Source organism: Chenopodium album, chromosome 8 (genome assembly GCF_948465745.1).
Source record: "Chenopodium album chromosome 8, dcCheAlbu1.1, whole genome shotgun sequence".
In the NCBI taxonomy this organism is placed as follows: domain Eukaryota; kingdom Viridiplantae; phylum Streptophyta; class Magnoliopsida; order Caryophyllales; family Amaranthaceae; genus Chenopodium; species Chenopodium album.
In genome coordinates, this window is record NC_137841.1 from 18,348,070 (window position 1) to 18,420,158 (window position 72,089).

Here is a 72,089-nt window from a genome sequence, read left to right on the forward strand (position 1 = left end):
GTACATTTATATTTTCAAAAGGAATGAACTAAGGTTCTACTTCTTGGCTCGAACTTGTTCTCATTGGCTCAGGGATGGTAAACAAACCACCTGCAAGACCAAATTCAATGATTAATAAGAACAAAGAAAATATTTGATGTTCTAAATCAACTTTGATAATAAAATCACCACAATGATCTTTACAAACGTTTAGACATTAGGTATGGTATAATAAACCTTAAACACAATTGTTTTGCTTTATAAACAAGAAAAGAACTAACTTGCTTTCTCAAACATGACTTTAACTAAAATGTAAAAGCCATGTCATTGTCCTAAATATCTTAAAACAAAAATAGGACATATACATAGGTCCATCTCAATATCATGATTATATGAATAGCCTAAACAATATCAAGTCATTAGAAATATCCCAAATTGGGGGCTCCAAGACTTGAGTAATAGCAAGAATGCGCATAACCCAACACATGGGGGCTCCAATATCCGCAAAGAAATAAAATGAGATATTCATGCCAATTGAGCTACTTTTGAGAATCGCCTAAATAGTTGTAGATCTCGAGCCTTATAATTTTCAAATGCATCACAATGATTTAATAATCATTTTGTTCCTTTAAAAACTAAGTTTGCAACTGAACTTGGCCATGAAACAAGTTACATATTCGAGCCATTTTCAAGTTCAACTTCAAGAACTAATCTTAGTTCATAATTGTTGTTTCTATACTTCAATTTACTCTAGAGATTAGAGAGTATGACTTGTATAGAGCAACAAAATCATGATACTTGCTCATATGAAAGTTTAGTACTCAATCGTTCATTATGAAAATTGTATCAAGACACATTATTAACGTAAGACAAACAATTTCATGAGTTAGAATGTAAACAAAAGACTCCTAAATTCGAAATTAAGGAGTCTTTATTCTAAATTATTCTCCATTGTTGCACACATTTGAATTTCGCAAGGAGGATAACATCTACTTTCTCGAGTTTCAAAACAGTGACAAAATTTGAACTCAAAAGAAAGAATTCAAAAGTAGCAAGAATAGACAAAAAATTTGAACAACATTTCATTTTTCCCCTTACTTGTTCTAATGAATGACCAATATTGCTAGACTTAGCAAATTTCTTTGTTAAAACTATGAATGGTCAAAAAACGATTTAAAAACACTAGTTTAATCGTTTCCAAGATCCTAGTTGTTATCATAATAAGACAAAACACGGGATTTCTAGACCCATTTCAAGTAACATGAAAGGGTCTAATTATTAAAAAACAAACAAGTCATTGAAGTCACCCAACATTAGGGGTTCCAATATTCGAAAACATAAAATGGGGGCTCAAAAGCCTGAAGTATAGCCAAACTATTTCCGTTCGATGATCTCTTCAAGAATTTCCTAAAACTAACTAGTTTTGTGGAAATCTTGAAATCACAGTTTTATAAGTGAATAATAATAACCATCGGTTATTTTTTTATCATTGATAAAACCAATTTTGCAACTTACACATGAATTGCAAGAACAAATTCATACTATTATAAAAGTTCAAAATTTCATTTATAATTTTAATGCATATTGTTGTTCTAAACACTTCAATTTACATTAAAAATAACAAGTATAGTCTATGTGAGCAAAAAAGAGAAATAAAGTTCAAGCACAAAGTCAAAATTAGAATGAACAAAAAAAACACATATATGCTTGACATGCTCATACAGGATCAATACTTTACAACTTCGCATGAAATTTGTTGCAATATATTTCTTAAAATAACGACAAACAAACAAATTCATGAAAACAAGTCGAATCAAAAACCCCAACTTCAAGTTAGGATTCTTCATTCGATTCTTCATTTTCTTATTTGTGCATTAAATTCAACCAACATAGATTAAACAGGTTTAGGGTTAATCTATTGATTGCATGTTAATTAAAAAGCGCACATGAATACGATCAGAATAAAGTAGAGGCCTTTTATTAGGGCAGGTTCAATCTCTTTTAGGTTGGATTTGTACCATCATCCCCGAACCCTTATTTGGTTCTAGACCTTATGGAGTTGACGATCTCTTGGATCGTTAAGGGGTGTAACCTTCATCCTATGAACGGTTTACAAGTTCCTAAAAAAACTTGTTGGCGACTCTTTTGCTCTATCTTCTTCCCTTTTGGACGCCACCAAACTTACTTTAGTGTATGATCACAGTGGGGTTCAAGCTAGTGGGATTAAAGCTTGAAATTATTCCCTACAGTTTTTGACGAATCCACTGGGGAGGATTTCTATTTTAATTCCTAAATTTGTTCCGGCAATGATTTAGAATGAGTGGATGAGACTCAAAAAGTTCTAAGTATTTCATGTGCGTAATTTTGATTAACATTATTGTCATATGCATAAAAAAGATCTCATTGGAAAGACCATCCGTAATGAGTTAAAAACATAGGATTTTACACGTAGGAAATTTGAGGAATATCTTTCACAACTAGGACTGAAATAACACCGCGCGAAACTAGAAAATTTTATCGAGCACAGAAAGCTGCTGAGGCATGTGGGAAGTAGCGTCAGGGGCCAGAGCTTGGCGCCAACATTTTAGTCGTAGCGCCAGACGCCAGTATTGGCGCCAGGCGCTACAGTTAAAAGCTGGCGCCAGTCTCTGATAGCTGGCGCCTATTTCCCCTAATACCGAGCCAGAAATATGCGTTCTAATTTTGACCGGTTTTTCGTATTGTTTGCTCGATCCTACTTCCTGATTGAATTTTTTCTCACTTTTCTGAAACCCATATGTGTTCTACATATGGACATAAACCTCTGGGAATTTATGCTCCATCTACCCGATTGAACGCTCCGTGCAACAAAGGGTGCATCCGAGATGTTGAATTCACCAAACCATGGAAGCGAGTTTTGCTAAACTCACGGTGTCCCATCCACTCGCGCCAACCCTTCACGGTTAGGCTTCCGCACGGTGCATCCGGACAATTAACCATGGACCCTCTATTGACTAACCCATATCCCGAACTTTAGAGAACTAGAGCCATGGTTAGGTGGCAAACGCATTGCATTATATTGTGCCTACTTGACTAATTGTGCATTATTTGTTGTGCATATATATTCTATGTTTCTCTTAACCGTTTGTTGACTTTTGTTGAGACTAAAAATTAATGACTTAAAGAACTTTGCCTAATTAGTTAATTAATTAATTAATTTGAGTCAATAAAGTTTAATATTTTAATCGGAATTGACCTAGTACGACTTTAGGCATACCCCAATTGACTAATAACACCGAAAACAGTCCCAGACCGAAGCTCCAATATTGGCGCCAAGGTCTGAGCTGTAGCACCACATCATGGAGTGTAGCGCCTGACGACAGCTCTATCGTCTGACGCCGAACTCCACAGTGCGACGCCGGTCCTGTCGCTTGGCCGACAATTCGGATTATTGGTCGAGTCATCACCTAGGGTCTAATTAATCAGTTTTCTAATTAATTCGACTAAATTTTGTTGGCAATAGTATTTATTTGAGTAAATGATCGAGTTTAGGCACCAAGTCCCATGGTCTTACACAAGAGTCCAAGCATGTCACTTATACTCAACGCACACACCAATACACATACTTTGACCATGTTTAAGAGAGTCTTGTGTGCGCGTTTTTCCGTCATTTTTTGTTAGGGGGGTAAGTTGGATATTAATCCTCCAATAAAAAAATAATACTTAGTTCCCTAAAAATATGTACATTATTTTTGCCAAAAAATATGCACCCTTTTCTTTTTTTCCTTAAAATAAACCGTAAAGTCAAGTTGATTCGAGTCGAGTAATTAAAACGCAAAATGGTTTATTTACAGCGCGTGGTCAAGAAAGGAAGGACTATTAATCAAAGAGAACCTCTTCGTACAAGTCCAACTTTTCGACAAATCTATAGCTCGCAAGAGGAAAGCTAGGGTTATAATGGCAACACAAGAAGAAGTCAATGATCTTAAGAACAAACTGGCTACCGTGACTGAGACACTGAAGCTTCTCGCACTTAAGATTGATGATCCCGTGAAGCAACAACAAATTGACCTCATGCAAGAGAGTTTAAGCAAGTTGTCTAGCGACTACAAGTTTCAAGAGCTTACATCACAAGGGGTCTCGGTGGACAAAGATCTTCTTCCGCAGAAGTTCAACGCCAACGACATCCAAAATTCAGAGCAACTGACAACCCATACTTTCATTTAAGAGCATTCGAAACCATAATGTGTATTAAGGGTATCGATAAGAAAGTCTTCCCCTCTCTGTTCTCACTATCTCTCGAGACCGTTTGCCAACAATGGTTCTTTTCTCTCGAGAAAGAAAATACCTCTACTTGGGAGTCAATAGCAAATGCTTTCGTTGATAGGTACAAGTGCAACATTCAAGTCGAGACTGACCATAGGGAACTTGAAATCCTCAAACAGAAAGAGAATGAAGGCTTCACCTCTTTCTTTAACAAGTGGAGAGAAACCTCAGCTAAGATGATTGAGGTGCCAAGTGAAAAAGAATCTGTGAGATTGTTCATCAAAAATCTCCAAGAAAAATATTACAAGCATCTCAAATATCAAAATAATCTCCATACTTTCAAGGCCGTTTATGACATTGGGATCAATATTGAAGATGACTTGGCTAAATTAAAAGCTGCCAACAATAACTCCAACAGTGGCTGGAAAGGAAAGAAGAACGACAATCCTTCTTCTTCCAAAACCGCCCACTCAAACAATGTGAGCACCTTTAATTTAGGAGAAGTCCTTGCTATACCAAGGACAGAAGAAACCATTTAGGAGGAATTTCACTCCTATTGGCATGAGTTATGACACCGCGTTTGATCGATTCAGTGCAAAAGGTCTTATAACTCCTATTGGACCATTTGGGGACCCACCAGTTGAGAAGAGGTCAGCTAATTGGAACCCCAATGCACACTGCAAGTATCACCAAGGTAGGGGTCATCTTACTGAAAACTGTTGGAAGCTTAAGGAAGCTATCCAAGACTTGATCGACAACAACAAACTGCCGTTGCCCCCTGCCAGTAAGAAGCCAAGCATTGACAATGCACCTCTAGCTCATACCCTGGCTATCTCCGATGAGGAAAACGAGGTTTACCCCTCCTCTCTCATTAGACTTGTCAAAGAAATCAGTGCCATAGAAAAAGAAGAGGAGATCTTTTTCGATGTCAAGGATAACCTTCTAGAACCGGCGAATAAAGATGATATACAATTGCTCACACTGTCTATGAGGGAGGTATCGCAATTACTACGTGAAGCTCTCAAAGTTATGAACGAACTCCATAAGAAATATGATGAGCTTCCACTTCCGAAAGATAAAAGAGAATTCACACCCATAGGAATGACCTACGATGCTATTTTCGATCGTCTCTATGATCAAGGACTAATCAAACCTTTTGGTCCAACAGAGGATCCAATATTAGAAAAGCAATCTCCCAGATGGGATCCCAAATCCTACTGCAAATACCATCGAGGAAACGGTCATACCACTGATGAATGCTACAGGTTTCTAAACCTCATTCAAGATCTTGTGGAAGCTAATAAGATCTCATTACCTCTAATTAGCAAGGGAACGACTTATGAGGCAAAGCATTTTCCCTTACAAGTCACTGAAAAACCCAAGAAGAGCAATAGAATCTACACTCCAATTGGGATCCCATATGCGCAAAATGTTCGAAATGCTCTCCGAGAGTGGCGAGATTAAACCTCTAGAACCGAGACCATTCGAATCATTGAAAAGGACAGATAGATATTACTGTTAGTATCATCAATCAGGGGGTCACACTATAGAAAACTGTTTCAAATTCAAGGATTTAGTACAGAAAATGATTGATGAAAAGAAACTAGTCCAAGTTCAACAAGAAGAAGATGCAACCATTAATGGAGTTTGGGACAGTGATGAAGAAGATGTCTATCTAAAGGACTTAGTAGAACTTCCGCCTTCTGTGTCATACACCACAGATGACATTTGGGCTGAAGAAGACTCATCGATAGACGTCCTCACAAGATCTGGGAGAATGCAACCTCCCGTTTCAACACAACCTATACCAACCACACAACAAGTTCCCATACCTATCATTGAAGACAATGACATTGTTAAGCAGTTTAAGAAGACAAAAGTTGAGATGAATGTATGGAAACTTCTGGCAACATCTCGAGAACATAGGTTGGTTGTAATGAATGCCTTGGACAAAATTGGGATAGACTCTGACACTACTCCTGAGGGACTAGCCAACTTCCTCACAAGTGACCTTCCAAGCCCGATTAATTTGATCACCTTCTCTGACAAAGATTTACCTCCAGAAGGTGACAAACACTACAAAGCATTTAACCTCACAGTAGTTTGCAAGAGGATGAATGTTCATATGACTCTTATAGACAATGGATCAGCCATCAACGTTTGTCCACTTAGAACAGCGAGGATGCTCGGCATAAGGGACAAAGATTTAACTCCGTCTACACAAGGAATAAGGGCCTACGACAACACTCGTCGTCAAGCTCTTGGCAAGATTACCCTAAATGTAACGGCAGGAGAAATAGAACATGCTACTACTTTCCAAGTAGTAGACATCAAAGCTTCATTCAACTTATTGTTGGGACGCCCTTGGCTTCATGATCTAAAGGTCGTCCCTTCATCTCTCCACCAACAAGTGAAAGCTATAGTTGGAGGAATTCCAATCACCATCGATGCTTCGCCTATGAGAATCAAATCTATAAAAAATCCAATTATTAATGTGGAACACGACGAGGATGATGAAGACCTATGGGGCTTTAACGAAGAAGTCTCCTTAATCCAGGAGGATGAAAGGACCCCTCTTTGCCATGACCCCCATTCAAACATGATTGTCAATGCCATGCTGAAGAAACAAGGACACTTTCCTGGGATTAAGCTCAAGGTATACCAATGATTTTAGGCACCCCTTGTAGCCACATCATATCTCCTTTCACCTTTCAAATTTACAATCTTTTCTTCATAAACCACTTTGAGCTTCGTCTAACGATAGACCTTTCTTTTTTCAACCTACATCTACCTAACCTTGGGATGGGATGGTGTGTAACTTATGCAATTCTAAAAAGGCTTGAGTAATTCAAAAAATAGCAAAAATAAGCAAAAGCAAAAATAAATAAATAAAAGTGTACAAAAGGGCAAGTGTTCCAATGTCTTTGATATGAAAATATCTTCGATAAGAACACGTCTCAGATTGCGTCTCTTATCGAGTGCTCGGTACCGTGACTGAGAAACATGAATGCCAAGTGAGTGATAGACCTCATGATTGGGATTTCCCACACTTATTAAAATAAAATAAATGCTAAACCAAAGAGAGCTAAAAAAAGAGTAGAAACTCAAGCATAAAAATATAAAGATTTAAAAACGAGGTTGCACACCTTGGGGGCTTATCTAGGGTCTTGAGCCTTTATCCCCTTCTTCTATAACCTTTAGACTAACCACGTTACAACCCTTAAAAGACCTTTTTGAGGTATACACACTTGTGCGAGGTTCGGCTAGAGCTACGTTCGGCCTGATTCCTAACGGATACGTTGGCAACCTCACATCGAGGTGCGGCCGTAATAAACATGCATTCATATTCACATTCACACACTTACACCATGATCATATCAAGGGATCCCCTGTGCTCATCCCTATTCACTTAGACCTAGACTTGGGGGCTTGATCCCTACATCATTAGCTTACCTAGCCTAAGAGTCACCACCATTTGACTCTTTTGACAAATAATATCTTTCCACACACTTAGCTCTTGCGGCCTAACTTTAGAATCACTATCACACACTGCACAGATACATGACCAAATTTACTCCCCTTAGGAACCCTTTGTCATGAAATCTTAATACACCGTTGAAGCATGCCTTGTCATGTCAAAATCACTCATCAATCATAATAGTCATTGCATCACGAAGTATGAAGTGCTTAGCCTCCGTGCCTAAGTTACCCAAATACTTTCATCATGAAGTCAAAAGTTGAGATAGCCTAGGATGGATTAATCCTTGCACCTTGAGAGATAGTATCAAATGACATTTGACTAAGCTCGTTCAACATGCATTCGAAAGCTTCTTTCTTTTTCGCGTCTTTCTTTTTCGGGAGAAAGTCGGTACCCTCCCCAAAAATGAGGGAAAATTTTTGCTTTTTTGCATTTTTGAGTCGCACAATCACATTACAATGCACACACGAGTCACGAGTCACATCGAGTCGAGTCAACCTCGAGTCAGTCAATCATAGTGAATCAAGTTTGTACCTTGAGTCGTGTCAAGTCAATGAGTCAAGCAATGTTAAGCCTTAGGTCAACCCTAAGACAATTAAAAAGATTGGCGAAGTTTTATAGTCAAAAATAAATACAGGTGCAGCAGAATAGGGAAGACCCTACTCCAATTATTGGCGCCAGAGATATTTCAGCAACGACAGAGCTCGAAGCCTCTTAGAAAGGTGATTTCGACTTCATACAGCAATTTCGGGTTCCTTAGTACGCCAGTTAGCCCCTATAAGCAATTTCACATGATTAGTAGTCGGCTCGATTACAATCGTAGTAAGTGATTGACCTGATAAAAAAATCGTCTCACTTAGCTTAAGAGCCTAAAACACTGGCTCATTACAATCGGTTCAAAAGCAAGCACTTAAACGAAAATGTTTCCAAATATGGATTGTCACGCATTCTGATTAAACGACAAAGTTTTCCAAAAATTGGATTGTCATCACCAACTGACAATATTTCCAAAAATGGATTGTCGTGCATCTTCTTCAACGACAATTTTTTCCAATATTGGATTGTCATCTCTGGAAAAGTTTCCAAGCGTGGATTGTCGTGCTCCTTCTTTGTTTGGCAAGTTTTTCCAAGTTCGGATTGTCATACATTCACAGATCATTGGCAAGTTTTCCGAGATTGGATTGTCAAACACCCAGTTCCCTATGGCAAAATTTCCCAAAGGATTGTCGTAGGACTCTATTCATCATAAATTTCGGCAAAGTTCCTCAATGTGGATTGTCATTCATTTCAGTAAGTGGCAAATTTTCCCGAAGTGGATTGTCAATCGACTCTTTTTTGCAAATGTTCCAAGACGCGGATTGCCAATTGTGGCAATAATTTCCTAAAAGGATTGTCGCATAGCGTTGGCAAATTTCCAAGGCGGATTGCTTTCAAGAGTTATATTCCAAGACATGGATTGTCGATCGTAGCAAAGTTCTTATGAAAGATTGTTACGAAGCATTGGCAACTTTTCCAAAGATTGGATTTTTGGCAAATTTTCCGAGATACGGATTGTCGCTTCATCGTGGCAACATTTCCAAGGATGGATTGTTATGTGGCATTGACAACTTTCCCTAAATCGGATTGTCATATATTACACAAGAGTTGTGTTGGCAACTATTCCCAAATAAAAGAGGATTGTCGACATACTGGTTCACAAGCAGCAAAACATCGACGTACTGGCATAACAGCACTAAGGATTAAAAAGCAGTGATCTTTTCAAAGACTATCACAGCAGAAATTGGAGTCATATAAAAAAGAAGCTCTTTGTTCAGAGACGAGTGAACATCGAAACAGCAAGGTGGCATTCCCTAGATTGTGGAGAGTTGTCACAAACAACTGAGGATTGTTTTAAGAGAAGTAATCTTTGATAGTATTCCCTTGGACGTGGAATATTATCATAGCGGAGGAGGATCATTTCAGGCGAAACAATCTTCTAATTTGGAAGCAGTTACAGGCGTAGCGGTTTTCAAATCGGGATGGCATTCTCTAGCTTGTAGAGGTCATCAAAATAATTGGTTACTCTCAGAGACGTGTGCTCGACGGTGCAAGATACGCGTTTCTTAACTCTTTTATCTGTTTAACTAACGCTAGTTTGCAGGTATCGGCGTTGCAAGATTGGTTTAGGATCGCAGAACGTTCTGAATCATTCTCCGTCCCTGCTACTTTGACTTTTGTTTTCGAAACTTGCGTTTCTCCAAACTCAGTCAAAGTGGGGGCTTCTGTAGACACCCATTTGTGTCTCCCCAAAACCAAACCCGGTGATGAGTGCCTTTCACATCGAATCATAATCGAATGAAGCGAAAGTGTGGAAAGGTCTAGTGTTGCAGAAAGTTTTATTTTCTTTTCTCTTCTCTCTGTTTTTGAAAACTTATTTTTGAGAAAACAGTCAATCCAGTTTGGTTGGTCCATGATATGGGTCCAATAGTAGTATAGTTGGATGGGTCTTGCAAAGACCTTTCCAACGATATATTATAAGCCCAATTCCGATGAATATTGAGGAAGTTATGGCCAATTTACCAAACTGGGCCCGGTTTGAGCTTTATGTACGGCCCAATGATCTAGGGGAGGGCCTAATATGATTTATCATTCCTAATGCAATTAGGAATGGTTTTAGTCTTCTAGAATCTTCTAGAAGGTTCTTTTCATTCCTAATTCAATTAGCATTGATAAATTGACTTTTGTTGACTTTTCAGAGTTTTAATCAAAATCAAATAGTATTTTCGAAGAAATTATATGATTTTATCCTCCAGTACGGTAAACTTATCGGATTTTCGAAAACGCGTTGGTATCAGGCTTGGCGCCTAACCCCAGGCCTTGGCGCCTGGAACCAGGCCTGGCGCCTAGCGCTAGTGTTGGTGCCTGGCGCCAGCTAGCCAGGGTTGGCGCCAGCTCTGTTTTCTGAGCGTCAGACTCTGTTTCGTTTAATTTATCTTTTTTGGCTGATTTTCTCTATAAATATCGTATTAAAAACTCCGTTTTCATTCACCTACAATCAGTTTTCATTCGCAATCATTAATTCTCTAATTCTCTCCTAATCATTCACCAATTCACAAGTTCTACAATCAGTTTTAATTAGCATTCATCTCTCTTTCATCTTTCTTTCTTTCTTCTTACTTTGTTTTCAAATACAAAATTCCTCATTCGCAAGACTTAGAAACACCTAGCCATATTCGAAGTTGCCTTCGCCCTAGACGTGAAGGGTTTGGTCCCAAATCTCTATCTCTCTTTCAATTATTTAATTTAATTGTTTTGTTTATTATTTTCCTTGAAGTTACTAATACGTGTATTTTGTTATTAGAAAGAGGTACGAAGCATCGAAGTAAGTACTTTAATGATTAATTGATATTATGATGTAGAATCATGTTTACATTATTATTATGATATTCCTAGTATCATGTCTAGGGTAATTTTAATATTAAATATGATTCCTACGATGCTTCCTATGTTCTTCCTAATATTTATGACTGTTAGTATCATGTTAGGGTTAAAGATTTGATTTTTATTGCTTAGTGACATGCTAGGGTTTGTTATTGATCTTGCTATTATTATGCTTTAATGTTAACATGATTATGATTATAATTGTTGTAGTTTATGATGATTATAATTATTTTATTGATTATTTATCATGTTTCTTGATATTTATTTTTATTGCTTGATCACCTTTTATGCATGTTTAAAGGGAATTGGTACTTGTAATCACGCTTAATAAGATATTTAATAATCTTGTTTAGGGTTAATTGTGATTATAATTCAAGTGATCGCCAATAATAGATTTATTTGTGCATTAAATTCAACCAACATAGATAAACAGGTTTAGGGTTAATCCTATTGATTGTATGTTAGTCAGAAAGCGCACATGAATACGATCAGAATAAAGTAGAGGCCTATTATTAGGGCAGATTCAATCTCTTTTAGGTTGGATTTGTACCTTCATCCCCGAACCCTTATTTGGTTCTAGACCTTATGGAGTTGACGATCTCTTGGATCGTTAAGGGGTGTAACCTTCACCTCGTGAACAGCTAACAAGTTCCTAAAAAAACTTGTTGGCGACTCTTTTGCTCTATCTTCTTCCCTTTTGGACGCCACCGTACTTTAGTGTATGATCACAGTGGGGTTCAAGCTAGTGGGATTTAAAGGCTTGAAATTATTCCCTACACCAACTATCAATGGACTCGGCCTCTAAGTTGGTGTATCAATCAAATGCGGTTCCCTTAAGAGAATGAACAAATTGTTTAACCAGCAAGTCACCCCTGGTAACACAATTGCTACATGTCTATATAAAGTGTGCAACATGTTGTTTTGGAGAACCCTTTCCATTAAAGAGTTGAAATTTTGGAGGTTGGTATCCAAACGACATTTTAGCTCATCTATTCTCCTAGTGTAAGGCTTCACATTACGCCGGCTATTGTACGAACCTCCCCTCCAAGTTGGCTCTTGACAGCATTTAATATCATATCTTGAACTGGCTCTTGACAAGATTGGCTATCATAGCTGAACTTGTCCAACACTAGTGGAAAAAATGCCATCTGTAATTATAACGGACCTTAATTTTGCCCGTTACGAATGATGTTATTGTAACGGGCAACAACATGCCCGTTACGATTAAGCCGTTACAAATAGACTTTTTTCCACTAGTGCAACAATGATTGGATTGCGTGGCCCATTTGGCTTTGATTCCATCGATTTACTACTACCATCTAAACTGGCATCGCTTTCAGTTTCAATCGGTCGTTTCTCAAGCTTCTTTGTCAAAGCAGCAATTTGTTCATTTTGCTGTTTGATTTTAGCATCTTTTTCCTCCCCATCTTTCTTCAGCTATTCAAGGATACTGCTCATAGTAAGCGTCATCATAACAGCAAAAAAAGTAGGCTGAGGTGAGCTCACACTAAACTCATTATCATGTCCTTCATCAAAGTGATCGAAGAATGAGTTTATGTGGATGACAGGCTCGAACAAACCAAACACAAGACTATCATGTGGTTTGTGAGTGGAGGACGTGACAGACCTCATAGAAACAGCAAGATGATCGCGGCTTTTTCGTGTTGTGGTTGGTATTGACGCGACACGCAAGCTTGTTGCGGAGGAGTCAACAACATTTTTCTTCATCCCTCTAGTCACGATGCCCTCATCAATTTGGATGTTAAGCATTTCAACCAACTCAGCAGCCCTTTGTTGAGATGTAGTAGAGGTCTTTCCAGCGACAATGTTCTTTGAGGGCATTACAAGATATATATTTTTTTTAATGTACGGTAACAGAGATGAGAGGCAGAGATAGTCCTACCGAGCGTGCCAAAATTTATAAACCATAAAAATTCAAAGCCTGCAATATACAAATAAAAAGGTAGAAAATATACAAAACAATTATTTTATTAATATTTTTGTGGGTAAAAATTCTCGTAGATCTCTTGATTCCTCTCTCCAAATGGATAAGGTTCTGATATTTGTTTATAGTACGGGGCCTTCTCGGCTTAATCCATACTATACCTACAATGTTTGGTAGTAGGGAGGAGATGAGGTCTTTGTGAATTGTTCCATCTGAGCCTCTTTAAACCCTAGATTCGACCTTCTTTATGTAGAGTGTCGTAACGTAAAAAAAAAAATAATCTATGAGATTTTGAAGATAAATATCTTATATGTTTTTTGATATTATCTCCTTATTTACATATATCAGACACCTAATAATTAACAAAATTTCGGTGTCAACACATATATCTAAAGATGATTTTTTTAAAAGATAGTTTTTAGTTTTTAAAATAAATTAAATCCTAATATTTCACTATTCCTTCGCTGTTTTATCTACGTGGCAAAATTCTTAAATCTCATTTTTCACTTTTGTTTAGGTGCCAAATGAATTTTTTAATTCTAAAATAAAATAGAAATCTAATTTTTAATTGGTCGAAAATATACCTTTGCTTATGTGGCGCGCCGAATGCTCTTGAAAAATGCCTACTTTATTTATATATATTAGATTATAATCGTTTATAATATATTTTATATCACAATCAAATAAAATTTTATTATTGTGTGTAGACCTGTCAATCGGGTTGGGTCATGAGTCATTTTGGATAAACTCATTTTGGGTTACAAGTAAAGAAATGTTCAACCTTAGCCAAAGGTTGTGGATTCTTGTCAACCCAACAGGTTTAGAACAAATTTTTTATTTAGTTTATTTTTTTTGCTAATTTTTAGAATTTTCTAATTTTTCATGCTAATTTGCTTTTTTTTTATATAAATGTATTTAATCGAACATTTTAACCAATATTATTAATAGTCACTATTCAATAAACAACCCAAACATCGCACGGGCCACAAAACTAGTATGTTATATAATGAATAAAAATAGTTAAACTTATTAAAATCATGATAATTTTAAAAACTTATTAAAATCACTTCATCGTTCGAAGGTTCCTACTGTTGAGAGGGAGATGGAAAAGAAGTGGGTGGAGAGTTTGTCAAAGAAAGGAGAGTGCAACGGTCTGACTATAATGACCCTGCTGTAATCCGACTAGGGCCACCTGGAGTTGCAAGGAAGTTGCTGTTTTCCACACCAAACACGAGTGTAATAAATACACCGAAACCCAAGGTTGTGTCTCTAATTGCAGTGAATGATGAAGACAATGGAAAGATGGTATTGAGACCATCTATTGTACAAGAGGGGAGTGTGAAAAGTGTTGGACAAACTCTTAAGGCTGGTGGGGAAGGGCAGAGTATAATGAGGAGTGAAAAAACAAAGGGTGGGGTGGGCTGTGAGGACGATGTGCAAGCTGTGACTTTGGGTGAGAGGCTGGCAGATGGTGTGAAAAATAAAAAAAAAAGGTGCGCAAGGATGGAATAATTGGTATGGATATGAGTGAAAATGGAGATTGCCATCATGTCTCAAGAAAAAGGAGTGTCGATGTTGTAATTGAAACAACTCATAATGCTGCTGCCAATTTCTCAAAGAAGAAACCGAAACTAGTGGAGAGCAATGAGGCTTCTTTTATTTCTATTTCTAAAGTAGAGGGTCTTGGAGATGTCCAAGCCCTCAAAAAACAATAAAAATATTTAGCTGGAACTGCCACGGGTTTGGCAACCCGCGTGCAGTTAGGAGCCTCCAAGATATGTGTTGGAGGGGAAAGCCAAATATTGTCTTTGTAATGGAGACTATGCTTGATGAAATTTTTTTAAATAAAATAAAAAATCGTTGTAGATACACGAATGGTGTTTGCTTTAGTAGTTTGGGTAGATTCGGGGGAACGGGGAAGTGGTGGAAGGATATCAATGAACAAATTACCGCTTTCTATACTCATCATATTTTTGCTCATATTTTAGATGATAATAATGTGCCTATTTGGAGAGTATTTGGTATTTATGATTGGCCAGAACAAGCAAATAAATTTCAAACTTGGTCCCTAATGTCTCAATTGAAAGGGGTCAATCATCTGCCTTGTATCATGTTTGGTGATTTTAATGAAATTTTGAGCTTGTCTGAGAAAGAGGGTGGTGTTCCTAGGAGTGAGAGGTTGGTGGATGCGTTTCGTGGGGTGATTGATGATTGCGCTCTTCGTGACCTTGGCTATAAAGGATGTATTTTTACTTAGGAGAGGGGTAATTCTATGTCCACCTATGTTAGGGAACATTTAGATCGTTTTCTTGCGGATGATGGATGGTGTGTTCTATTCCCGGATTTCGAGGTTCGACATCTTCCTATTCTCAAGCCTGACCATGCGCCAATAATCTTGAACACGGTGAAGAGGCAAGCAGATGATAATGGGTATAGAGGCTTCAATTTTTGACATTTTTGGTTCTCTAATGATGGTTGTGGGGGGTGATTCAGGAGGCTTGGAGAGTTGCTGGTGGAATTGGTTTGCAAGAAAAAAAAGGTGGCGGATTGCGAGGAAAAATTGGCTAGCTGGGCTGCTCTTACCTTTGGATCCATCAAGAAAAAAATAAAAAAAAGCTAAAGAATCACTCAAGCAATTGAAGGAGGGTAGTATGGATGGTGCGAAATTGGAGTTATGTAACAAGTTGTGGAGGAACTGAACTCATTATATTTTCTTGAGGAGTCCTATTGGTTTGCTCGTGCTCGGGATAATGAGCTGCGTGATGGTGACAAAATACAAAATATTTTCATCACAAAGCTAGTTAGAGGAAGGCTCGGAATAGGATTAATGGTCTATTTGATGAGCATGGGGACTGTAAGAAAAGAACAGTCGATATTGAGAAACTTATTTCAGCTTACTTCTCAAAGCTTTTTGCCACGAGTTCTCCGACTGGTCTTCATGGTGCTATGGAAGGGCTCGAAATAGTGGTTACCTTGGAGATGAATTCAGTCCTTGATAGTGAGCCAACGGGAAGACATGCGCTTTTTCAGATGCACCCACATAAGGCTCCGGGCGCCGATGGTATGCACGCTTTACTTTTTCAGAAATTTTGGCATATTGTTGGGTCTGATATTATTGCTTATGTCTAACGCTGGTGAAAGGGGGGAATTGATCTTGCGAGAATAAATAATACTTGCATTGTGCTAATTCCGAAATGTGATAAACCTACTCTGATTTTGGAATTTAGACCAATAAGTTGCCGCAATGTTATTTATAAAATTGTTTCAAAAGTGGTGGAAAATAAATTAAAAACATTTTTAGGGGAAATCATTTCTCCAAATCAGAGTGCTTTTGTTCCGCAGAGATTCATAACAGATAATGTCATTATTGCTTTCGAAATCTTTCATTGTATGAAGAGAGGTGGAGAAGGGAAGGATGGTAACATTTCCCTGAAACTTGATATGAGTAAGGCGTATGATCGTGTGGAGTGTTTCTTGAACAGGTGATGATCAGAATGGGCTTCTCTACTAACTGGATTCATCGAATTCTGAGTTGCTTACATAGCGTGTCTTTGTCTTTCAAAATAAATGGACACATTTCTGGCTCTGTAGGGCCTTCTAGGGGATTACGTCAGGGTGATCTTATATCTCTGTACCTATTTCTATTATGTGCGGATGCTTTTTCGACTCTAATTGCGAAGGAGGCCAATTGTAACCTTATTTAAGGTGCTCAAATTAGCAAAAATGCCCCAAGGGTATCTCACCTCTTCTTTGCAGATGACAGTATACTTTTTGCTAGAGCAAATGTGCAAGAATGCTCTGTTGTAGCTGATATAATCAGCAAATATGAGAGAGCTTCGGGTTAGAATGTCAATCTAAGCAAAAATGAAGTTGTTTTCAGCAAAAATGTAGACTTAGTGTGGAGACAGGAGATCATCGAGATATTGGGGGTTAGGGAGGTTGCACGACATGAGAAGTATCTTGGGTTACCAACTATAATTGGAAGATCGAAAAAAGCTATTTTTGTAGGCTTAAAAGAAGTAATATGGAAAAAGTTGCAAGGATGGAAAGAAAAGCTTCTATCTAGGCTGGGTAAGGAGGTGCTAATAAAAGTTTTGGCTCAAGCTATTCCGACTTACATGATGAGTATCTTCAAGTTCCCCGATGGGCTTATTGATGGAATACACTCCTACTTGCACGGTTTTGGTGGGGCTCTTCGGATACCACTAGTAAAATGCATTGGCAAAGTTGGGAATTGTTATGTTGTCCTAAGGCTATAGGTGGAATGGGCTTTCGTGACTTAAAATGCTTCAACCAAGCTCTTCTTGCAAAGAAAATGTGGATATTGCACCACAACCCAGGTACCCTTATACACTCAATTTTGAAGGTAATATATTTTTAAAAATGTGATGTCCTTGAGGCAAGTCAAGTTTATGATCCAAGCTATGCGTGGAGAAGTATGTGGGGTGCAAGGGTGTTGCTTTTTAAAGGGCTTAAGTGGCGTGTGGGGAATGGGGAATGGGTGTTCTATTAATGTATGGAGTGATGGTTGGTTGCCGGGAAGTTCTTCCACTCTTGTTCCATCCTCAAACCCCACGAGTATTTTGGAGATGAGAGTGTGTGATTTAATTGATCATTCTTGTGGTGCGTGGGATAGTAATGTGCTGAATAGCAATTTTTGTGAGGCAGATATTGCAAAATTATTACTATCCCCTTGTCTCCAAATTGTCCCCCCGATAGAATGTATTGGTGGCCGCCTAAGGATGGTGCTTATAGTGTTAAATCGGGATATTGGTTATGCAAACGAGAGCTGAATCTTGCATAAGGGGTAGACATGACTGAGATTTGGCGCCTTATCTGGTCGTTGGACTGCCCACCTAAGTTGAAGCACTTTTTGTGGTGAGCTTGTAAGGGGTTTTAAGCTGTGAAAGAACGACTGTTTTACCGTCACATTGCCACTGACTCTTCTTGCCCCGTCAGTAATGCTCATGAGGAAACCATCTGTCATACCATATTTGATTGCTCTGCTACTAGAAAAATCTAGGATGCAAGCTCCTTTAGCGATTTGCTCAATGCTGCCCCTACTAGCACTACTACTGCAAAAAAAATCTGTAATAAGTCGGACTTTTAGAGTCACCTGTACATAAGGTGTGACTTATGAACCTATCGAGTCGCCTAATATTTACTAGGCTACTTGTTAAGTTGAGGTTAAAATCAATAAAGAACTTAACGAGTCGCCTAATATATATGAGGCGACTTGATAGACATAGATAGGCTAACAAGTTACCCCATATATGTATGCGACTTTATAACCCCACTTATTTGGTGGTTTAAATTAGATTTTCAAAGTCACGTACTTGTACGTAAGGTGCGACTCAAAAACCTGTCGAGTCACCTTATACATATTAGGCGACTTAATAGGTGAGTTTTGATAGCTATAACTCTCACCTAATGAGTCGCACCTTATATACAGGTGACTTTGAAAATGTAATTTAAGCCAGTGAATAAGTCAGTTTAGAGAGTCACATGCATATATGACGCGGCTTGTAAACCTATCAATTCACGTCATGTATATTAGGTGACTCGTTAGGTGCTTTGTTGATTTTAACTCCAACTTAACAAGTCACCTAATTAGTATGAGGCGACTCGATATGTTTACAAGTCGCACCTTATATACAGACGACTATAAAAGTCCGACTTGTTAGGTGCTTTATTATATGACCACTACCTAATAAGTCACCTAATACGTAAGACACGACTCGATAGGTTGATTCTTACAATATAAAAATAGTTACAATATCATATATACATATAAAGTGACTTTGGCATAATGGCCAGAACTTCAACCTTTTGGGCAAAGAACCAGAGATCAACTAAGTAGCATAAACATTGACATTATATGAGCAAACAAAAGTAGTTGGAAACAAATGTTGATTTTTTACGTGTCGCCTCTTTTAACACAAGCGACACCATAGATTAACCTATGGAGTCGCCTCTTTCAATACAAGTGACACAATAGCTTAACCAATAGAGTCGCCTAACAACTAATAGACGACTTATATAAAAGTTATTGAGTCGCCTCTGAGGCGATTCCTAAAGTTGGAAGCTATCGTGTTGGTGGCTCTAGAGTCACCTTTGAGGTGACTCGTTAGGTCATTTACAGGCAAATCGATAGGGGTTTTTTGTAGTAGTGCAATAATCTATGTGAAAGATTGCTATGGCTGTCAAAAAATGCACTCAAATATGAATTTGTCACAATGACAGCCCTTATGTAGGCAGCGTGGCATTGAAGGAATACATTTGTATATGAGCAAAAATCTGTTGTTGCAGTATATTTTGCAAGGGGATGGGTGAATTATGTTAGGGAGATCAATGAATATGCTACAAAAGTGATCAAAAGGGCTGCTCCTATGACTGTTGGGTCAGCAACTTCGTGGCAATGTCCAGTTGCAGGGGTTGTGAAGATTAATTGTGATGCACATATTGGTGTTGTAACTGGACTAGGGGTGGTCATAAGGGATGAGCAAGGCTCCTTGCTTGCTGCAGCAGTACGAGAAGAGGGTGCAGGCTGGGGGGTTGTAGAAGCATAGGTTGCTGCATGTAAATTCGGGTTGCAGGTAGCAAGAAGACTTGGCTACTCCAAGGTACATCTTTAGAGTGATGTAGAAGCTGTGGTGAGTGCTATTAAGTCAAAGACCGTTGGTTTTTCTCTTGTTTTGTTAGTTGACAGGGTAGAGTCGTATCCCCTAATAAAAAATAATTCCTAAGTCCTCTAACTAAAGTAGATAGGGAAGTAGGGTCAATCTCCACAGGGAAACAAGTCTTTTTACTCCTAATTAATTATTATAATCTAAATTATTTAAGTAACCAATATTTATAATTAAGTAAGAAACTAAACTACTAAGGTTGAGAATAGGAAGAAAACAATATATGAAAGGATCTAGGGCATAGGTTCACCAATAAATAATACTCCAGGGTAAAACATAGTAATCAATCATTGACATTGCATAAATAACATGATTAACAGGCTCTCGCAATTTATTAATCAACATAGATCTAACAGGCTCTCGCAATTTACTAGATCTAAGTTCTTATTGAAAATAGCCTTTAATATCAAATTAACATCTGCTCGATTCATTAATTTAATATTGCTATACTTTTACAAGCCGCAATTGTAAAACATTAAAACAATTCAATAAGAAATTATCATGCAATACCAATAATCAATAATAGTCAATCATCAATGCATCAATTAATCAGATTGTAAAGGGCTTTCGCTACGTATTACAATCACACAATTAATTTACCGGTATTAAATCTCATCTCGACTTAACCATTTATAAATTAACCTGCCTATTGAAACTAGACCTAAACATCAATTCTCATCTCTCGAATCTTGAATCAATATTGTCAAACTCATGCATAAAAGATAGGCCTAATCTAGTCACAGAGCATTAAATCAATCAATAGGAAATTAATCTAGCATTGATAATTAACAACAATAAATTACCCCTTCATATTATTTATGGATCCCCACAAACCCTAGAAAGGAAACTACTCACACATACTAATATAAAGAGAATAATAGTATAAAAGTAATAAGGAAACAAAATAATAAAATCTTAATATGAAAAGAAAACTAAAACTAAAACTAAACTAAAGAAAAAGAAAACTAAAAAGTAAAAACTACCTAATGATAGCCTCCCCCCGTAACTACTACTACTCCCTTTTTATAAGGAAAAGGAATCTTATTAAGAAACAAAAAGATAATCCTAGCTTAACTCAAAGTCTCAAACTATGATAAAATTGCCAAAATTAATCTAGGAAAACAAAGTCCCAAAATCAGCTTAGCAATCATGCGCATTCCGTGGCCCAAAATGATTCTTGATTGATTAGGCCCGCCAGACATTACGCCCAACAATCAATCTCGTGGCTTCTTGAGCTGCTCTTTTGGGATTGGGCTCCTCAAGCTTGGACCCAATTTTCTTCCTTGTTTGGTCCGTAATAAAATAACTTGTAAGATGATGGACCTCTTCACATATCGAGCCCTTAATCACCGGATTAAATTAATCTAACTCGGCCTTGGGCTTAAAATATTTGGTCATAAAATACGATCTGACTCCATTGTCTTTGTAGTGGCTCAATAAGCTCAGGAATTGTCGTAAAGCTGCAAATTCCTACAAAATAATACCAACTCTACAAAAACACTAGAAAACGTATATTAGTAATAAAAATAGTTCCGCAGAGCTCAAATAAGCACAAATATGACCGTGGGACGGGGAATAAAAATATACATATAATAGACTTATCATTAGTTTATGATGATATTCGTAGTTTGATTTCTTATTTTGATGTTTTTTATTTATCTCATGTCAAGCGTGCGGGTAATACTCCAGCCCATAACGTAGCTAGTTGGGATGCTAGAGGTTGTAATGAATTTGTTTCCTTGGGTCCTTTCCCCCAAAATCTTATTACTTTGGCGGAAATTGACCTTCTTTAATGAAATATTGCAGCTTGGATTATACATGTGCAAGGATTACATATAAGCAATGGAATAAACACTGTCTCCACTTAATCCTTGCATATGGAGTATACAAATAGTCCAACAATCTTTATATCTCTTGGTCTTTTTAAGTCATAAATTCTTTAGCAATACATGTATCAAACAAAACAAAATTATTCTTTTCCTCTTGCCCAATTATATGAATCTTTATATTGAAAATTCTCAAAATTAATAAAGTATGGGCATAATGAATACATTTTTTTCAACTATGAAACTCATAATGTCATGCTTAATTTCTTTAACTTAATCACTATTTCTTGTTCAAATAGATATTCTTATAAACTTTTCATATAATCAAGAAATTATCATACAAACATACTTGTTATATATCCTATTAATCCCACAACTTCCTATTCACTTCTAAGGGTAAATAAATCATGTAATATGTGAATTATCAATTCTCACCTTGAGTTGGATATGCAGATAGAATATTTACAAAATCTTTTGTATATTCTCTTATGACATAGTGCTTATAAAACCACATTAGTATTGGGAATGGTAGATAATTTAAGCAACATACTTTACAAACTAATAGTAATTTAAAGGCATATATGTATCTTCATGTTATTTTGGAGAGTTTTTGACCCTTCATAATTTAAAGAGCTTCAGAACCATATAAAAAAATTACCTTCCTAATTATGACTCTTTCTTTTATTTTAATAAAATAGTACTATTTGGTACTTTGCTACACAACTTGACTGGTTCACTATATTCTACCAAAGACAGTATTAACATGATAGAATAATCACTTGATTCAATCAAGATAGTTTAGACTCCTAAAGTTAAATATGTAACACAATTAATATCTACATTTACGTGCTCCACGACTAATACAAGTTTATTTCTATTGTACTAGAAAACTAGCATGTATGCTTTAAATAAGGAGGAAGTTTTTTAAGATAATTATTGAACCTATAAAAGAGAATAATAATGGATACTCTATTTCAATTGTCCATATATTGAACATTTTATTAATCTCAAAGGCAACCATTACCACTAACAATTAAAATCTAACTTCAAACACTACTAAAAAATAATGATATCAATCTTCATATGAAATAATATTTTAAGTGTCTTCTCATTACTACTTATGGAATAGAAAAGGCACAATTCAATGCTCATAAGAATTGAACATCATAATTCAACTGACTCCAATATACCATATGTAGACACCCATTTGTGTCTCCCCAAAACCAAACCCAGTGATGAGTACCTTTCACGTCGAATCATAATCGAATGAAACGAAAGTGTGGAAAGGTCTAGTGTTGCGGAAAGTTTTTATTTCTTTTCTCTTCTCTCTGTTTTTGAAAACTTATTTTGAGAAAACAGCCAATCCAGTTTGGTTGGTACATGATATGGGTCCAATAGTAGTGTAGTTGGATGGGGCTTGCAAAGACCTTTCCAATGATATATTATAAGCCCAATTCCGATGAATATTGAGGAAGTTATGGCCAATTTACTAAACTGGACCCGGTTTGAGCTTTATGTACGGCCCGATGATCTAGGGGCGGGCCTAATATGATTTATCATTCCTAATGCAATTAGGAATGGTTTTAGTCTTCTAGATTCTTCTAGAAGGTTCTTTTCATTCCTAATTCAATTAGCATTGATAAATTGACTTTTGTTGACTTTTCAGAGTTTTATTCAAAATCAAATAGCATTTTCGAAGAAATTATATTATTTTATCCTCCAATACGGTAAACTTATCGGATTTTCAAAAACGCGTTAAATTTGAGCTTGGCGTCTGACCCCAGGCCTTGGCGCCTAGAACCAGGCCTGGCGCCTGGCGCTAGTGCTGGTGCCTGGCGCCAGCTAGCCAGGGTTGGCGCCAGCCCTGTTTTCTGAGCGTCAGACTCTGTTTTGTTAAATTATTTTTTTTGGCTGATTTTCTCTATAAATATCGTATTAAAAACTCCGTTTTCATTCATCAATTCTCACCAATTCTCCTCATTCGCAAGTTTTCATCAACAATCATTAATTCTTTAGCATTCTCTAAATCATTCATCTCTCTTAAACATTCAATTCTTTCTTTCTTTTTCTTTTTACATACAAAATTCCGCATTCACAAGATCTAGAAACACCTAGCCATATTCGAAGTTGCCTTCGCCCTAGACGTGAAAGGTTTTAATTTATGAGGGTTTGGTCTCAAATCTCTCTTTCAATTATTTAATTTAATTGTTTGTTTATTATTTTCCTTGAAGTTACTAACATGTGTATTTTGTAATTAGAAAGAGGTACGAAACATCAAAGTAAGTACTTTAATTGATTTTTTGATGTTATGATGTAGAAATCATGTTTACATTGTTATTATGATATTCCTAGTATCATGTCTAGGGTATTTTTAATATTAAATATGATTGTTACGTTGCTTCCTATTCTCTTCTTAATATTTATGATTGTTAGTATCATGTTAGGGTTAAAGATTTGATTTTTATTGCTTAGCGACATGCTAGGGTTTGTTATTAATCTTGTTAGTATCATGCCTAGGATCTTGCTATTATTATGCTTTAATATTAACATGAACATGATTATGATTATAATTGTTATAATTTATGATGATTATGAATATTATTATTATTGTTATTTTGATGATGATTATTTTATTTATGATTATTATTGTTTTGATTATGACTATAATTTTATTTATGATGATTATTATTATGATTATTATTTTTATGATTATTATTATCTTGATGATGATCATAATTTTATTGTTGTGATGTTGATTATTATTGTGTTGCTTGATATTTATTTTTATTGCTTGATCACCCTTTATTGCATGTTTAAAGGGAATCAGTACTTGTAATCACGTTTAATAAGATATTTAATAATCTTGTTTAGGGTTAATTGTGATTATAATTCAAGTGATCGCCAATAATAGTTTATTTGTGCATTAAATTCAACCAACATAGATAAACAAGTTTAGGGTTAATCCTATTGATTGCATGTTAATAAGAAAGCGCACATGAATACGAGCAGAATAAAGTAGAGGCCTATTATTAGGGCATGTTCAATCTCTTTTAGGTTGGATTTGTACCTTCATCCCCGAACCCTTATTTGGTTCATGACCTTATGGAGTTGACGATCTCTTGGATCGTTAAGGGGTGTAACCTTCACCTCGTGAACGGTTTACAAGTTCCTAAAAAAACTTGTTGGCGACTCTTTTGCTCTATCTTCTTCCCTTTTGGACGCCACCGTACTTTAGTGTATGATCACAGTGGGGTTCAAGCTAGTGGGATTTAAAGGCTTGAAATTATTCCCTACACCATACCATACGCATATAAGAGTAAAAATACGAAACATCAAACATTGGACAATATAAGAGTAAAAATACGAAACATCAAAAACTTTGGACAATATATATGATAATGCTTTATTATAAAAAGGTAGCAATGATAATCCTAAATCAAGCATGTACAATAATATATAAGCTAAGGTAGAAATAATCAAGCATAAAAATCATGGAATCATATATATATATATATATATATATATATATATATATATATATATATATATATATATATATATATATATATATATATATATACACACATGGTGTTAGGCTGTTAACATTTTGCAACCTCTTTGGCGCATGCAAGGTATCAAATTGTGTTCTTCATCATGCATATAAGAAGATTATACAAACTATTTAATCATCTATACCTAATATTTAAAAACACAAACCATCATGCCCATCATGCCACATGTACACTTTATTTTTCACCAATGCAATGCCATATGTCACCTCATTAACATTTTATTTAATTAATCCCCTTTCTCATATTTTTTTTAAAAAAAAACTAGCTTTAATTCAATACATGTATGAATGTTGTTTGGTTCACTTTCCCTCAACTTAATATCTTCTACAATTACATTTAATTTTCACCCCTTTAATTTGTCTCCTTTATAAACTATTTATTTTCCAATAAAAATATGTTATAAAATAAAAATTAATATTGTATACATATAAATAACCCGTGCTGTAACACCCCAATAATTCTCCCTTTTCCAAACCACTTACTTTAAATAAAAATAGAGGAGAACCATTGGCATGTTACCGCCACGTGTTAAAACGTTAAGGCTTTATCAAAGTATTGCAGCGGAAATCCAACTTAAATCTTAAAATATATAATTTAGAAAACCAATAAGTCAAATCTTACAAATTGGAACCATAAAGGCCCTTATTTAAAACCAAACCAATAATCAAAGTCCCAAAACATAATTAAAGTAGTAAAACATAAATAAGTTCAACACAAAGAACAAATACTCTCAATCACACCAATCCCTTGACAATGCGTATGTCAAATCCCCGAACTTCACATCATCAAGCTAACCTGTGCAATACTGCTCCCCAATAATACAAGTGTAATAATTGGATCATCACAGGGTCATTGAAAGGCGAAGGTCATGACCAAAAGAAAACACACAAAAGCACGCAATCAGCAAAGCTGAGTACATACAAGCTACAACGCACAAAATCCAGCATGCTCAACTAGTTAAAGTAAATAAACATACAACATAAATTCATTAATCAAGACTCCACACTTAAACAATTCAATCGACTCAACATACTTGCTAATCAATCCCAAACACTTGACTCTTTATATTTAATTTAATTAATTTAGTTGGAGTAAGCAATAGACGAGGTTGTCCAATCCACCAAATTATTTTGGTCCCAAATGACCATTTAAAATAAAAGTTTAGCGCGATGCAAGAATGGGCGCGACTCCATTCTCACAAAGTTAGTCTAGGATCCCATCTAACTTTCATTATAAAATAAAAAAATGTAAATACCAAAAGAGAAGAGGACATGTTGATCAAACAAGCCTCGGAAAGCCACGGGCTACCACCGTGTACCCCAACCCATAATTGTCAATACTCTAGAAGTGCACGCTTTCCAGAGTTTTATTGCTCATCCATGTTTCACTTTACGTGATTACAATTTTAATTAATAGTCGACTCAATCAAGAAGACCATACATAACAATCATACATCAATTCGCTTTTAATCTTATTTAGGACAATGGTGATCACATCACAAGTTGACCTTTAATTCCATTAAACTTCCAAATTATCCAAATTGTTGAACATAGTCAACTCACCTAGCCATTTCGGCTTAATCCACTTTTACTCAACATACTAACAAGTCATGCTTGATTTATAAATAAAATAAATAACAACCTTGTGGAATAATTAATAAATTCATTCCACTTAAACCATTCAATTCCAATCCTTTAATAATCCAAATGTGGTTAACAAACCAATCCAATAAAATTATGTTTGTATCAACATTCCATACAGACAATTAATCCAATATAATTCAACATGTTTGCATCCATAATTCCATACAAACATAATCAATTCACCAAAACATGTCTCATAAACATAAGCACATGAATTAATTAAATGTATAACCAAACAATTTTCATCCAAGTGTTCTCTAATCATGAAACTAAGTTCTTTTCTTTGGTACCTAAACATGATACTACTTACAACGAAGTAGACATGTACGTACCTCGTATAAACAATCCTTTGTGCCACTTTTAATCACTTAAAAGTCTCCTAAGAAATAATCACTTCCTAGAAAACAAGCAACAATAATAAATTAATACTTAACCAAATTTCCAGCAATATAATTTAGATTAAAACTCCTTAAAAATTCATTAAAAACATGTTTTTATGGTTAATTATGCATTAGAAATACAATAGGAACAAAAGCCCCAATTTAATTAGTCATAAGAACCCTAAAATCCCAATTTAAATAAATTGAAACCCTAGGTTTTTAAACTTATAAAATCTGAAAATTATAACAACAATTATAATCTGAAATTATTAGTTTAAAACATAAAAACATGATTTTGATACTAAAAATATAAACTTTATACTATAAAATCAAAACCCAAAACTAATCATAAACATTAAGCATAAAAAAAACTTCGTTAAAAATAAAAAACTGCCCGAAAATCATATTTAGAGGCTGAATTTGGCCACGAGAGGGTGGTGCTCACTACCAAAGGTAGTGAGTCTTTTTTCAAACATTGTTTCCACATGGAAAACACTACTTTTTTGTCAAAATCGGATGAGTTCAGAACCTGATCGGGATTAAAACGGGATTAATATTAACGAACCAAAATCTAAACATTAAAACACGAATTTACGTGTTCAAAATAATATGGAATTAAGTTAAACTAATTAGTAGTATAATCACCAAAATTTCAAAACATCATTACTATAAAAGCCCTAAATCGATTGTTCATAAAAACCCTAAAATCATGATTTTCAATGATTAAAAACCCTAGGTTATTAAATTTACAAAATCTGAAAATTATAACATTTATAAAATCTGAAATTATAAAGTTTAATCATCAAAATACAATTTGATACTAATTAAATTAATTTCAAACAATAAAATCAAAACCCATAATCAATAATTATAATTACACAAATTAATAAAACAAAGGAGAAAGAAAATAAGACTAACCTTTGTGTGAGGAAATTTTTGGGGATGAATGGGGTATTTATAGGAGAGAGGGTAGTAGGGTAAGTAGGGATATTGGGCCTCATTAAATTAATGGGTCAATTAAGAAAGTAAACTGGGTTTGGTTTGTTTGTTGGACATAAATTATAGAAGGAAGGTTCATAAAAAGTTCTTTGTAATAAAATCGTTTATCAACCCCAAAAATAATTTGAAACTTTTGAAATTAAATTCCGGAAAAATACAAATAAATATTATAAATAATATATAATTTCATTTATAATATATTTAAAAATATGGGGGATTACACGTGCATTGCACGGGACAGAAGGCTAGTTTATTTTGATAAAAGCAAGCATCACTAACACTATATACCACAACTTCAACAAGTGGCGCATACCATATATAGTTTGCCTTATGGAAAACACGTACATGTATAATAAATCAGAATATAGTTCAATCTTAACATAAAAGGTGATGATTTCATGATAAATTTCATACTATAATAAATTATTATCATCAATACATTATTAATTATTATTATTGAATATTAATTATTGTTGTTGTTATTATTAATTATTATTTGAAAATAGAGCCGAGCAGAGCAGAGTAGATTTAATTTGAGTAGAGCAGAGCATATTTGATTTGAGTAGAATAGAGCAGGCTCAGCAGAGCAGAACAGCTCTAAAGAACGGGGCCTTAGCTTGTTTCCTATTTTTGATTTTTTTTTTTTGTTTTCATAAAAAAAAAAAAAAAAACTTAAAAACCAAAAACGATCCAAAAAAAATTACAACCGTTAGATATTATTTAGATCCAACGACCGACATTACTCCGTATATGCATGATTAATCTTCCTCCGTTTACATTTTTCCATCTCCTTTGGAGCTCAAGTCTTTTACACTGCACCTCCTTTCTCTTTCCTCCATTGAAGCGCATTACCTGAATTCTCCATTGAAGCGGCTTTTGACCTTTCTCACTCCTCCGTTAAAGCACCTTCTAAAGTAAGGTGTTTTTTTTTTCTTCACAATTTCAAATCATCAAATATCAATTTCAATTCAAATTTACAGCAAATTTCTATGTATTTTTATTAGGGTTTTTGTTTGATCGAGGATGGGATGGAAGGCAGCTCAAAAACTTATAAGGAATTGGAAGATTCTTCGAGGTGATAATGTAAGTGCCCAAAATTATTGGGATATTTCTTAAACCCTAATTCTGTTTTTTGTTTTTTTTTTGTAAAATTCCATAATTTTATTTTTTGAGTTAACTTTTTTTTTTTTTTTCAGGTGATGATTATCAGAGGCAAAGATAGAGGTGAAACCGGTACCATTAAGCGGGTGATTCGGTCTCAAAATCGTGTCATTGTCGAGGGAAAAAACCTTGTAAGAATTATTGTTTATGAATTTAGAAGAAATGGAGTTTTTTAAATGTTGCTTTATTTGGAAGGACTGAATACTGAACCTTCGTTTGTGTGTATTGAACCTTCATTTATGGTTCGTAGATTGGATTATAGTTTCGGTAAATGTTGCATTTCAAAGAGATTGAGCCTGCGTTTATGTCTAGCTAAATAATTGTACTCGTAATGTTGCTAATGTGAACTGGCAGAGTGATTGAAAATTGAAGTAGTGGTTGCTTGTTTGCGATAGAGGTTAGTCTGTCTTGAGTCACTACTTTTTTTTTACTGTAGTATGGTTCCATAAGCATTATCGAAACTTAAGAAAAACTAGTTTACATCTTGACTGATCCATTTGAACATGGAGGTAGATGACAATCATGAAATTCTGTCGTGCTGTCTTTTTAAGGGAAGATTGGAAAGTTTTTTATTCAAAGAAACAAGATAGATGCCATTATATTTTGAATAGAGACAAAGGGCCCCATCATATCAAGCTTACCGGTGTGGTAGTGTGTTTGGATTGAAGGAAATAGAGGGAAAAGGAAGGTAAGGGAAATAGAGAGATGAGGAATCTTTAATTTGGATAATAGAAGAGGAAGGAAGGGAATTGGAGGGGAGAGAAATGGAGGGATTAAATTGTAGGAAATTGATCCCTCCAACAATGGAGAGATTTGAAAGGAAAACTCACCATTCTTTCCTCTCCTCCTCTTTTCCTCGGTCCCCTTCTTTCCTTCATATTTCTTTATCCAAACATAATGTTAATGTTGAAGTCCAAGGGTTATAAGTGGCTTATAGTTTAAGAATGGCTCAATATAGATTTTTAGTCTTGTATTTATGGATTGATTTTAGTAATTAAGATTTCATTATAAATTCTAAATGGGCGCATTTTTGTTAATCATATTGATTAATTGGAGTAATATACGGGATTTAATGGGAAGGAACACGTGTATTAATAACTTTAATTTTCATCAATTTACCTACACTAGCCTCTATTAATTGTAGAAGTATTGAACAACATTGAAGACTACTGAATGTTTGTGCACTGCATAAATTTTTTAACACTCCAGCAGAACACTCTACTAAAGTTAAGTATTGACAATTGAGTGATTGACATTCTCTTTCTTTTATATTTTCATTTTTTCTACTTCTGATCTTTTTGTTTTGTTTTTTTTTTCCCAAATTCTTTTATCAATATATTTCTTTTATTTTATTTTTCTAAAAAACACCATTTTTTATCAGTCGTGCATGTATACTCCCACTGTTATAATATAATTTTATTTTTATATTTGTAATTATAAATTTTTATCTCATTTTGCAATTTAATAATTATTATAAATGGGTTAGGTTAAGGTCAAGGGTTTTCAACCCGTTTATTTTTTGGGTCAAGAATTTGTCAAACCGTTTAACATTGACACGAACATGAACTCGAACTTAACACAACACAACCCGTTTGACAGCTCTAATGGTAAGACTCAACTTTAATTTATATATCAAACTAGATTAGGTCTTGTACCATGCATGCACGGTAATTTTCACTATTTATTAATTTAACATTATGTTTATTTATAATAACTATCAAATTGCAAAATGAGATAAAAATTTGCATTTACAAAAATAAAAATAAAATTATATCATACTAAAGAAAATAGTGGGGTATACATGCATGACTAATAAAAAAGGTGCCGATCTAAAAAAAAAAGAGAAAACTATTGATAAAAGAATAATGGAATAAAACAAAAAAAGAATAGAAGTAGAAAAAAATGAAAAGATAAAAGAAAGGGAATGCAATCACTCAATTGTCAATACTTTACATTAGTGGAGTGTCAACTGTCAACAAGTTTATGCAGTGCTAGAGTGGAGTGTCAAAGTTTATGCAGTGCTAGAGTGGAGTGTCAAAAAATTTATGCAGAGACATTCAGTATTCTTGAATGTTGTTCAGTACTTCTACCCCCATTAATAGAGTGTAGTGTAGGTAAAATAATGAAAATCAAAGTTATTGATACACGAGTTCCTTCCCGTTAAATCCAATTCGTCAAAGGTGGAGCACTTTGTTGGCTTTTCATTTTCCAAGAGAGAGGGTGTGTATGATGGTTGTATTTGTCAAGCAAATAGGGATTTTGGTTACCATCCCCTATAGACATGTCAAAAAGATATAAAATGATGCTTTATGAATTTGAAGATTATGTTATGAGCACTAAAGCAATCGTATTGAATTATTGACCTATTGGAGTGTATCCTGTCTATGATCATGTTCTTATTTACTTGTTGTCTCACAAGTTGAGGACATATTCAGCTTCCATGGTTTTATGATATCAGAATCTCATTGCCTCCAACTTCATCAACTTCCCTTATTATGACAAACAAACCTGATCCCCATTTAGGCATTTACCATGAACTATGCTGGTGACATTGATTTTTAAAATTATGTTTAGAAGAGGATTCCATCTCGTTTGTTAAACCATTGCTGCAATTTAAGGAGTATATCTTGTCTAGCTGTCTCCTGTTTAGACTTCAAGTAATTGACGGCTTAATTAGCAATATCTCCGTTCTCTCTTCTAATTTCCTTGTGTCATGTTACTCACGTATTTTTGATGTCTTCAATAATGACCCCAGCTACCATATTCAACTATTGCATCACTGACCATGTTTTTTCTTGAATGATAAATTCAAATAGTTGCTTATTTTATTGAGCATCCCCACTTTCCTGTCTATTTCCGTTCCCATCGCTTCTTAGGCTAGACCTTTGTAGCATATGGGCATTTCACTGTCGCACTGGGCTTTTCTTTTCTATTTTTTTTTATTTGAAAAATTGTACTGAACTTAGTGTAGGAGTTTAGGTACTACGCAGCGGAAAATCATGAATCATATTCATAAAATTATAAAAGTACCTAATCCCAATATCACATGCATAACACACAAGACACATAATCATACCTTTGAAGCGTGAATTCATTTCCACGTAGCAATTTGACATGGCAAATCAGGGAGAGAATAGAGCCCCAAGCGTTGCTCCTCTACTTAGTCCACGAGCTTCGAACGAGCCGTCCACCAATACTAGATTGGTCGAGGAAAATCGCGATCACCACCTTTAATTAGGGATGGCAATTCTAAATGGATATCCGCAAACCCGATCCACCCGATATAAATAAATGGACGAAAATCCGCATTAAATGGATGAAGGGCGGGTGACGGATGAAGCGGGTGACGGATCGGGTCGGATTCGGGTGGGGCTCCGTTTCATCCGTCACCCGATCCGTCATCCGTTTATCACCCGATCCGCAGCCCATCCGTATTTAAATAAATTTTTTTTTTCCAATTTTCATATATACTACACTATGTATGTACTGTATATTTCTAAAAAAATAAATATTTCTAAAAATTCTTTAATTTTATTTTACAAAATATAAAACCTCCCTCAATTCCCAATTATGTAGTACAGAAATAAGTTCATGATTCCGTTCAAAAAAAAAAGTAAGTTCATGATTATTATTTTATTATTATTATTGCTATAATTTGGAATAAAAATTTAATTAATGGTTTACTTTTTAAGTTTAAAATTGGCTAAAAGTGTTTTTTTATAATAACATATTAGATTTTATAGTTAGAGTAGGATTATAATTATCATCCGCTAAGCATCCGATCCACCCGTTTCATCCGCGGATGACGGATGGATCGGATACGGGTGATGGGTTTTGCGGGTGACGGGTGGATCGGGTGGAGCGGATGGTTAATTCGGGTGGATGCGGGTGGAGCTCCATCCGACCCGAATCCGATCCGTTGCCATTCCTACCTTTAATGGACTAAGCCGACCACCACGATCCACCACCACGAACCACCACACTGCCGAGGAGGAGAGAGAGAGCCGTGAGAGAGAGGAGTATAAGAGAGGTTGGTCTCGTGTTTGCTAATTAGGGTTTGATCTCACTGATTAGTTAATTGCATACTACTAGCAAACTCTAGGCACCTAGTCTATTCATAATCACATTATAATTAGACTAGGGTTAGGAAGCTCAAACTCTCTTATCCCACTCCATATGGCCGACCATACTAGAGGATGAGGCCCATCATGGGCCTTGTCCTCTCGTGCCCGATCTAGACCCTTTGTGTGACCTTATAGGATCCGCCCAATTGGGCTTTGTGCTATTTTACTAGCCCAAAGATCGTTAGTACCTCTAGCTATGATAAAACGACAACCCAAATGTCCGAACTTAATTATCTCCATAATTTGATCCATTGATACATCTAGTAATTGCACACGACAAAGACATAAATCCTTCACTTAGTCTCCACATATTCCTTGCATTTTGAGCATTAGCACTTGGTGGAATGATTTCTTTGCATGCCTTTCACAAAAAGATCTATACCTGAGGTACATCAAGCTGCCATAATTTCTTCATAATGTAAGATATACATGTGAAAAGCCTCCTCCATCTTAACAGTAAAATACGAAGTAGTTTAGAATAGTGCTACACCTCAAAGACTAGTACACTACAGAATTTTCAAGATAATTTCAGCCTCGGACTCAATTAATGTGATTAGCATTTTTTTTTTTCCCGTTTTAACAATTTAGGTCCTAAACCAACCACCTTCCCCCAACCCTGGGTCTCAAATTGGTGATATGGATACTAATCTAAATATCTAATTGTTCAAGTAATGCTTTGCTTTACAATAGTAATGAAATTTGGTTAGTTATCCAATGTATTCTCCATGAACAATTTTTCTGGCATGATTTTTTGCCTTTTTCATCTTGGTTATCTAAGTCTCAAGCTGAATTAACACATTTATGTTGCTTTGTGAACCTCGCTGAATTGATTGGCTCATATTAATTTAGAATTTGTAGTCTGCCTTTGACATACACAGCTTCTTTGACGTTCCAACAAGATTGAATGGTTGTTGATAAAATTCTCTTCTTAAGTATATGTGTGCTAATATTCCTTGCACTTCTTGACCTATTGTCGTCATACTGTTGTTACTTGTTAGTGTAAAATGTTTCTGACTTTATTTTTGTGCTCTCATATGATGAATGTTCAACTTCAGCTTTTTATTTTTATATATATATTTTTTTTAAAAAAGGCATTGTGTTTGCATATGACTATTGGTATAGTGAGTTTTTATAGTCTTTAGTGAGCAGTAATTAGATCATCAGTTCCTCCATGGAAGGGGAAAAGAACATAATTTCACTTACAGCTTCTAGATCTGTTGGGTATATGCTGTGGTTAGTATATCATGCTTCAAAATTTATTGTTTAGCTCTTTCATCTTTTGATGAATGTTCAGCAAGAGTGTTTATTTTTTTTTTGCTTCTTTAATCTCAGTATAATCTGCTTGGCATATTTCTCTGTTCTGTTCCTTGTAAGCTAGTGCTAAGATTCTTTGCGCGGTGGACTTGGTTTGATGAGGATTTTGATACTTTAGCTATACGAAGTTTTTGTGCTATTTGATTATTACTAATTCAAATAAAATTCAATTGAGTTTCAGGCTTCAATCTGAATTATACATGTGCTGATCTGATAGGGTTAAGCTCTTCTGAATGGATTGAACTTACTGAATGTGGATGTCCATTATCACTTTTATGCATGTGATGGAAATTGAAATGTACTTTTTATGTTGCTGTTTGTTCAGGTTTTTTTGATAGTCTGCCCGGTATAGTATACTGCTCATGTCTTCTTTTGTTTTGTCTTCCCAGGTCAAAAAACATATCAAACAAGGGCAAGGGCACGAAGGTGGCATTTTTACAGTTGAAGCCCCACTGCATGTCTCAAATGTGCAAGTTGTTGATCCAGTTACTGGGTATAGTCAACTGCTCATTATCTGTCAAATAACTTACTGAATATTCTGTATCTGTATATAACAGATTCCAATATAACTTTATGGGATCATGCTCTCTTCTGCAGAAAACCTTGCAAGGTAGGAATTAGATATCTAGAGGATGGTGGAAAAGTCAGAATTGCAAGAGGTATAGGAGCATCAGGGTCCATAATCCCTCGCCCTGAAATTTTGAAGATAAGGACCACACCAAGGCCTACTGCTCGTATGTATCTGATTCTTACATTCTGCTATTTCTTGCTGTTTGATAATCTATATCCACACTATCTCAAAGTTTTAGGCAGCATTAAACATTATGGTCTAATGTTTTTTAGCTTTGAACTTTACTTTTAATCACCATATCATTAGACACGCTGTAAATGTTGCAAAGGTAGCATTTGAAACAAATTCAGCAATGATATTAAAAATATTAAAGTACATGCAAGCATTCACTACAACAAATCATCTCTAAAAGGGCGTGTTAAATCGCCCTAGTTGGTCAAAAAATGGCCCTAGTTGATCTAAAAGGGCGATTTTTAGTCGCCCTTAAATTCGACATATTATGTCCGTCGCCTTAGATCAAAAAGGGCGAATTTTGAAGTCGCCTTCTTTGCTGATGATAAAAAAAGGGCGATTATAACTTGCCTTCTTTGATGTGAATCAAATAGGGCGAGTGTTGTTGCCACATTCGACCCCCTCAAAAAGGGCGATGGTCCTTGCCTTTGTACATGTTGTGGCTATTAGGGCGACTCCTCTTGCCTCCTTTGACTCGTCAAAATAGGGCAATTAGGTTATTGCCTTTGTAGGCCAACTGTGAGTAAAGGCAATTTTAATCGCCCTTTTAGATGCATTTTAGTTACACATCAATATTATTCTTAGTTTTTTGAATTATACAAACATTGTTCATGTACTTAAATTAATCCACGATTACATTAAATATTTAATACCTATATAAATTTCAATATCATTGATAATTCAAAAGAAACAAATCATTAATGTGAATGTTGTTAGCATAAGCAACACCCCAACTTAGTACAAAATTATGTTAGCTTAGTAATTTACAAAAAATTGTAATCATGAAGTCTCCAAAATAACATTAAATGATGATCACATTTTGAGGAGGTTCCCATATCCATTGAAGCCCGACCAAAAAAATCAACTCCAACGGCTTCTATCAACCAAGATAATAAGATGGGGGCATATTTACTTTCCTATGACAATAAAATAACAAAAACAATTGGGTATCAGATTCATGATATACATTAATTGGATATCAAGTATTACATACAACAATAAAGGGACTATGAAGTACACAACATAATTGGATATCATGTTCATGATTAATATTTGAGAAGAAATAAAAGAACCAAAGTCAAATAAATTTAACCTGTGAAGTTGCTTATGCTTTTAGTGGAGTTCTTGGAGATTTGGTAGGGTCTGCAACAAGAAATAAAACACCAATTATTATGCAATTATTTATTCCAATTTGGTGAATCACAGAAAGGAAAAAAAAAAACCTGGTTGTGTAATTGTTTTTGCCAAGTCAGGAGTTTGTCCACGTGAATCAAACTACACAATGATGTTATACAATTAGATACTTAATTATGGGTGTATAGGCATATAATCCTTATAAAAATTGCAAGATAATAATGAAAAGTTGTTGGAAATCTTGAGTCTCCGAGTCCATGAAATTAAACCTACACTTCATCATCATCATCATCATTATTCATCAAGTATTTCTTGGACAGATATCAAAGGATCATCAATGTTAACCTCACCAAAATCATCAAAATAAAACTAGCATCAACACCATTTCAGAATTCCCTTCCCCGTGGTATGTCCAAGGATTATTGTACCCGGGATCAATTCCATATTGGAAAAGGTGTCTCCTCATTGTGTGTTGATCTTGAAATAAATTATTTATACAATCTGAACAAGGACACCAAATCTTTGTATCCGAGTTTTGGTTGACATCTTTAAAAGCAAATTCAAGAAACTCATTCACACCCTTTGTAAATTCTTCTCTCTGCCTACCTCGTATACCTTTAATATGCATCCAACTTCAATCACTATCCATCTCAACGCATAAATGTAAGACCTAAATGAAACTTAAGGTTTAACATACTTCACCAAGAATCTAAATATCTAAAAATCTCATATTATTTAGGATATGCTTGCATTTAGTGGAACGCAGCCCAATATGCTACAGTAGTATCAGTTTAAGAACTATTGTCTTCTTCTTCCATTATTTATAGACGGAGTTATTTTTTTCTCTGACTTTTACCCACAAAATCAAATGCAGAAGTTGCTAATTTCTTCTCTGTCATTACTGTAATACATCAAAATTAAACTTTCTTTCCATAATCCCAAATTACCTAATACATTTTAAAACCCAAATTCAAACAAAATCTTAGACAATTGAACAAGCTAAGTATAGAAATTTATACAAAAAGCTATCAAAACTTGTACATAATCACTTGAATTGTTACAATAATATGTAATTTGTCAACAATTTACTATTTTAGACCTTATAATCGATTACGACATTTTAATTTTCGAATTACGTCATTACAACACAAGCTCACTTTGGTAGTTCATTCTTGCCAATTTCTATAGTCTTGTTATCTAGCTATTACCTAGCAACAAAATCAAGATCCACAAACAGAGAAAAAAAAAAAGAAAAAGAGATATAATTGAAGAAAGAAAATATTAATTTCATAAAAATTTACCTTCCTGTGTACTGTGACACCAAGTCAACGAAATTGAAGAGATAAATTGCAAGCTTCTTGGGCTTCAACAATCTACAATGGAGGAGAGAGAGGGAGCTGATGAGAATGGAGAGAGAAGGAGCAGATGCAAATGGAGAGAAGTAGAGTGTTAAAGGAAAATAAGGGGTTTTACTATTTTAGACAACAATTCAATTAAGGGTAGAATGTACTAGAATTTAGAAGGGAGGGAGATTGGAAAATTTTGGGGTTAAGACGCGGGTTTAATTTTTTTGGGCTCAAAGGTGGCAAGTAGTATGGATATACCCTTTTAATTATTGGGTCCGGTAAAATAGGGCGACTAACTTGCAACTCGCCCTTTTTGATAAAATCTAAAACGGCGACTCAGGGTCGCCATTTTCCGAAGTAATTACAACGGCATTTTAAAGTCGCCTTGTTTGAAGGGATTTAGTCGCCCTATTTGATACATTATGTTGTAGTGATTGATAGGTTACTAAATTACTAGCCAAGGTTGACAGATTTTTTTTCCAAAAAATTCAAATGTGGTCAATTAATATGAAAGAGAGGTAGTAGATGGTTTGCTGTGGTATTTTTTTTCTTTGAATTAATAGAAAATTGGGGTCAAGTTTAGAACTTTTTATTATGTAATTTGATCAAGAAAGGCTATGTTCTTTTCATTTTGGGAGTAAAAGGTTTCAGTATCATTAACGTCATATTATGGCTTCATTTTAGTTCGGATAAGGGGCTAAGGGCCTATGAGTTCAATTCACAACTAAAATGAGTTAAAATATTGGCTAATAAGCTAATATTAGGACTTGTGATTTAAAAAACTTTCCAGGGTTTTCTTGTAGGAAAGCAGAGACTTAGAGCCAGTAATTGTTATAAAGAATTCCAATGAGTTAGCATGATTTACGAAGTGAAAATATTCTTAAATATGATCTTGTTGGGTTATAGAGTAGCAAAAGAATATAATTGCAAATGTGAGAGTGAATAGTGCCTGGATTAGATGTAGTCATAAGTTTTGAAGCAAAGACCAAGCTCCGCTCCATAGCATCAATGTAGGTATTAAGTTATGTTGTCCAAACAACTCTTACTAGGCAAAACCTACAGAACATACTACTCCTTGCTCCTCTTTTGAAGAGAATATATATCAAGACGGTCAATCTTATCCAAAAATAACTCTTGTTGGCAAAACAATATTGGCAACATTTTAATGCTGCCCTCACTTGTTTTGCTCAACACTATTAAAATCAACTTCTCAAATTATAGTAATGGGTTTCGTGAGGGTTCAATTCCTTGCTTGCACAATATTATGATTGTCTTGAGATGCACTTGTAAACATTGTATGAAGTTTATTATTCACTGAGGTAGTACTAGCTAAATGGTCTAGTTTTTCTAAGAATAGAGATTCTATAGATAAGCATACTGTAGAAGGCTGGATTTAGCATTTGGTGTGTTGCATCTATTCAATCGTTTCTGTTACATCAGGCTCTTTGCCCCCTTAATTGATTAAGTGCTAATATGAATACTGTATTTCACTTTTCCTAAAGGTTGCAATACTTACTGCAAGTAATTCATCATTATTCCCATCAAGAGCTTGTGATATTCAAGGGCTTATACTGTGCTTAACTACTTGCTCGCTTACACAATTCTTTCTCTTGCAGCTGGTCCTAAGGATACCCCAATAGATTACGTGCTGGAAAAGACTTATGATTCTAAATCTGGAGAGGGCATGCCAAACCTTTAAGGGGGTTAAATATCTTTTTCTTCTGCTACTATTAGTTCAGCTAGGTGTATCCGATAGCTAAAGCATTTGCTCCATGACATGCATATCTTCATTAGCTAATGGAGTAGTTTTTCTTAATTGTTTTGAGCTTAATAATTCTTTGCTTATACAAAAAGAACTTATCCAAGTGATTTGTTCGTTTGCAGATTGATCTATTGTGTCGTGTGTTTTGTTTTCCCCTCGAGTTCATGTTTTTTTACTTCATAAATTTCAATGCACACATCTTACTGAATAAAAAAAGCTCCCACATGAACACGTTTTACTTGTACATATAGGTGATATAGCAGGATAGTATTAGATTTTATTTTCATTGGAGTTCACTAAGATTCCGAACAAGAGCAAAATAATGAATTTAGTAGGTTAGATTCCGTGTCATGCACGGTTTTTCATTTCAAATCTGTTTTTTTTTTTTTTTTTCTCAAACCAATCTACTTAAAAAATATTTTTTTTTTTTAATTTTTTTGAATACATATTATATTGTTTTTTTCTATTTTGAACCTTGATAGCATTTTTATTTATTTCAAATATGAAAATTTTTCATTCACTAACTATGTTAAGTTGAAAAATATACATTCATGATTTTTTTTTTTTTTACTATAAATAATCATTATAGATTAAAAAGTAATTACTAATATAAGAATTTATTTATAAAAAGATATGGTTAGATATTTAAGTTTATAAATATATTATTCTACGATTTTTTTCCTAAATTTTGAAATTAAATATTTTGTGTATATTTTCTATTGATTTTTTAAAAATTTTTACTTTTTTAAAAAAAATAATAATATTAAGGACACACCAGAAAATGACACATGTCATTGCTGGGGTGTCTTTTATTATATTATTATTGAATTATTGATTATTGATAGTGAGGCCTCGTTCTATTATCAAATTTGGTACTCCCTCCGTACCCAATTGATAGCCACTTAAGCCATTTTTGGACATCCAAAGTGTTAGTCACATTTGTTTTTTTTTTAAGTACCATTAATATTATTTTTTTACCAAAATTCTCTAACATTTGCAAAAATATTTGTGCAAATTTAACTTTTTAATGTAAATTTTACTTTTCCATGTACTTTAACTATTTTCTCTCTCCCCTCAAAAAAAAATTATTTTCTCTCTTTACTTTTTTGCATATCCAATGTAAATTTACTTTTTCAATGTATTTTCTTTAATTCTCATTAATTCCCGTGATTTTTCTTCAAAAGTGACTGTTAATTGTGGACGGAGGGAGTATATTACTATATTTTGATTAAATGGTCAATTAAAATCGAAAGAAACTAACTTAATGGCTTAATGTCGTCTCAATATAACTTGAGAATTAGAAACTTAAAAAACCTTTCCTTTAATTTAAGTGAATTGCTAAACACCGCCTACAAAAATGATCATCACCGCCAACATTCGGTGTGAATGGACAATCGTACCCTTATTACTTCACCACCCCTTATCCTCCCGGCAAACCACAACTCCTGATCGGCGATGACCACCACCACCCTGATCGGCGACCCACCATACCCTCCTCTATGACAACCCACCACCTTCCCTCGCCGGCGGGAAGGTGGTGGTTTAATATTTTTTTTAAAATTTTTTTATTTCAGCCAACTGCGGTAACCGGTTTTAATTTCCGGTTATCGCGCACGGTAACCGGTTTTGGGCTTCGGTTACCGCGCACGGTAACCGGTTTTGGGCTCCGGTTACCGCGCACGGTAACCGGTTTTGGGCTCCGGTTACCGCGCACGGTAACCGGTTTTGGGCTCCGGTTACCGCGCACGGTAACCGGTTTTGGGCTCCGGTTACCGCGCACGGTAACCGGTTTTCCGCGCACGGTGACCGGTTTTGGGCTTCGGTTTTTCGCGCACAGTGACCGGTTTTGTGCTCCGATTACCGCGCACGGTAACCGGTTTTGGGCTTCGGTTTCCGCGCACGGTTACCAGTTATGGGCTCCGGTTACCGTGCACCTTAACCGAGTCAATGGTAACCAGAGCCCAAAACCGGTTATCGTGCCTGATAACCGGTTTTGAGCTCCGATTGGTATGGTTGTAAAAAAAAAAACCACCACCTTTTCGCCAAAGAAGGAAGTTGGTGGGTCATCTTTGAGGGGGATGTGGTAGGTTGCCGGTAAGGGTGGTTGTGGTGGTGGTCGTCGTCGCCGGTCAGTGTGGTGGTGGTGTTAGTCATCAATTGGGATGGTGGTGTCAAGGTGTTAGTGATTGGTGGCAAGAGGGAAGATAGTGGTGAAGTACTAAGGGTATGGTTGTCAATTTACACTAAATGTTGGCGGTTTTGATCCTTTTGGATGGCGGTATATAACACCCCCTAATTTAATACTCTATATTAAGTCAATACTTTCCTAAGAAAAATAATTCCGATTTCATAACAGTTTCAATACTGTCTTAACAAAAATAATTTATTTATTTATTAAATATTTAGGAGGTTAAATGGAATATAAAACAGCTGTTACATGACTAAATGCTATTCTGAACACATAAGCAATTATTAAGTAAATTCAGAAAATATTAACGATTTTCTTACCATAATTTTCATTACAAAATTTCTTATTTATATACCTTCATTATTCACTTGCATGTATTCACAACATTACAGTAATTTCCAATACTTCTAAGAAAAAAAAAAACTTGATTCTAACATCAACTTAACAGCAAGCAATGTATTCCAATTCAACCTCCAAAAACTCATCAGAACCACCTTCAGCTAGATCGTCGAAACAACATCAGACGAGAAAGGATGGAGAATGGACGAAGGAGGAAAACAAGATATTTGAGAATTCTCTAGCAGAATTGGGCATTGATCGTAATGACTTATTTGAACAGATTGCATTAAGGATCCCTGGAAAGACCGTTGAGCAAATCAAAGAGCATTTCGAAGCACTAGTTAACGACATTGAACGTATAGAGTCGGGAGAGTTTGATCATATGATCGACTAGATTTTCATTTCATCTCATGAGATATTTTGGTCTTCCTAAATAATATTTTTGCTATTTGCTTAGTTTATGTTAGACATGTTCATGCAACTCTTGTAGTTAAGTCAAATTATAATTAATGAATAATACGTTTAGAATTTTTTTATTAAAAATTTCTACGTTATGATGTCCGTTGGATATTTCGAATAATCGTTAGTACTAAACTACGAAACTATGATTTTATGAAATCTTTTTCATACATAATGAAAATGCGAGTGTTTGCGATTAATAAGCGCATAGGTGCTATAACTGCTATTACTGCTGTATATTTGCTAACATATAAGATGACATTGTTGAAATTACTTAAAAATTTGTCACATGAAAGTGGATCAATAAATTGCTAGGTGGAAGTGATTTTGGGGGAAAAAATGATGGCAAAAAGCATCACAATGTGAATAATACGGAGTAGTACACAAAAAGTACTATAAAGACAACTTATAATCTTATACTTTAATCAATACTATATATTAAAAGACATACCATCAATGACACGTGTCATCTCCTGTTGTGTCTTTAATTATTATATTATTTTTTTGTATAAAAAAATTAAATATATTAATTAAGGAAACAAATCAATTTCAAAAATAATACGAAGTATTGTTTGTTATACATATTCCATATTAATGTTGTATATTTAAAATAAAAAGATTCACAAATAATTTTTCTAAACAGAAAATTGGACAACTATAAACCAAAAAATATATTCCTTCCGTTACTTTTTACTCGCAACAAATACTATAAATGGCCGTTACACATTACTTGCGTCAATGTTTTTTTCCTTTTATGGTAAATTATATTTTTATATGTGATTTTACGAAATTACCCTTACTTTTTTTTTTTTATAAAAAAAACACCCTAATTAAACTACTTAGGGTTTGTTCACATTTATTGAACTGAGCTGAACTGAACTGAAATTAAGCTAAAGTGAACAAACCCTTATTTTTACTTATTAACTTAAATCCTAATATTGATTAACTTAATTGTTTCCACCCAAATCATTCCTCTTCCATCTATATTCATTCTCACCACCACCAATCTCCATTCTATGTTCATCAACCCAAAATTTTGTTCTTTGTTTATCTCCCCTCGATTTGACCACAACATTCTATGGAGACACCACCGTCGCCGGAAGTCACTACCGTCGTCCTTTTTGTTGTGGCCGCCTTCATCTTCTCTTTCTTCCTCTTCTTGTTGTTTTGCCATTGCCGCTGAAGCACATATTTGAAGGTTTTATGGTCAAGTTTAACCATGAAAATTCTAGATTTAGAGTTTTAATGGTTAAATTTGACCAATTAAAGCTTTAATAGATGATAGAGAGTTGTGGGTTTCGAATTTTGGGGTTTTGGGTTTGGGTTCGAGTTCTGGGTTTCAAATTTTGGGGTTGTGGGTTTGGGTTCGAGTTCTGGGTTTTGAATTTCGGGGTTGTGGGTTCGTGGGTTGTGAGTTTCGGGGTTGTGGGTGGTGGATCTGGGTTCGTGGGTTGTGCGTTTCGGGGTTGTGGGTGGTTCGTGATAGGTGGTGGTGCTGGTTCGTGGTTCATGTGTTCATGGGTACGTAGATGGTGGCGGTGCTGGTTCGTGGTTCATGGGTTTGTAGGTGGTGGTGGTGCTGGTTCGTGGTTCAATGGTTTGCAGCTTCGCGAAGGATTCGTAGGTGCTGGTGCTCGAAGGGTTCGCAGGTGGTGGCTTCGCGACTTTGCGAAGGGTCGTTGGCTCGCTGGGTTTGTTGGCTTGCTAGGTGGTGGTATTTTCATGGTTATGGTTTTGCTAGGTGGTGGTGTTGGTAGCTGGTGGTGGCTTCGTGGTTGTGGTTCTTGGAGTTTAATTTTTGTTTATTATTTTTTTGATTTGATTAATACTAAGCACATTCCTCACAGGGTAAAGTCGTATCCCCAAATCAAAAGTAATTCCTAAATCCTCTAACTAATGTAGATAGGGAAGTAGGGTCGAATCCACAGAGAAACGGATCTTTCTATTCCTAATTATCTAATACAATCTAGATTATGAGGTAACCAATTTTTATATTTGAATAATAAACTAAACTACAGAGATCAAGAATAGGGAGAAAATAATATATAAAAGGATCTAGGGCATAGGTTCACCAATAAACAATATTCCAGGGTATAATATAATAATCATTCATCAATGCATACATCAATCAGATTATAAAGGGCGTTCGCTACGTATTATAATCACACAATTAATTTACCGGCATTAAATCTCATCTTTCGAATCTCGACTTAACCATTTATAAATTAACCTTCCTATTGAAACTAGACCTAAACATTAATTCTCATCTGTCGAATCTCGAATTAATATTGCCAAACTCATCATAAAAGATCAGGCCTAATCTAGTCACAGAGCATTAATTCAATCAATAGGAAATTAATCTAGCATTGATAATTAACAACAATAAATTACCCCTTCATAATATTTATGGATCCCCTTAAACCCTAGAAATAAAACTACTCACACATAATTAAATCTAAACTAATCAAAGTAATAAAGCAAGACATGATAAAAAGAATAAAGTAAAAAAAACTAAGATTAAGAGAAGAGAAATCGTTACGAAAATAAATCTGGAATTAAGAGTAGAATTAAGAACAAAGGTTTTAGAGAAAAGAAATCTAAGAGAATAATTAAGAGAGTAAAGGAAGAGTAAAAAGAAGAAGAAGAGATACTAAAATCGTATTACGGAGGAGTATTTATACTCCGTACAAAATTCATAAACTAAAACAAATTAAAACGACGTTAAACGTCTCCTAAGAAATACACGCGCCCGATCGGACGAGGCACCGCCCGATCGGGCGCGCCTTTTTGCTCATAATACAAATCTCGCGCTCGGCCGGACGCGTCACCGGGCGCCAGCCTAAGCTTTTCTCGCCCAGCCGGGCGCGCCTTCGGGCGCCATCCTATTTGGCCGGGCGGCTCATTTGGGCCACTATTTGGACTACGATTGGGCTCCAATTCTTCGGGCCAATCTGGGTTTCCTCTTCCAGTCTTGAATACTCGGTCCAAATGCCCCGGTATCACACATACCAAGCCCTTAATCACCGGTTCGATGGCTCTAACCGGCCCTGGGCTATAGAATCTGGTCGTGCTTCTCCAATGCTCGTGATTGCTCCAAAATATCTCGGGAAAATACTCCAAAAGCATAAATCCCTGCAAAAGTCAACCAAATCTACGAAAACACTAGAAAACACCAATTAGTAATAAAAGTGGCTCTAAAGAGCCAAAAACACTACTAATTATGACCAAGGGACGGGGGTAAAATACTATATAAAATAGACACATCAAACTTCCCCAAGCCAAACCTTTGCTTGTCCCTAAGAAAAGATCTCATCAATGAATCAATAAATATGCTTCACCCCAAAAAGTAAAAATCAAGCACAAACGATCCAGGGTAAATCAAATAAACATGCTTCAAAGTCAACCAATCAAATCCTTCTAATTACCAATCTTCCCTAACAATTGTCAAATAAAGCAAACCACAAAAGCATATAGAATTCAAGACTAGTGCTCATACACTCAACTCTCATTTTTGTGGCGAGTAAAAGATGTACTCGATCGCTCTCCATCCAACCCCTTTATGTGAACAATGCCCTCCCAACTCACACTCTCGTGTGTATAAAACAATGAACGCTCAATCCTACTAGTCGACTCGAAATATGCCAAATCATAACTTGCATTGATAAACAACACTTTCACATTCATACAATTCTATGCACAAAGGTCGGAAGGTCTTTAAAGCTTTTAATTTAAGGCTAAAGGGTAGGATAAATTTGGAAATAAGTGAGAGAAAAGCTATGCTTAAAGGAGCCATATCCTAATAAAACCCATGATCAAAATAAATAGTGATCATACATCTCCTATATAACCAACTCTAACATCAACCAAATAAACTCCAATCATAATAAATAATCCCAACACTTACAATTTCACTCATAAGATATAATAATGAAGAAGTAGAGTGAATAAACAAACTTTATTTTCCAAACTTGAATTTTTCATCGAGGCTCAAAATTATTCTCCTTTGATCAACCTCCAACTAGAACATTTGAAAATTTTTCTTCTTTTGAAGTCCACTTATTCTTTCCACATTATTTTTTTCTTTGAACTTCTCTTTTTTTTTTTTTTTTTTCATAATATCATGCTTTATTTTTCAAGAAAATATAACTCTCAAACTCATCAAAAATAAACATGATCAATCAACAAAACAACTTCTCAAATCCCACCTAAATTGTGCAAATAAGCACACTACAAACTCCCTCACCTCACTCACTAATAGCTCCCCCAAGCCAAGCTTGGGACTAGTAACCAATGGGGCAAAATAGACTTGTAATATGGCTAATAAAACAACAAAAAGTCAAGGAAACAACATGGGTAGCAAGAAGGGAACAAATGTATCTACAATATCTGGAGGCTACCTAAAAGAACAAATACCTTCGTCCTCCTCAAAGTGCATAATAATGAATCATTAAATATTACTAGTAGTTGCAAACCAATACTCAAATTCATTGACATACCAGGAACTATGGAACTATCACACATTCCTAACCAAATCAACTAGTCAAGAACTATATTCACAAGTAGTTGGACAAAATTGACGCATGTAAAGGTTTCAAGGCAATCAAACTTCAAATCATGATAAACTAATCCACAATGCTTATAATCAAATACCAGGAATCAAAACAATTTTTCTCAAGTAAGGGGCACAGGGAAGCATAATTTATAATTCATTGGAACAAAACTATCCTAAGAAAGTAATAAAATCTATACTAAGAAAAATAAAAGTAAAAAGAGAAGAGAGAGAGTGAAAGATGTACCATACGAACACGAGAACCTCCCCCCAAGCTAAATCAGACAATGTCCTCATTGTCTTAAAGGGAAGCTAGTAGTCAAGGTGACTACTCTTCATCATCACCACATCAATGTAACCAAAGTCTCGAGGACTGCAATGCATCTCTTTGGAACAAAATTGGGCAAGAAAGAAACAAAGTGTTAGTGGGAAAAAGTTCAAATTTGAGTCAGGTGTACTATTCTGATCATAACTTTTGATAAATAAAAGATAATACAGTGATTCTAATTGCATTGGAAACTAGACTTGAAGAGCTTTCCAACGACAGGTCACACGCAAAAATCGGATAAGAAACGCAAAAGTTATGGCCTGTCGAAGTTGACTAAGTTTGCTGACGCGTACGCGCGCCCGATCGGGCGAGCTCTGCCCGATCGAATACGAGTGCAGTTCCAGCGTGAATGAAGCCTTCTCTAGCTCAAAATCTGCACAAAAATAAACTCCCACAAGCATAAGTTACACTCTCCTTACCTCTCTAAAAGAGAAAAATAAAAAAATAAAATAAAACACACACATAAAAAGAAGAAAAAAACTAAACTAAAAAGCAAATTAAAGTACGGGTTGCCTCCCGCAAAGCGCTAGTTTATTAAGGTCCCGCTCGACCATACTCCTTCTCTCAATCGGAAGAATTCAACGCCTTGAGTAACTTATCAAACGCTCCTGCAAACATTTCATTAAACACTATATAGGGCTTAATAGCAAGCACATTTATCCCTACAAAGAAAAAGTTAGGAGCACATAAAGAGAACTCAAGGTAGAAAGAAAAATCAAAAGAGGGAGATGAAAATACACCACAACCTTCTACTTCCTCCGCTAAAAATTTAGAATTAATAGAACGAACATGGAGGTAGTCATTGTCTTTATCATCCAATAACGACTTTAAAATTTTACCCTCACAAATAACCTCATCATCAACAAAGGAATTATCAACCACCGTTTCTATAACTAATGATTTTTCAATCACCGATTCGTCAACCAATGATTTTTCAACCACAAATTCTATAACCGATAGTTCTTCATCCTCAATAACATTCATATTATTATAGTGTCCATAGACTTTTTCATCAAGAGCCTTCCAATAACTTTCATTAGCAACTAATCGTTTCCGAATATGATCATATGTATATGGAAAGACTCTAAAATCATCCGGAGCAGGCACAAAAAACTCACTATAAGGGCATTCAGGATTTTCATGACAAAGACGTTGACAACTACAGTAGTTAGGTGCTGCATAAAAATTATATAATTCTTGTAGTGATATAAGCATGGATATTTTCAACTCATAAAAAAAAAAAATTAAAAAATTAAAAAAAAATAATAAAAAAAATAAATAAATTAAAAATAATCTAGACTCTAATAATAATTAGAAATAAAAATAAAACCGTCTCCCCGGCAACGGCGCCAAATTTTGACAGGGTAAAGTCGTATCCCCAAATCAAAAGTAATTCCTAAATCCTATAATTAATGTAGATAGGGAAATAGGGTTGAATCCACAGAAAAACGGATCTTTCTATTCCTAATTAACTAATACAATCTAGATTATGAGGTAACCAATTTTTATATTTGAATAATAAACTAAACTACAGAGATCAAGAATAGGGAGAAAATAATATATAAAAGGATCTAGGGAATAGGTTCACCAATAAACAATATTCCAGGGCAGAATAAAATAATCATTCATCAATGCATACATCAATCAGATTATAAAGGGCTTTCGCAACGTATTATAATCACACAATTAATTTACCGGTATTAAATCTCATCTTTCGAATCTCGACTTAACCATTTATAAATTAACCTGCCTATTGAAACTAGACCTAAACATTAATTATCATCTGTCGAATCTCGAATTAATATTGCCAAACTCATGCATAAAAGATCAGGCCTAATCTAGTCACAGAGCATTAATTCAATCAATAGGAAATTAATCTAGCATTGATAATTAACAACAATAAATTACCCCTTCATATTATTTACGGATCCCCTTAAACCCTAGAAATAAAACTACTCACACATAATTAAATCTAAACTAATCAAAGTAATAAAGCAAGACATGATAAAAAGAATAAAGTAAAAAAAAACTAAGATTAAGAGAAGAGAAATCGTTACGAAAATAAATCTGGAATTAAGAGTAGAATTAAGAACAAAGGTTTTAGAGAAAATAAATCTAAGAGAATAATTAAGAGAGTAAAGGAAGAGTAAAAAGAAGAAGAAGAGATACTAAAATCGTATTACGGAGGAGTATTTATACTCCGTACAAAAATCCTAAACTAAAACAAATTAAAACGACGTTAAACGTCTCTTAAGAAATACACGCGCCCGATCGGGCGAGGCACCGCCCAATCGGGCGCGCCTTTTTGCTCATAATACAAATCTCGCGCCCGGCCGGGCGCGTCACCGGGCGCCAGCCTAAGCTTCTCCCGCCCGGCCGGGCGCGCCTCTGGGCGCCAGCCTATTTGGTCGGGCGGCTCATTTGGGCCACTATTTGGACTACGATTGGGCTCCAATTCTTCGGGCCAATCTGAGTTTCCTCTTCCGGTCTTGAATACTCGGTCCAAATGCCCGGTATCACACATACCAAGCCCTTAATCACCGGTTCGATGGCTCTAACCGGCCTTGGGCTATAGAATCTGGTCGTGCTTCTCCAATGCTCGTGATTGCTCCAAAATATCTCGGGAAAATACTCCAAAAGCATAAATCCCTGCAAAAGTCAACCAAATCTACGAAAACACTAGAAAACACCAATTAGTAATAAAAGTGGCTCTAAAGAGCCTAAAACACTACTAATTATGACCAAGGGACGGGGGTAAAATACTATATAAAATAGACACATCAATTCCCTTATTTTTCAATAATTACACTTAAGATATTTTGCCTAAGAGTTCGCAAACTCCCTCTTTGTTGCAAGTAAAAAGAAACGGAGGGAGTATTCTAAAAAATATTTTGTGATTTATTTTACAAAAAAAAAAAAAAAAAATTGCTTGGATTTTTTGCCTACTTTTATTTTTAATTGTGTATTAGAAGTGACAGGGTAAAGTCGTATCCCCTAATAAAAAATAATTACCTAAATCACTAACTATAGTAGATAGGGAAGTAGGGTCGAACTCCACAGGGAAACAAGTCTTTTTAATTCTAATTAATTATTATAATCTAAATTATCCAAGTAACCAATATTTTTAGGTATGAATTCTATACTACGAAGAATAAGTTTAGGGAGAAAAGAATCAATAATAAGGAAACCTAGGGTCACAGGTTCACCAATAATTAATATTCCGGGATAAAACGAAGTAATTAATAATTAATAATGCACAGATAACATGATTAACAGGCTCTCGCAATTTATTAATCAACATAGATCTAACAGGCTCTCGCAATTTACTAGACTTAAGTTCCTATTGAAAATAGCCTTTAATATTAAATTAACATCTGCTCGATTCATCAATTCAATATTGCTAAACATTCACAATCAAATTACATCTGCTCGATTCATAATCTAATTGCAAAGAATTAAAACAATTCAATAAGAAATTATCATGCAATATCAATAATCAATAATAACAAATTATCCCTTCATATTAATTATGGATCCCCATAAACCCTAGAAAGAAAACTACTCACACATAATTAAATCTAAATTAAACAAAGCAATTAAATAAGACATGATCAAGGAAAAAGATTAAATAAAGGATGAAATTAAACCAGGAGTTGTAGAGAGAGAAACAAAAGAGAAAGAAATACTAGGAGTTTAATTAAGAGGAGAGAGAAAGAAAATTTAGAGAGAGAAAGAGAAAAGAAAACTAAAAAACTAATGAAAAAATAAATTAAAAAAAAAGAACAAAACTAAAAGCTAAAACTACTACAAAAACTACCTACTCTACGTAACTCTTCCCTACTTTTATAAGAAAAGAAAAAGAGTTTTCTAATCCCACTCAAATTATGATAACTAAAACGAATTGATAAATTTTGCATGGAGTTCGGCAACCAACATCAGCGAAATTAACTAGAGTAGGCCCAAAGAATTTGCAAGCCCAAAAGCAAGTAGCAAGCCTAATGCTGAAGATGTCCGCCTGAGGCCTCGCCTGACAACAATTTTGGAGTGGGTTTTTCTCACTTGGGCTGAAATTTTCTTCTTCTTAATTTATCTTGGACCTGCAACAAAATTAGTACTCCAAACGAATTGAGCCCTTAATCACCGAACCAAATTTAATTAGCTCGACATTGGGCTTTAAATATACGGTCATAAAATACGATCCGACTCTAATATCTTTCATAGTGGCTCAATAAGCTCGTAAATTGTCATAAATCTGCAAATTCCTACAAAATAATACCAACTCTACAAAAACACTAGAAAACGTATATTAGTAATAAAAATAGCTCCGCAGAGCTCAAATAAGCACAAATATGACCGTGGGACGGGGAATAAAATATATATAAAATAGACTCATCAAGAAGCTACAATTAAAATTTAACATATCACATACTTTTGATATTCCTCGACTAATTTATGATTATAATATTTATCTATTAATTATTTATAACGATCACGATGCATGACACGAGATCTAACCTAGTACATGCATTATAGTACACATAAATGTACCACTGTAGAAAAACGTCAAATGAAAAAAATTGAAAACCCCAAAGTGCCCTCCTATATACATGCTTAATAAGTAGGTGTTATGTGCCTATATGCACTCAGTGTTTGTAAAGGATTAACCCTTAGCGCATAGCTCCTATTGGTTTAGCAAACATATAGGATGAAAAATGTACCATTACATGTATAATAGGTGATAGGTGGTAAATATTTTGGGGGAAAATATTAAACATATAGGATGGTAAAAAGTACCACTACATGCATAATAGTACACAAAAAGTACTATTAAGGCATCTTATATTTTAATAATGCATTATTCATGCATAATGGTACATTATAATGTAACACTATAGATTCAACTTTGTCAAATTTACAATTTTACACTCCTATATGTTATGTAAACATATAGAAGGCTAGGAGCTTTGCGCTAAAATGTACTTTTTGTAAAGATGGGTGAGTGTTATTAAGTGGATAAAGTAAGATAATGTATAAAGATGGGTGAGTGTTATTAAGTGGATAAAGTAACATAGTTTAAAAAGATTGGTTAGTGTTATTAAATGGATAAAATAAAAGTAGAGTATAAAGATGTAAATGTTGTAGGTAGAGGTACAAGTGTCAAAAACATACCTAACCTAAAAGATTTTATAAAAAACCAAACAGTTTTGAGACCCGAAAAATCATATTAATATCCAACTTGGTATCAATCCATTTAAACTCAAAATCGATTTTAATCTACTTCCTCCGTTTTTTTATTATTGCACCATAGGGGTTGGGTACAAATATTTTCGTAGTGGAAAAAAGTAAGAGAGAGAAAGATAAAAATACAATATTGCCCATGTGACGTATTGATAAACTAAAAAGTAAGTGTAAAAAAGCAAGGGTATGTTGGGTATTTGTAGTGTGAACACAAATAATTTTTTTCCTAAAGAGGTAATGGTGCAATATTTGTGAAACTTCCTAAAAAGGCAAGTGGTGCAATAATAAAAGAACAGAGGAAGTATAATTTACGATCTAAACATGTCCGAATATAAATTGACACATAATCTACCCAAAATCAATAAGAATAGATAATTCAATATTAGAATTTGATCTGACTTGAAACTAAATGCACCCAAAACCATTTAGACTCGAAAAGTATTGGTTTTACCCGACCTGAAACTACCCATGATCCAATAAGATTTGACTTTCTACCCATGGCTCGGTTAAACATAACCCATTATTGGCCTAACCTGAAACTTCCCATGATCCAAATTAGACCCAATATGATTATAACCTATAGACACCAAAACATGCCATCTCAAAAAAAAAAAAAAAAAAAAAAAACCAGATATTAATTCAAGTTGCGTAATAGATCAAAAGATTGGTTGAATAAACTTTTGTTTGGACTCCAAACCATTTTGTTATAGTCCTCTAGCCTTTTTTCTAAGTCATATAAGTTCTTTCAATAGCCCAAATCCTTTATTATGCCCAAATTCAATAAAAATTAGCCCGATTTTCTCTTTTCACAACCTTAACCTAAAATAGAGCTAATATGATTCCGAGCTTGAAATTTAGGATGAAACTTATATTAGTAGATATATCTTGAAATAAACTTTCCAATGATATATCGTAAATTCAATTCCGATTTCAAATGAAGGAGACATGAGAAAAATACTAAACTAGACCCAAAACAAACACCCATGCATTATGTCCCTTGTGCCCTTAATGTGCTTCCCATTCACTCGAAATGGAACTCTGTTAAAGGTTTTATTTTATGTTTTGAGTAAAGATGGGCACGGGCCGTGCTGGCACGCGGGCGGTACGGGCCCGACACGACACGATCGCCGGCACGTCACAGCACGACGATCCACCTGTGGGCCGTGGGCCGTGCCGTGAACACAAATCTGGGAATCGACACGGGCACGACACGACACGAGGCACGGTGGGCGGTACGGTGGCCAGTCTGTGGGTCGGCACGCCGACACATGGCACAGCCGGGCACGGCACGAGTCCCGCGATAATTATACACTATTGTACAATTTTTGTATTATCGAACCTCGTATTCCGTATAATAAATGAAGTTATTCACCAATTATTGTACGATTTTTAATTATAATTAATTATTTATATTATCGATTTATTCTACCGGCTACGGCATATAATAAAATAAGTTATTCTTCAGTTTTTTCTGTTTTCGGCTTGCACTCGTAAATTTTTTGTTTTTTATTATATGCATTGTTTTTTTTGCTAAATTAATAAAATTATTTATATAAACTTAAACATAATTAGATAAATAATTTATATAACCTTAATTAAAATAAAGTTGTTCAAAACAAAATATATTAACATCAACATAAACATAAATTAAGTTGTACTAATATATATATATATATATCGTTTTTTATTTACATTTATTATTTTTGTTTTAAAATTTTGGCATGGTTTGGCCCGCGGCCCGGCACGGCACGTGGACCGTGCCGTGGGTTGGGGTGTGCCAAATTTAGGCATGGCACGGCACGCCCACCATTGCGGCACGACCAGGCACGGCCCGCGGCGGCACGACACGACCCGTTGCCCATCTTTAGTTTTGAGTAATAATTGGCACAATGAGCCACAAATTCTTTGTATTAGCAAAAATCTCAAAAAAAAAAGAGCCTCTCAAAGTTAAAGAGGTGAGAGCATTGTTAAGTATGAACCAAAAATGAAGAAAGTGAAAAATTAAGAAAAATACATAAAAGTTTCAATAAAGAGGTCAAATTGTGGATGCCTAGCTCCCACAATCATATTCGTTTGATTTTGTTTTACTCTTGAAATAGAATGTAGTTAAGGGGGTTTGTACGTGCATTTTGGGATATGGACAACAAATTGATGGAAGCTTATCTGCCATGAGCAAATCAACCAACATTCTAGGCTAAGTGTAGGGATGTCAATGGGGCGGGACGAGGCTGATGTTGGCCTTCCCATCCCCATCCCCACAAAAAATTTTCATCCCCATCTGATGAAAGATATTTTAGGTCGTTGGAACTAAAACTCTTCTGATCAATTAAATACAATTTATAATACTCAACTAACCTAATATAAGTATATGGCAAGAAGAGGGGTCGAATAACAGAGAACGGTTAAGCACTACCAAATATTATCACCAACTAAGCTAGTCCGGAATAAGGAAAGTAAACTAAAGATACTAAAGCAAAGATTAAAACGAACTAGAAGCAAAATAATTAAAGCACTAACGGAATGGGTTAGGCAAGCATTCACTCAAGCACAACGAAGCATGAAATCAATTTGAAAGTGAACTAAGCACTTCATACCAATGGTCTTAATGCATAACTCGACCGCCTATTCGGGTCAATTGCTTTCTCAATTCATCAAATAGCCTACACTATCGTCATAAGCTACGTAAATCAAGGTCATATTTAAGAAAAATCATTCAATAGAAATTCCTAAGCCACGCTATCGCCATAACTTAGTTCATTCCACCTAATTGCAACTATTGATAGGTCTCTCAAGAGAAATAACTAGTAAGACATGGAATACAAAGCATTTTAATTATAATCAATTAAACTCCAAACCCTAAAACATGCTCAAGATCTAACTAAATCACAACCATCCCCTTAATGGGGAAATTACTCACTAATCATGCCAACAACAAGATTAGTCAACAAATAACCAAGCATCAACATGATTAATAAGCAATATTAACAACTAAAACAATAATAAAAAGAAAGCAAATAAAATAGATGAGAGAAGGTTAGAAATTCTCATTAATTTAATGAAGGGATCCCCAAAACAATTGTTACAAGTTGAATCTTCAAACTCCAAATACCACCATTGAAGATGTCTCACTTTCTCTCTCTAAAACCTTAACTATGGAGGTTAATCCTCCCTAAACCCTAAAACTAGAGAGAGAAGATCTCCTAAAACTCGAGAAAGAGATCTAAAGAATAGACTAATTCTAATTCCTCCCGTACAAAAACAAGCCTCGCATATAAATAAATTCGCGGAAATAACTTGAACAAGGGCCCGATGCGCGCTCGCGCATGAGTCTGCGCGCCTTCACTATACAGTTGTACGCCCGTGTCTTTGTGGGTTGCTGAGCTGTGCTGCGAAGTTACGCGCCAGCGAATAGTGGCGTGCACTGTAACACCCTAGAAATTTCTTTCTTTTAAGATACCTGTTTTGCCCTATTTAAAACTTTAAATAGGAATATCTAAGACATTACTGCCACCGTGAAAACGACTAAGGTAACTATTAAAGACACACAGCGGAAGACTAATTTCAAAACCATTCAAAACAAGTCAACTTGAAAAGTCAATCAAATAAAGTCAAGTCAAACCAAAGTCAAACAAATTAAAATAAAATTAACCTACAACTTGGAACCATTATATGCCCTTATTTAAAACCAAACCAAATTCCAAAACTTGCGATAGTCATGCATAATAATATTATCTGTAGGGAATATATCAAGCCATCCCACACTTGAGCCCCACTGTGATCATACACTTAAGCATGGTGGCGTCCAAAGGGAAGGAAGCTAGAGCAAAAGAGTCGCCAACAAGTTTTAGGAACTTGTAAACCGTTCACAGGGTAAAGGTTACACCCTTTAACGATCCAGGAGATCGTTAACTCCAATAGGTCTGGAACCAAGACTAGAAGTTCGGGGATGAAGGTACAAATCCAACCTAAAAGAGATTGAACCTGCCCTAAAAATAGGCCTCTACTTTATTCTTCTCGTATTCATGTGCGCATTCGGACTAACATGCAATCAATAGGTTAACCCTAAACATGTTTATCTATGTTGGTTGAATATTAATGCACAAATAAATCTATTATTGGCGATCACTTGAATTATAATCATATTAACCCTAAACAATATTATTAATCATCTTATTAAGCGTGATTACAAGTACAAATTCCCTTTAAACATGCATAAAAGGTGTGATCATGCAATAACAATAAATATAAACATCAACATCAAGCAACATAACAAATCATAATAATAATCATGTTAAAGCATAATATTATTAGCAAGATCCTAGGCATGATACTAACAAGATTAATAACAAATCCTAGCATGTATCTAAACATAAAATATCAAAGCTTTATCCCAAACATGATACTAACATGATATTTAGGAAAGACATAGGAAGAATCATAATAATCATAATTGATATTAGAAACTTAGGGTTCGTTTGACATTGCTGTGGTAATCTGTTTTTTTGTTTTTTGGTTTTCAAACTCATATGATATAAGTCATATAATGAAACAAAAATTAGTCAAACGTATTAAAATCATGATAATTTTGAAAACTGACAACAGAAAAGTGGAAACACCTTTTTCTTGTTTCCTGTTTTTGGTTTTTTGTTTTTTTAAAAAAAAACAGAAAACTAAAAATAGAAAACAATGCCAAACAAGCGCTTAATTATTACCCTAAACATGATACCAGGAAGCAATAAAACATCCTAACATGATAATAGGAATCAATAAAACAATCTAAGCATGATTTCTATATCAAAAGATCAATAAAACAATTAAAGTACTTACTTCGATGCCTCGTACCACTTTCTAATAACAAAATACACATGTTAGTAACTTCAAGAAAAATAATAAATCAAAATAATTAAATTAAATAATTGAAAGAGAGATTTGGGACCAAACCCTCAGAAATATCAAACCTTTCACGTCTAGGACAAAGGCAACTTCGAACTTGGCTAGGTGCTTCTAAAGCTAATGTATGAGGAATTTTGAGAGAGGGAAGGTTTAGAAAAAGAAAAGAGAGAGAAAGCTTCTAGATTTTAGAGAGAAGGAGAAGATGTAGATTGTGAATGTAGATGATTTGAGAACAGGGATATACGACCCCTGTTTATAAGAAAAATAGCACGGGATCGAAGAAAATCATATTCGGAATAAAACTCCTCCTGTCGCAAACGACAGGAACCAGCGCCTAACGACGAGCTCGTCGCCAGACAACGAAGGTCAGCGCCTGGCGACGACTCTGTCGTCTCACACTGGTCCAAAAGTCAACGCGCGTTTCTATGCGTAATTACCTTCAAGACAGGTTTCAGGTAATTATGCGTCCAAGCAGTTTTTGAAATCAGATTAAACATATTTTATTCTAAATAAAACGTTCATTATTTAAAAATATGATTAATAGGCCCTCCTCTAGATCATCGGGCTACCTTTGAAAACCATTGGGCCTAATCTAATTTAATCCATGACTTCCTCACAAGTCATTGGAATTGGGCCTATAATATATCATTGGGAAGCTCTTTTTGAGCCCAATCCAAATACACTATTATTGGACCTTTATTATGGACCAAACCATATTGGATTGGCTATTTTTCATAAATAAGAGTGACAAAAGGAAATTTTTTAGAAAACAGAAAGAGAAATATTTTAATAAAAACATCCTCATCATTAGATTTTCCACACTTTCACCTCGTTTGATAATTAAATGAAGCGAAAGGTATTCATCACTGAGTTTGGTTTCGGGGAGACACATGTCTACAGAAGCCCCCACTTTGACTGAGTTTGGAGAAACTTATGTTTTGAAAAAAAAAGTCAAAGTAACGATAGGGACGGAGAATGATTCAGAACGTTCTGCTATCCTAAATCATTCTTGTAACGCCGATACCTGCAAACTAGCGTTAGTTAAGCAGATAAGAGAGTTAAGAAACACGTATCTTGCACCGTTGATCACACGTCTTCGAGGGTAATCAATTTGTTGCTGCATTTGTTGTTACGACAACCTTCCACAAGCTAGGGAACGCCATCTTGCTATTTTGCCGCTGTTGATGTTCACTCGTCTATGAACAATGGAGCTTTTGATATGTCCACACGTCTCTGAACAAAGAGCTTTTGGCGATCACCCTCAAGCTAGGGGATACCGTTTGAAGACTGCTACGCTCGTAACTGCCTCAAATTTCCGCTGTGATAGTCTTCTACAAGCCAGAGAACACTACCGAAGATTATTTCGACCATCTTCCGCAAGCCAGATAATATTATCGAAGATTGCGTCGCCCGAAGCCATCCTCAATTGTTACGATAATATTCCGAAGAAAATTACCGAAGATCAACGCCCGTCGATCTTTAAAGCTTTCTTGAACTTTTGCTACCGTTGAAATTTCCGCGGTGCCCATATGTCGGCGCTTTTTGCTGCTTGTGAACCATTATGTCAGTGGCTTTGCTGTTTATGAACCATTATGTCGGTGCCTCAGCGATGAGCCAATGTTTAGGCGCTTTAAGCTAAGTGAGACGATCTTTCAGCAGGTCGATCACTTAATGTGATTGTAATTAAGCCGATTACTTAATCATGTCAAATTGTTTATAGGGGCTAATTGGCGTACCAAGGAACCCGAAATTGCCACATAAGGTCCACATTATCATTTATGAGGTCCACGTGTCCTATCGCAACACCAGCGCAAGCTGGAAAGCATCGTCGCCGTATTTTCACTGCATCGCCTGGCGACGAAGGCCGGCCAGCGCCTGGCGACGGAGTCGGATTTTTGAAATAAAACCCCTTTCTTCCCCATTTGCCGTGAATGCTGCTGCTGCTATTCGCATTCGCTCGGAACTTCAAATCACTCGTTCTCGCTCGTTTGTACACCAAATTCACTCAAACTTAAATCAAAGCTTGTTCCACCTATTTTCTGGATCCATGTAAGTTTTTCTCAAACTTAATCCAATTTTGGCTGAATTTGGAGATATATCTTGCGCGGGTATTCGAAAATTTCAAGCCCCTTTTTGCTTAATTTGCTTTGTTTATCAAATTTCATGCCTTGAAATTTCTAGATTATGTTTGTATATCATGTTTAGAGCGTTTTGAGACTTGTTTTACTCAATTTGGTGAAGAAACGAGCAATTTGCCATTGTTGACCCTTTTGAGTTCGTGAGAACAATGTGGCCCGTTCATCGTGTTTTTTCTTGCCATTTTTATCAAAATTTGTCACAATATTGATCATAATATTGCAAGAAATTGTTTGATTGCAGAAATTTGCTATTTATGCTCGAATTGAAATTGTGCTCTGTTTTAGTACTACGTACTCTATTTTTGCGAACATAGTATCATGCGGCTAGGCAAACCTTAGATACTATGGAACCTTAATTTTCAGGTATTTTTTATAATATAGTATCATGCTCGGGTTCTCTTTCTCGCTCCACAGAGACTCGTCGGGAGGACGACCCCGCAGGCACCTCCTCTTCTCTAGGGGAGTTTCCAAAGTGGGATGAGCACACTCTGTATTTGCGCTGTTGTTCCAAATCTCAAAGCGCGTTCGTCGAGGGATTCTCAGCAGGAGGGTTCGTTGCCATGGTTCGGGGAACACGACCATCGGCTCGCTGTACGACACTTACTTCCGCGACCACGTTGGTCTGTGTCTTCTATGGGAGTCATGTGGCTTGACTCCTTTACCGCGAGCCTCCCGGGCTATGTACTCTTTCGGACAGAGCAACCTTGTAGTCCGAGCTTTGGTGGAGTTCTTTTGGGACACTACCAACACTTTTCACTTTCCTTGGGGTGAGCTGTCTATTATCCCTACTGACTTCAGTCTCATTACGGGATTGGAGTTCACTTATGTCCCCCTCCCTTTCGATAGCGACATCACCGTCTTCTCTCCGGAGGTGCTGGAGCTGTTGGGCCCCATTACTATTCGGGATCGTGCTGAGGATGACCCGACGTAGCTCAGCACTAGATGCATCTGATGGAGCACGCTTGCTATAGCTTTTCAGGATCCTGCGACCACCCCAGATCAGCGGGTGCACATTTTTGCTCTGTTCCTTTTGTCAGGGACTTCTTCTCCTGACAGAGGTAGTCGAGTGCTGCTCTACTACCTACCTGTTGTTCGCGACCTCGCTTTAGTTTGGTCGTATGATTGGGCCAGCTTGGCCTCTGCTGACTTCCTGGTTGGACTACGACTTTCTATCCATCACAGCTCCTTCGAGGGAGACATTGCACTTTCCAGCTTTTGGAGAGTTGTAGAGGTACACTTTATTCCTTCTAAAGTTGACTCTAGACTTATTTTAGCATCTGTTGACACATTTTTTTTGCTTTCATAGATCTGGTTCTACGAGTACTTTCCATCTCTTGTGCCGGCGAGACCTTCACCTCGCGAGCTCCCTGTTGCTACTAGTTAGGGAGGTCGTCATAGTGCAGAGGTCACTTCTAGGCGCATTCGAGAGTTGATCCTCTCAGTATGTTTTTCTTTTCAGATGCTTGCTCTTTTATACCTTTAGTAGAATTTTGTCTCATGAGTATTCATTCTGTAGGAGCCGGCCGTAGATTTTTGTCCGTGGGCCGATTTTGACATCCCTGCGCTTGCTGCGCAATACAACGCTTAGCGTCGCTATTTCCAAGGGACGTATGATGCTGTGGTATATCTCGGCGAGAGAGTGGCTATTCAGCACTCCTCGAAGGCCTTTGTTGTTCCAACTTGCCCACCTCGGCATATGTTTGATAAGGCGAGGTTGAGGACTTTGGAGAATAGGGCGCCAGAAGGCATGTCTTGGCGGACGCACGCTCGTCCGACGCTGTGTTATATGGAGGCTTTGCTGCCGCTTTTAGCTCCACCACCTGTTTTACCAGTGTAGACACCTAAAAATGTCTCCCCAAAACCAAACCCACTGATGAACACCTTTCACCGCCGTTATTGGTCGGGTTGAGTATTTAATATTTGGAGTGCTTAAATCCATTTTCTACCCAATATATTTTATGAACCAATCCAATTTCTAGCTCATTTCCCTAAACCATAACCTATTTTCCACTTTTCGTATCCACATCACAAAACCGAGCTGAACTGAATTTATGGATATATTTTTTATCCAATTATTATTTGGTTGGATAGGACTTTTAATAAGCTTTCCAACCATATATCATAAACCCAATTTTGAGCTATAACGAAAAAGATATGAGCAAAACCCTAAACTCGACCCAAAACCGACACCCTTCCACTAAAACGGCGATATCTTAAAATCTAAAAATTATTTTGACCTGATTAGGATTGGATTGGAAAGTAGACTTGATAAGCTTTCCAATGATATATTATATGCCTTATTCCAAGTTACGGATCAAAATATATGATGATTTTAAAAACGGGTAAAAAACTGAAATCACCGCGCACAATACAAAAGCATCGTGTCACGGTGCATGATGACGCGACACGGTGCCTGGTACCGTGACACGATACTTTACATCGTGTCACGGTGCTATTTTTGAAGGTTTTTCACGTCAAATTCCACCGTGGCACGGTACCTGTTGCCGTGACACGGTACCTGCTGTCGTGACATGGTATTTCTCACCGTGTCATGGTGCATTTTTCCGTGTAATTTCCGCGTTTTCCCATACCGTGACACGGTGTATTGTAGCGTTCCACGTTGGACACTGCCGTAACGGTACGTGTGCCGTGTCACGGAATTTTCTCGTGTCTTTTCCGCGTAAACCCTTCACGCGTTTTCACTTCCCGTAGGTCAAATATGTCCCACGTCACTCCAATTTCCCCGCGTCACGGGATTTTCCCCCGTCTGACGGTGCCTGGCACCGTGTCATGGTATTCTCTTCCGTGTCACGGTGTTAATTTTTAGGGTTTTTATCTTTTTAGGGTTCAGTGTGTTTCCTCTGCTCATTTTCCCTATAAATAGGACCCCCCCTTTTCTGCAGTTCAGGGCATCAAATTCTTCTCTCTTCTTCTCTTTTACACCAAAAATCATTCTTCTCTCTCTCTCTCTCATATTCTAAGCCTTAAATCAATATTCCTAATTACACCATTTTTCCCCTAAGCACTCCAAGGAGTCAATACTTACCCGAGGTTCCGTCCTTAAACCAAGGTGTGAAAGGTACAAAGAACTCAGGCTTTGGACCAAATCAACTCTACTTTTTATTTAATTTAATTTAATTTCTATTTGATTTATATTTTTTTTATTGAAGTTACTAACAATTTATTCACGATGTAGCAATTTAAAGGAACGCGCGGAATGTGAGTAATTAATTAATTTAATTACTTATTTTATTTTTATATTGCTAGTATCATGATTAGGTTTATTTATTATTCGATTTGACTAATGCTACATATTATTGTTAAATTGCTTCCAATATTAATGTTTATTTTATTATATTTATTGATCACCATATTGCATGTTAAAGGGAATATGTAATCGAAAATCACGCCTAATAAGATAATTTGGACAACCGGTTTAGGATCCTTTTTAATCTTATTGTTTAATCAAGTGATCACAAATATTTTAGAATTATATGTTGCATTAATATTCAACTAATTTAGCATAATAATTGTTTGGAGCAAATTAAATATTTTATTTGCATGCCTTTTAGATCGCATGAATCACTTTTCATTATAAGAATCGAGTAGAGGCCAATACGGGTGAATGTGACTCCATGACTCACTTTGTACCATCATCCCCGATCCTCTTTTCGTGGTTCCGAACCATATGGAGTTAGTAATCTCATGGATTATGAATGGGTTGTTACCTTCATGGGTCAATTGTTGTTGCCTATCGTCGTCCCTTTATTCGTGGTTGCCTTTTATGATCCGTGAACGGTTTACAAGTTCCTTAAAAACTTGTTGGCGGCTCCCTACTTTGCTTTGTCCCTAATCGTATATGTCAATTCCCACTTCCTATGAGTGTCAAGCATATTCACAACATTCTTTAACGTAGGCGCACTTCGAACGACGCCTACAGCTAGCCCCCAAGTAGATGCTAACTACTCAGTTTATCTTGTAGGATGCGCATGCGGAGTTTGTTGCTCCTCTCGTATCCATCACCTATCAGGGGATGTATGTCCCTGTCGAGGAGATGATTCCTCTAGCTCCTTTGGATCGTCATTTTATCGAGCAGTCAATACTACGACATCAGACTTGGGTGAGTCATTTATTTGCCTTTTTATTTGCATATATATTATCAATCGCTACTGATTTGTCTTTTGACAGTTTTCTCGCGAGGTAGTGACGATGATGGCTAGGGGATTGGACGCCTTTCGTCACCAGCTGGTGAGATTGAGGGATTGAGCTTCTTGTCATCGGGACGACACTGCAGAGGTATCTCTTTTACCCTTAGTTTATGGTTTGATTTACTCATTTTGCATCTGACATGACTTATTTTTGCAGGGACAACCCATTCCTCCTCATACCCGACCGAGACCTGAGGCTAGGAGAGAGAGGTTCGACTTGAGGCGTCTTCGTACCTCATCCAGGGGTGAGGGTGGCCGATCGGAGACGACTCTTCTTGAGAGACAGGATGGTTCGGGCTCTTCTTCTAAGGGTGCGCAGGCTAGGTCAGCTGCCAGGGAGGCATGCCATCGATTCCTTTAGGGGGTGGTGGGACGTACGAGTTCGGCTCTTCGTCGCAGCAGCCGCCGCAGCCTCAACCATTGGCTATTGAGCATCATAGCGAGCCGGGATGGGATGGTCCTACACTGTCGATCCCGACTAGTGACGATTCTGGGACTGGTGAGGGGGACACTCCGCGATCTACTTTGTTCTTTAATGCTTTGGGAGTGCCTCCTCATTTGCGTCCACCGGCACCTTAGTTAAGTGTGCTTTTTATTTGTCTGATAGGACTTTGCTAATTTACATGACTTCTTTATTAGACTCATTGTATATATTAGACATATTATATATACAGCTTCATCTTTTGCATTTTATATTTTTATTTTACGTGCGTGTGAGTGTGTGCGAAAAATTGTGACTAATTTTTGTGCAAAAAGTTTCCATCATTTTTATTACTAATGGAGGGTATTCGACTTTCTCCCCCAAAAAGGAAAAAAAATAAAAATAAAATTTTGACTAACATAAGCCTAAAATTAATCAAGCTTAAAATAATTTAAAAACATATTTGAAAGAAGTCAAAACATAAAGTCAATGCACAAAAATCGAGTCGTAATCGAAAAAATCATATGGTTGGATAGCGAGAATAAACTGATCTCCGAGCTGACTTTTTGTCGCACAACACTAGTGTCATCGCCAGACGTTGCTTTTGTTGCTGGGCGACGAACCTCGTCGCCAGGCGCTGTTCTTGTCGTCCGACGACAAACTCTTTTTCTCCGAATCCTTTCGGAAAACAAACTGCATCAGTTTTGTCAATAAATAGGCCCCAAATCTGCCGTATTTTGCATATTTCGAACAGATTAAAAATAATAGCTTTAGCTTTAGTTCTCTTTAAGCAATCATGTCTAAGAGTTTTAGTGATTGCACTCGTGAGTGGTGCCGTTCTTTGACTGCTAAGGAGAGAAAAAAGCTTGATTTCTTTCATATGGGAGGTATTCATGATATTAAGAGGGTAGACATAGATATATATTTTATTCATACCGCCTTAGAATATTGGGATCCAAACACGCATTGCTTTATACTAGGCTATGATGAAATTAGTCCTTTACCGGAAGAATTTGGTGCCATTCTAGGCTTTCCCTCCATGGATCTTCCGGTAATTCCTAATATTAGTGAGTATTATTATAAAGATTTTGAGCGCTTCTTTTATCTGAAAGACAGAGACCTAGCAAATATTGTAGATGGTAGCGTAGTTAATCTGAAAGAATTTGCACGCCACTACTTTGATAGACCATATTCTGAGTCTTTTCATGTTTATAGAAGAAGGGATTTTCTCTTTTGCATGCTTAGCCAATATCTCCTCACTAGTGGTAACAATCGTGAGAGTCAAGAAATACTTGTGATGGAACAAATTGAATCAGGAAGAAATTCCATGCCATTAATGGTTAGAGAAACAATACTTAGTTTGGATGAATTAAAGAAAAATCCAAAAGCACCTTTTCGAGGCTCTCTAATTTTATTACAGGTAGAATTTTTTTTTTTTTTTTAATTATAGAAATAAAAAAAATATATTTTTGTATAGTAATACTAACTATTTGCATTGATTTCTACAAATGTGGCTAATGGAGGGACTAGAATTAATCAGTCCTCCTGATAACATTGAAAAATACACTCCAAACTGCTTTGTAAGGCAAAAGAAACGCTTTTCCATAAAGATGGGTCGCCGTGAGTGGAGGAAAATATTCGCTTCTCGTGACTTTGCTATCAAATGGATCATCCCATGATGGAAGATTGAGAAGATGGTTGGCGTCAACAAGCAACCTTTCTTCCGTCTTCCAAGCTTAACCAAGATGACTTTTTATTATCCTTGTAGAGTAAAAAGACAGTACGGTCTTACTTAAATAATTCCTTCTGGAGATCTTCGGCTTCCCTATGAATTCCCTGTTTCTCAAGAAGTAGAGATATTTGACACTTATTGGAGTGCTAGGCCTTTATGGGAAGTAGTTACCAAAAGGTTCCTCTTTCTTTGCTCAAGGATGTGAAGCATTGGCTTCTTAATAAATCTAAAAAGGACAAGAAGAAAGATCAAAGTAGAACCCATGTGAAGAATCGTCTAGGTGACAAGATATCTCCTGTAAGGAACTCTTAGGTGAAAGAGTTGAGTTCAAAACACCTATGATGCCTAAGAAGAAAGACACTACTAAAGGCAAAGAGAGAAGAAAAGCTGACTCTACAGAGAAGAAAGTTTGGGTAGAAAAGAAACATGGTGTCCTAGCTAAAGGAGAAACTATTTACTCCAAGATTGAATGTAGATCCTCTAAAGGATGCCTACTAGCTAAAGTAATGGATGATGAAGAAGACACAGACAAGAATTGGAAGAGAGCGAAGAAGGAGAAGAGAGATTAAAGCATTGCTTAACTTTCAATTTTTAGACAAATTTAATTTTTAAGTCAATTTATTTTATTAAGCATTTATTTAAATTCCATCAATAATGTAATTTTACTTTATTTTATTAATGCAATTTTCATCTTTTTAAAATTATATTAACATTTACATTACACTCTTTATTCGAGTACGGAAGTCGAAAATACACCAAAATTTGCCCAGTTTAATGTGAAAAAATTGGCGTCGAATTTTGAACCCGTCGCCAAACGCTGGTCTCCGTCGTCTGGCGTTGACTTCGTCGCCAGACGCTGCTGCTCGTCGCACGGCGCTGGCTTCGTTGCCAGGCGACAACTTTGGCTGGGTGTGCTTGTAAATATTTGCGCTAATTTCTTTGAGTTGGCTTGTTGGAATGCGAGGTTTATAAAAACTAAAGTGGCCGCACCCTATAAGGCTTTCCTACGTATCCTTTCCTAAGGATCCAAGCCAAACGTAGCTCTCTTGAGTGTCCTACTCAAGTAATTATGGGTAGTACTTCTTAAGTTAGTGAAGATTTGTCATGTTTGAGAACTCATTGCCATCCATATCAGTTAGTTTTGAAGCTCTTCTTGATAGGATAGTTTTGACAATGTAAGGTCCAGACTAATTGGGTCTAAACTTGCCTCTTGGGTTTAAAATATTTTTCCTAACGCTTTCAGGACCAAGTCTCCTACTTTTATATTTCTCGTCTTGACTTTCTTGTTGAAGTGCCTAGACATACGGGTTTGATAACATTGAGTATGATGTAGAGCCTCTAGTCGCTTTTCATCGAGTAGAATTAGCTCTTCATACCTCGCTCTAGTCCATTCTACTTCATCGAGTTTACTTTCTAATGCGATGCGTAGAGAGGGTATTTCAGGTTCCATAGGTTGTACGGCATCCATTCGGTAGACTAAGGAAAAAGGCGTATTCCCTATTGATGACCGAATTGACGTACGATAACCCCACAGGGCAAAGGGGAGTTTGTCAGGCCAATCTCTGTAATTTTCTGTCATGTTCTTGATGATTGTCTTTAAGTTTTTATTAGCTGCCTCAACGACACCATTTTCCTGAGGTCTATAGGGAGAAGAATGATGGTGTTTAATGCTATATTTTTGTAACAATTCTTCACATTCTCCTTGAAAATGAGTTCCATTGTCACTTATCATCTCATGTGGACTCCATATTGACAAATGATATTTATTTCGATATAGAGTGCTACATGTTTTGCAGTGAGTTTAGCTTATGATTTTGCTTCAACCCATTTAGTGATGTAATCAATTGCTACTAATATATATTCATGGCCTTTTGTTCCTGGAGGAGTAATTTTTCCAATGATGTCTATTCCCCATGTTGAGAATGGCCATGGTGACGTGTAGGTGTAGAGGAGAGATGGCGGTACATGTTGCAAGTTGGCATATATTTGAAATTTAGGGCATCTTTTAACATATTGATGACAGTCCCTATTCATGGTAGTCCAATAATATCCTTTGCGCATTATCTTTTGGACTAGCATTTTGCCATTTACATGTGTTCCACATACCCCTTTGTGGACTATTCTCATAGCTCTTTAGGCTTCCTTTTTGCCTACACATAGAAGAGCTTGACCTTTAGGTACCATTTTGTGTAACTCGTCGTTAATGAGTATATACTGGGAAGCCAAAAGTCTTAAGGCTCGTTTTGCCCTTTTGTCAGCATGGGGTGGATATTCTCCCTTTGTGACATAGTTGAGGATGTCCATGTACCAAGGTTCTTCCTTTTATTCTTCTTCCTCTTAGGTTACTTCATCATCTTCTATTGCTTGGATGTAAGCTGGTTTGTGCCTCTTTTCTATTGTTAAAGGCATTTGCTCAATTTCGGTAGGAATCCTAACCATTGAGGCTAGTCTTGCCAAGGCATTAACAAATTGATTTTCCTCTCTAGGTAGATGTGTGTATTCTACTTTTTCCAGTTGGTTTGTGAGAGTTTCCAAGTAGGTTTGGTAAGGGGCTAAGCTTTCACTCCTTACCTTCCATCTCTTGGAAATTTAATTGATGATCAATGAAGAATCCTCGAAAATTCAAAGTTTCTTTACTCCCAATGCCAATGCTGTTTCGAGGTCTACCACGCATGCTTCATATTCTGCAGAGTTATTGGTAACGTCGAAATCTAGCTTTATGGATATTGGAACATGTTCCTCTTTTGGTGATACTACTAGCACTCCTACACCACATCCCTTTTGGTTTGTGGCTCCGTCAAAGTAAAGAGTCCAAGTATCATCTTCTGTGACCATCAAGTCTTCGTCTGGAAAATCATTCTCATGTATGGGCGTGGAATCTTCTATTGGAAAATCCGCTAAGAAATCGGAGACCACGGATCCTTTAATGGCCTTTTGAGGCATGAACCTTACATCGAATTGGGCTAAGTTGACTATCCATCTTGATATTCGCCCATTTAGTGTCGATTTCTCGAAAAGATACTTGAGTGGATCCATTCGAGATATTACAAAGACTGTATGAACGAGCATGTAATGTCTTAACTTTTTTGTGGCCCACACCAATGCGAGGCACAATTTTTCAAGTGGTGTATAGCGTATTTCATACTCGAGCATCTTCTTGCTTAGATAGTAGATGGCATTTTCCTTTCCTTCTACTTCTTGTGCGAGCATAGCCCCCATTGTTTCCTTGGTGACTGTCAAGTAGAACCTAAGAGGGATTCCTGGGAGTGCTGGTGCTAATACAGGAGCGTTAGCGAAATAGGCTTTGATTTTCTCGAAGGCTTTTTGACACTCATCGTCCCATATTACCGGCACATTTTTTAAAGCTTTTTGAATATTGGTTAACATATTATTGTCAACTTTGATATGAACCTACTTATGTATTGCAACTGGCCAATGAATTCCCAAATTTGCTTCTCGGTTTTGGGCAGTGACATTGACATGATTGCTTTAATCTTGGTTAGGTCTATCTCTATTTCTCTAAAGCTAATGACATATCCCAAGAGCTTTCCGGAGGTGACTCCAAAAGCACATGTGGATGGGTTCAACCTCATATTATATTTTCTTAATCTTTCAAAGAATTTTCTTAGGGCTACCAAATGCCCTGGTCGATCCTTTGATTTCACAATCATGCATGTCATCTACATAAACTTTGAATTCCTTGTGCATCATATCATGGAGTAAAGCAGTCGCAACTCGTTGGTAAGTGGCACCCGCGTTTTTCAACTCGAATGGCATTACCGTGTAGCAGTAAGTGCCCCAAGCTGTTATGAAAGTTATTTTCTCCATGTCTTCTTCTGCCATGAGGATCTGATTGTACCCTGCGTATTCATCCATGAATGAGAGAAGCGCGAGGTTCACTGTATTATCTACTAGAATGTCAATGTGTGATAAAGGTAAATCGTCCTTTGGACTTGCCTTATTTAGATCTCGATAGTCGACACACATTTGTACCCTTCCATCTTTCTTCGGAACTAGCCAACTAGGACTACATTCGCGACCCATTCGAGGTATTTGGATACCCTGATAAAACCTGCTGTTATTTGTTTTTGTACTTCTTCTTTTATCTTGAGAGCCATGTCGGGTTCCATTCGACGTAACTTCTGTTTCACAGATTTCATTCCTAGAATTAATGGAATTGTATGTTGAGCTATTTCTCTATTAATGCCTGGCATATCTTCATATGACCAAGCGAATACATCGATGAATTCTTTTAATAAGTTAATAAAATCGGTCATTTCTTCTTTATTAAGTGTTAGTCCGATTTTAACTTCTCTTTTAGTGGTTGGATCTTTTGAGATGTCAACCGTTTTAGTATCCTCAATTATCGGTGTTTTATTTTCAAGTGTTTCCATTGATTTAATTATTTTTTGTCATTTTTATTGTTAGTTAAGCAATGCTTATCATCTTGAGTTAAAGAATGACACGAGGAGTAAGCAGAAGAGGACATATTATTAAATTCTAAAATCATTACATCAAATAGAGAAATGTCCATTGGGACTTGATTATTGACTATCGTAGGGGAAGACACTAAAGAAGAAGAGCTAAGAGAGGGTGCTACAACTAAGGATTTAGAAGACTCGATATGGGAAGACTCTAACTCAGACGATTCATCGAACATTGGCCCTTGTCCGGTTGTTATAGAGATCTTTCTTCCGCTTGGAGTAGTCACTTTCACGGTCTTTCGCCATCCTTGAACTAGACCCTATGTCGGAGTGATAAGTTTGGAGGGATCAAAGCTATCACTCTGTAGTACTGTTTGAATGAGCAAGGAATTGTCTTCAATGTGCTTTGGCTCATTCTTTTTATACCCAAAGAGAAGTCCCATGACATTAAAGTCAAAGCATGAGGGCGCTTTTCCTTATGGATGGGAGTTGGGACATAGTCTATAAAATTGCAATCTAGAAATATTTCAAACCTAGGTTGTCTTATCCCATTCTTGACAAAGGGTTCAGGGAATTCATAACATGGATAATCCTCTCCCTCTTTTATGAATTGTCCATTTAGAGTCAGAGGATAACGATCCATTGGGATAACTTTATTTTGGGTATGAGCATTCCTACGTGCGTTTGCTTTTTCCCGAGCTCGTTTAAGATCTTCCAGAGTTGGTTCAAAACCAAGTCCAAAAGTATCCAATTTAGGGAGGCCAGGTAGTCCCATCTGTTTTGCTATCCCTTTCTTTTTTTTCCGAGGGTTATCCCAGGAAAGTGTCTTTGTTTCTTAAGGATAGCGTTCACTGTCATGTTGGAGTGGAGATCATAGTGAAGAGGGGTCCTTTCATCTTCCTCGATTAAGGAAACCTCTTCGTTAAAGCCCCACAAGTACTCACCATCTTCATCGTGCTCCACATTTATTATGGGATTTTCAATAGTTTTGATCCTCATTGGTGAAGCATCAATTGTGATAGGGATTCCTCTAAATATTGCCTTTACTTGCTGATGAAGGGACGACCTTTAGGTCGTGAAGACAAGGGCATCCCATCAATAGGTTGAAAAAAGCTTTAATGTCTACCACTTGAAACGTAGTGGCATGTTCTATGACTCCTGCCGTCAGATTCATAGTGATAGTTCCAAGGGTTTGGCGGAGAGTGTTGTCATAAGCTCTTATTCCTTGCGTGGATGGAGACAAATCTTCATCTTTTATCCCTAACATCCTGGCATTTCAGAGTGGACAAACGTTTATCGCTAATTCATTATCTACAAGAGTCATCGGGACATTCATTCTCTTGCAGATTACCGTGA

At 36.0% G+C, this 72,089-nt stretch overlaps 1 protein-coding gene across 1 annotated transcript; it reads left to right on the forward strand.

The window, feature by feature from the left end:
* The first annotated feature begins 28,930 nt into the window (after positions 1-28,930).
* Positions 28,931-39,943, forward strand: LOC145555870 (uncharacterized). Its single transcript, XM_081617585.1, has 6 exons — positions 28,931-29,087; positions 29,178-29,256; positions 29,370-29,465; positions 35,162-35,265; positions 35,370-35,506; positions 39,671-39,943. The coding sequence occupies exons 2-6, from the start codon at positions 29,197-29,199 to the stop codon at positions 39,751-39,753; spliced, it is 480 nt and encodes a 159-aa protein (XP_081473711.1). The 5' UTR covers positions 28,931-29,087; positions 29,178-29,196; the 3' UTR covers positions 39,754-39,943.
* The last annotated feature ends 32,146 nt before the right edge of the window (positions 39,944-72,089 follow it).

Excerpts from the sequence above, each read along its gene's own strand:
- LOC145555870 (XM_081617585.1), top strand. The coding sequence starts at position 29,197 with ATGGGATGGAAGGCAGCTCAAAAACTTATAAGGAATTGGAAGATTCTT. Across the intron at positions 29,257-29,369 it reads AGATTCTTCGAGGTGATAAT|GTGATGATTATCAGAGGCAA; the intron begins GTAAGTGCCCAA and ends TTTTTTTTTCAG. Across the intron at positions 29,466-35,161 it reads TTGTCGAGGGAAAAAACCTT|GTCAAAAAACATATCAAACA; the intron begins GTAAGAATTATT and ends TTGTCTTCCCAG.